The following is a 72089-nucleotide window of genomic DNA, read 5'->3' on the forward strand; positions in this document are numbered from 1 at the left end:
ATTACTCCAACACTTTTTGTTGATGTTGTTATTTCTTCTTTCTACTTGAATGTTTCTCTGATCATTTTGTAAACTAATAAGCCACAGGAGTATATCAGTAATATATGAAGTATTTCCTTAGACTAGGGCTTCCAGCCTTATTTTAGGTTTTAAAATCTCTTCTACTTTCTAAAAAACTCTTTAAAAAGCGCATGAGGGATCCCTGGGTGGCGCAGCGGTTTAGCGCCTGCCTTTGGCCCAGGGCGCGATCCTGGAGACCCAGGATCGAATCCCATATCGGGCTCCCGGTGCATGGAGCCTGCTTCTCCCTCTGCCTAGGTCTCTGCCTCTCTCTCTCTCTCTCTATCATAAATAAATAAAAATTTAAAAAAAAAAGCGCATGACAGGGAATAATCTGATTTTCCTTATTCAACTGCATCTTTAATCAAGTTAATTAATCACAGTAACATCAGATTATTCAAGGGTAAATGACCACATAATGCAAGGTATTTCAATTATTAAATGTTTACGTATTTCAATCTTTACAAAAATCTTCTACACTTCAATGTATAGGTGGACGAACTATCTTGGAAGAAGCCAAGTGAATATACTTTAGAGAACTTGCACTTGCAGGGACTGGATAATCAATGAGAATGGGACTGTCCAAAAAGTGAAAAGAGAAAAATCAATAAGGACTAGAGATGGATAATATCTAGAAGGGCAGCATGAGGATATTCATAGACATAATCCCCAGCAAAACAATCATAACTGGCAAAAAGAAAAAAAATCAATACCATTTAACCTCTGTAGAAATTGTCTTAAGGACATACAGCAAATGAAGACATATTTATTGAAAAAAAAAATCTACTAAATCTCAGTAACAAAAAGGAGAATCTATAGCATTCGAACCACAGTCTGTTCCACCTGTATCTCCCTCCCAGCTCAGTGTGACAAAATCCATTCTGGGTAGGAGCAACCGAGAACAGAAGGCTCTCTTCCCTGTCAATCTCCCAGCCAAGGGCTACAATATATCCCAAAATGCAGGCCACCAGCATTTCTCTTCCCCATCTCCCTCAACTCCATGTTACAAAAGCCCTAGCCTAGGCAAGAATAGTTCAGGAGTATGAGGTTCTCCTCCTCTATCCAATATTTATTCATAGGGCAGAAGTTCTACCTCAGGTGCAGACTATTGCTTCAGTTCACTCATAGGGCAAAGTTTCCAAGCCAGGAGAGGTAGCCTGAGAAGACTCAGAGACACTCCCTACGCACTGCATGCCTCTTGTAAATCAGGGGTGTCACTTCTAGAGAATCAAGCCACTATCTCCTTCCCTAGAAACATCTGTTTTGCTCCTGAGAGACACAAGATTTAAGAACAAACAGTTCCAAAGTGTTCCATAAGGGAATGGACTTTACTAGAAATAGAGAGTGGGAACTTCAGGCCTAAGGGTACTCTCAAAAGCAAATGGGATTCTGGTGGTAAGTAATTGTAGCTCCAGAGCAACAAGTAGCTAGTAGCTTTATAGAGCAACAAGTTAAGCCATAGGTTAGCTAGAAGTTAACTAGAGAAAACCAGGGAAAAATAAAGCTAGGAAAAGCTTTCCTAGGGTCAAAACAAACTTGAAAGACCAACCTCAAAAACTTCCCCTTCAAAGGGGCCCAAATTTAATTGGACTAAATTGTAGAGCAATTTCTATCCCAGGGCATTGTCAAAAATAAGAATGTAATCAGTGAAGTTTAACTGCTAGGTGTGATACCCACATAGGCAGACAGGTTAACAAAAAGACAATGGAAAGAGACAAATAGTGCACTATGGCAAGAAAAGTGTTGCATTCAAATATTCCAATAAAGTCACTAAACAAATAAAGAAGCATCAACAAATTCCATAAAGTAAGGGGCAGGGGAGAAAAAGGAATTTGTATACAGAGGTGCTACAATATCTCACCTAAAATGTTTGGTTTTCAATGAAAATGTATAAGCAAACAAAAAAGTATGATCCTTACATAAAGGACAAGTGAAAGCAGGCAAGTGAAAATGCCTTGGGAAGAGCCCAGGTGTAGCAAAAAGACTTTAAAGCAACTATCATTAAGTCAAGAGGTAATGGAAGAGGTAACAATGATAATGTCTCATTAAATTGGGATAAAGATAAAGAAATTATATTTTTAAAAAGAACTAACTTGAAATTCTGAAATTGAAAACCTAGTAACTGAAATGAAATACTCATTAGAGGAGCTCAACAGTTGATTTGAGCCAGCAGAAGAAATAATCAGCAAACTTGAAGACATATCAATAGAAATTATGCAATCTGAAAAACAGAAAGAAAAGAGAATGAAGAAAATAAACAGAGATTCAGAGAAATGTGAAATGCCATTAAGCATACCAGCATACATACAATGGGAGTACCAGAAGAGAAAGAAAGTAGCAAAATAATATATATATATATATATGTGTGTGTGTGTGTGTGTGTATAGGTATATATATGAAGAAAAATGGCTTAAACTTCCAAAATTTGATTTTTTAAAAGTCTACATTTCCAAGAAGCTTATTAAACTCCAAGTAGGGGGCAGCCTGGGTGGCTCAGCGGTTTAGCGTCGCCTGCAGCTCAGGGCCTGATCCTGGAGACTCAGGATAGAGTCCCACATCAGGTTCCCCACATGGAGTCTGCTTCTCCCTCTGCCTCTTTCTCTCTGTCTCTCATGAATAAATAAATAAAATCTTTAAAAAATAAAAAATAAATAAACTCCAAGTAGGATAAAAACAAAGAGAAAAAAACAAAACAAAGAAACCACGATAAAATTAACATCTGACATCACATCAGAAATAATGAAGGCCAGAAGCCCATGGGATAGCATTTTTCAAAGTGTTGAAAAGCATAAAAAACTATGATACAAGAAACAAATAGTCTTATACATGTTAAACTCATTCCAAAATTAGCATAAAATAAATACATTCCCAAAACAGAAAATTCATTGCTAGTAGACTCAGCTTACAATAAACACTATAGAAAGTTCTTTATGCTGAGAGCAAGTAATCCCAAACAATAATTCAAAGTAGTTGTTTTACTGCCAGGAATAATAAATTTTTAAAAATGTATCACTAGAGATAAAGGAGAATATTTTATAATGATAACAGGGTCAAACCATCAGGAAGATATAACCATTATAAACATATACTATCTGACAATAGAGCCCCAGAATACATGAAGCAAAAACTGACAATCGAAGGGAGGAAATACATAAACATTAATACATTGAAGACCTCAGTACCACACTTTCAGTAATGGCTATTACAATAAGACAGATGATCAACAATGAAGGAGAAGACTCCAACAGTATATACCAGTTCAACCTAACAGCCTCCACCCTGCAACAGCAGGATATACATTCTTCTCCAATGCCCATGAAACATTCTCTAGCATAGAGTATTATGCTAGGCAATAAAACAACATTCCATATATTTTAAAAGATGAAATAATTCCAAGTATGCCAACTGACATGAAATCAAATTAGGAATCAATAGTAAACAGAAGTTGAGGAAATTCATAAATATATGAAAGTTAAACAGCTCATTCCTAAATAACCAATGCAATAAGTCAAAGAAGAAATCCCAAGTAAAATTAGAAAATACTTTGAGATGAATAAAAATTAAGACATAACATACTCAAACTTAAGGAGTATATTTAAAGAAGGAAATTTATAGCTATAAATGACAATATTTTTTTAAAAAAGAAGAAAGCTGTCAAACCAACAACTGAACCTTCCTTTTAAAAAACACTGGAAAAAATAGCAAGTCGCACCAAAAGCAAATAAAAGTAAGACATAAATGGAATAGAGTGTGGGGGGGGGGGAAATGGAGAAATTTAATAAAACCAAAATTTGGTTCTTTGAAAAGATCAACAGTAACAAAACTTCAGAATCGCCAAAAAAAAAAAAAAAAAAAAAAAAAAAAAAAGGTTAAACTCTTAAATTACTAAACTCAGGAATAAAAGTTGGGACATCACCATCTTTAAGAAATAAGAAGATGGGCACCTGGGTGGTTCAGTCGTTAAGTGTGTCTTTGGCTCAGGTCATGATCCTGGGGTCCTGGGATCAAGTTCAGCATCAGGCTCCCCACAGGAAGCCTGCTTCTCCCTCTGCCTCCTTCTGTATCTGCCTCTCTCTGTGTTTCTCAGGAATAAATAAAATCCAAGAAAAAAGAAAGAAGAAAGAAAGGAAGGAAGGAAAGAAAGAAGAAAGAAAGAAAGAAAGAAAGAAAGAAAGAAAGAAAGAAAGAAAGAAAGAAAGAAAGAAAGAAAGAGAAAGAAGAAAGAAAGAAAGGAAGAAAGAAAGAAAAGAGTAAAGGAATTAAAAAAAAAGTCAACAAATTAAATAGCTGATGAAATAGACAAATTCTGAGAAAGATACAAGTTGCTGAAACTCATTGAAAAGAAACAGAAAATCTGAACAGACCTATAACAAATAAAGAAATTGAATTAGTAATGAAGAAACTTTCTACAAGGCTATCCCAACCTCATACGACTTCACTGATGAGTTCTACCAAACACTTAAAGAAGAATTAACACCAATGTTTCACAAACTAATCTATAAAAAAAAAAAAAAAATAGGAGGAAACTATTCCCAACTCCCTCTGTAAGTCCAGTGTTTCACTGAGATAAAAATACTGCAAGAAAAGAAAACTACAGATCAGAATCTCTTATGAATATGGATGGAAAATTTCCTGACAAAATATCAGCAAACTAAATTCAGCAGCATATAAAAATAATTATATACTATGATCAAATGGAAATTACTCCAGGAATGTAAGGTTCACTTAATATCTACAAATCAATCAATATAATAAAACATATGAGTAAAATAAAGGACAAAAATTACATGATTATCTCCATAAGATGCAGAAAAAGCATTTAACAAAATCCAGTTGTCTTTCATGATTTAAAAAACCTCATCCAGGAAAAGAAGGAAAGTTTCTTAATCCAATAAAGGATGTTTATAAAAAATATAGAGTTAAAATATAGAGTTAAATTAGACTTAATGGTGAAAGACTGAATGTTCTATGCTACATTCAGGAGCAATACAAGGATGTCTACTCCTGTTACTTGTATTCAACATTCTACTGCTGGTTCCAGCCAGGGCAATTAGGCAAGAAAAAGAAATAAAAAACATCCAGACTAGGGACGCCTGGGTGGCTTAGCAGTTGAACATCTGCTTTTGACTCAGGGTGTGATCCTGGTCCAGGGATCTAGTCCCACATGGGGCTCCCCTGCAGGGAGCCTTCTTCTCTCTCTGCCTGTGTCTCTGCCCCTCTCTCTGAGTCTCTCATAAATAAATAAATAAAATCTTTAAAAAAAAAAAAAAAAAAAAGAAGCATCCAGACTTGAAAGGAAGAAGCAAAGCTATCTCTATCTACTGATGACATGATCTTTACATAAAAAATCCTAAGGAATCCATCAAAAAAAAACAATTAGAACTAAGTAACAAGTTCATCAAGGTTGCAGGGTAAAGGATCGATATACAAACATTAATTGGATTTCTATATCTAGCCATTAATAACCCTAGAGTAAAATTAAGAAAATAGGGATGCCTGGGTGGCTCAGTGGTTGAGCGTCTGCCTTCAACTCAGGGCATGATCCCGTCCAGGGATCTAGTCCACATCAGGATCCCCACAGGGAGCCTTCTTCTCCCTCTACCTATGTCTCCGCTTCTCTGTGTCTCTCATGAATAAGTAAATAAAATATTTTTTTTAATTTAAGAAAATGATTTTATTTATAACAGCATCAAAAGAACAAAACTCTTTAGAATAATTTTACCAAGGTAAGTACAAAGCTTAGCTATGAAAATCACAAATTACTGCTGATAGAAATTTATTAAAACAAAAATAAGGGGATCCCTGGGTGGCGCAGCGGTTTAGCGCCTGCCTTTGGCCCAGGGCGCGATCCTGGAGACCCGGGATCGAATCCCACGTCGGGCTCCCGGTGCATGGAGCCTGCTTCTCCCTCTGCCTGTGTCTCTGCCTCTCTCTCTCTCTCTCTCTCTCTCTCTCTCTCTGTGACTATCATAAATAAATAAAAAAAATTTAAAAAAAAAACAAAAACAAAAACAAAAACAAAAAAATAAGTAGAAAGATGTGCCACATTCATGGATCAGACTTAATATTGTTTTCAATATTCACCAAATTGATCTATAGAGTCAACACAATCTCTGTCAAAATTTCACCTAGTGTTTTCTTCTTTTTTCAGAAACTGACAAGCTCATTCTAAAATTTATATGGAAAATTCAAGAGACCTAGAACAGCCAAAAGGAAAAAAAAAATTTTTTGAATGACAGAAACAATTTAAAGGGCATATATTTCCCAATTTCAAAATCTATCACAAAGTTACAGTAATCAAACAAGTGTGGTACCAGAACAAGATTAGAAATAATAGATCAGTAGAATAAATTGAGAATCCAGAAATAAAAGTTCACAGTTACCATCAATCGATTTTTCAGCAAGAGTATCAAGGCAATTCAATGAGGAAAAATACTCTTCTCATCAAATGCTGCCAGAACTGGGTATCCATCCACATGCAAAAAAAAAAAAAAAAGTTGGTACTCTTCCAAACAACATACACAAAGTCAACTCAAAATGAATTGCAGATATAAATGTAAAAACCTAAAACTATAAAACCTGTAGAAGAGAACATAAGAGGAAATCTTTATGAGTCTGCAGTCCTGCAGGTAGTGGTTTGACTTCTTGGGCTGGTGCTGCAAGTTGCAGGTCAGAGTCCAGATGTTACATATAGTCTGGCTATTGTCTATTGGTGTCTCCAGCCTCAGAATCAAACACTAGCTATGGTCTCTAGCAATTTAATTATTGTTATCCTCAGTGCCTTCATTTATAAAATGTGATTAGTAGTAGTCTCTACTGCCTAGGACAATAATTTATACACTGTACAAGTGTTTCCCAAACAGAAAAAAAAAAATCGATCCAATAATGCTAATATATTAGCTTTTTGTGAAAAATAAAATAGGCTTCTTATACTAAGAATATACTGAAATAGAAGATAAAAGCACAGAGCACAATGGGTGACATAAAGTAAGCAGATGATTATTAGACATTTCTTTGCTTTCCTTGGTTTTTCACTATAAGATCATCCTTATCATCCTATTTCGGTAGTGTGTATACAAAACGAGAATCTACAATTGTATGCGGTAATGTATAGCATTACAATGCAACATGAATGCAGAAAGACACTTTTCCCTTCAAGATCATATGGCTTTACTAAAGAAACCTGGAAAATATTTCTGCTAGCTTGCTAAGAATAAGCAACAGTCCTGAATCAGTTTCTCCACGTATTGAATCACATACATTAGGCTTCCATCCCCTTAAAGATGCATCAATTCAGACTAAGGTTGTCAGTGTTTCACACAGGTTTTGCATATGCAATTAAATAGTTCAGCAATGATGGAAAAGTCTTCATTTTTCCATTCTGCCTACTAAAGAACACACACAGACAACTGGATCCACAGGGTGTTTTCTCCATGACACATTTCACTTGGTACAACTTAGTCCTCATCTCTCCTTTCAAGAATAATGTTGTTAATGGAACATTGGTTTAGATGGTGTGAATGGTTTCTTAGTTTCTCCTCTCCGAATTAGCAAATGCAGCCCACACCCATAAGATGGCAACAGTTAAAATGCAAATAGGCACAACAATAGTGGGGCCTGGAAAAGAAGTCTTCAAGCCATCCTGGGATGGCATGCAGAATACATTCTAAGTCTGGTATGTCCTGTAAGGGACCAGCCCGCTCTCACCTCCAATATATGGCTCGATTTTGTTACAGAAATCACTTTACTTTTGCTTTCCAAATGCTTTCTTATAATCTGGCAAGGAGCTATAAATCTGCAGTTTATATAAAATTAATTTTGAGAAGTTCAAGTCAACAGGAGTTGTATCCCCCACCTGGGTGTCGGAGTAGCTTCCTAATACAAGAGAGAAATCAGTATGCTGACTAAGATCCAAAGTTTCTAATAAGTTACATGTGGCAAGCATTTTAGTAAAAGTCATAGAAGTATAATAAAGCAAGAATTCTATAAAAGTTTATTATATTCAATTCTTTCTATTAGTAGTCTGAATTTTCAGGAGACTTGGCCAGTGTTTTTGGAATACACTTGTGGCATATGAAACCTTTTTTGTTCTTTTCATTCATTTATTTATTTATTTAGTAATCGTTGGCAAATGTTAATGAATAGCAGATAAAATATGCAACATTTAAAATTGAGTCTCAAGTTTTAAAGTGGACTGATTACCAATGCACAAAATATGGAACATTGTGGTCTTTTTTACCATAGTCACCTCTAATCCGCTTTTAATTAAGAGATTTAACAGACAAACAAGCCTATTCTATTTGTCATAGATTGCTCACAAATACTAGCACTTCTGGAAGTATATTTTTCTGGGACAGTTCAGAGAACACTTTTAAGGCCTATAAATTATTATCATCTAAGCCAAAATATCTTTGAGCTCCAAATGTCTGCCTGTCCAGTGGACTATAGACTAAAACAATTAAAGCTGAAGTCAACAACCGGCCTAACCTTGGGCAAAAATCTGACATAGACAAATTGCATTTTCTCAAAGTTATCTTATTTTCACATTTCACATATACCAATTCAATTTTTTCTGGCCTCCTTATAGAACTTTGTGGGAGGGAATATGCCCTTTTAATTCTATCATAAGCACTCATTGTGGTAATTTACTCTGTAAACATACCTATAGAACATCAACTATCACCTCAGTTTAATTGGCTGAGTATTGATAGCTGGTATAAAAAAAGTGACTCATGAATAAATTCTTATTGGTTAAAGTCACTTATGGCTCAACTAAGACAAATAGCAATCCATAATACACATTCTCAAGAATACAACAGTTGCTAACATTTACCAAGGGCTTACTATGTACCAGGCATTCTGCTCAGGCTTTATAGATTACCTGGTTTAATCTTTACAATAACTGCATAATATTGTTGCTATTGTAATCTTTACTTCACATGTGAAGAAATTAAGTCATAGAGGTTAAAAGATGTCGATATCACATAGCCAGCAAGTGTCAGATGGCCTTTGAGCCTAAGCATCCAATCATATCACTTTTTATATTATTCACCATCCAATGTTCTCTTTCTGTGGGAGTTGTGATATGTATTGTATTGTTTTGCACAATTTCTAATTTACACAGTATATGAAAGATTTCATTTGTTCTAAATACTTAAAAATGTCCAATTTAACTTTATCTGAAGATAAGCATCCCCAGAATATTATCTCCCTTTGAAAAATACCATGCATATTTGCATTGTACTTTATGCAAAATTCCCACTTGCGTGAATGAAGCAGGAATCTGCTAATGTGCTAGGATTGAATGTTTTTAATCTCTGAGTTCAGCCAGGGGGGCATATTTACCAGGGCCCAGTACCAGATGTGAGGGCCAGCAAAGTGTTAGTCATTTGAGTCTCAATATAGTTGCTTAGTTCACCATAGAGTACAAGCCACCTGATTTCATATCTTTGAAACCAAGTACAGTAGCTGTAAGCACACTTCAATCAGTCTTTATAAAAATCAGAAGAATTAAAATAAAAATAGGTTTAAAAGGTAATGATTTTTTACCAGTTAACCCAATCAAGCAAAATAATGTGGCTTTCTCTCACTAAAATTAAAAGTTATTTGTAGCATAATGGTTGAGAGCCTAGAGTGCCTGAATTCAAGCTTCCCCAACTCCACTGAGTCTTTAGAAAGTTACTTAAAATCTCTGTGCATCAGTTTCCTCATCTAAAAATTGGGAGTTAGGGCTGTTGTTGGAATTGAATTAATAAATGTAGCACTCTTCCAAGAGTGTGTCATCTGATCCTGCTTACGGAAAAGTGTGTATTTACATTACAGGTCTTGCAAAGTGCTTTGGTGCCTTGATTCCCATTTCTCATTCTCTTTATCAGTTTTTCTTAGATAATAGAAATGATGGCTGCCCTAATGAAGAAAAGGAAAAGAATGGCCAGAATATATCTATCATTTGTTAAATGAAAAGTACCATGGATTATTGAAAGCAATTTTTACCTGTGGTTTATGCAAGCAAGGAGATTGTGGAGTTGTGGAGGCCGAGAAAATTAAGGCCGTTCCACTTTCAGTTCAGCGTTAGCACAAGTACAGCCATCCCAGGCCCCTGTGAATAAGAGCTGAAATTTACATTACTTCAGTTACAGGGAAAAAAAAAAAAAAAAACAACAGTTTATAGCTTAACGCCCTAGAAAGCCCCATATTAGAATGAGAACAGAGCCCAAGCCAGGGACAGAAAGTCCCATATCAGAATGAGAACAGAGCGGCCCTTGAAGGCCCCAAATCAGAATGTAAACAGAACTTGAGAAATTCCAACCCCCCTTCTGGAGGTCCCCTAGACCAGCCCTTAAAACGAAGCTGGAGCCCACCTGGGGGTCCAAGTCCCTGCTCCGCTGTGTCGGTTTACTTGGACCCAAGCTCGAGCTTGTAAATCAACCCTCGTGTGTTTGCATCCGTGTCGGCTCCTTGGTGGTTTCTCAGATTCGCAATCTTGGGCACAACAGAGTCTCATTATAATCATGCCAGGTAAACAAAAATATGTTTAGAGATAAAAGAGGATGTTAGGACTGAAAAATACTTCACATAGAAATTTTTGTTGCTGATATCACCAGAACAGTGCACCAGCATCTTTTCCAGAGTAAAAGCAACTCATGAATACTGTGACATACTAGGTTCCCAGCTCAACTAATTATTTAAAGCAAAGATGTTCACGTGCAAAAGTGTTAGTAAATCTACTTTACTGACGACCCAAAATATTAACTATATTACATTTTATGACGACAAGCATTAAATATCATAAGCTCTCTATTCTTCTCTCCTTCGCAACATCCAATGACCTACACACTTCTGTGGAGAATTTCCATTTCAAAGGAGGGTATCCAGGACTCTCAGGATTGGGAAAGATCTTTAAAAACAAATTTCGCAGTACAAAGAAACCCCAAACAGTACTAAGTCCCCATTTCCTCTGTTCCTCAGGTTTCTTAGTCTATCCAAGATAGCTGAGGGCTAGTGGCCACACAAATCTCCAGAGTGGTCAGTTGAGTACAAGAGCACTCATTTACCCGAGTTCCCCTATTTAAAGAATTCAGCAATCATTCATGGCAAGAAGGCCAAACATGCTGTTGGCTTGACCACAGACTCATCGAACATCTCACCCCTTCACTTTTGGCTCACCCAGTCCTTGTTCTTGGCCACATCAGAAGTTTTGGTCTGGCTGCTCATACTCAGTGTATAATCCTGGAAGAAGGAAAGAAAAGTCAAAGACATGGTCTTAACCAAGATTATGCCAGTCATGCTGTCCCAGTTCGGTAATATATGCACAAGCAGAGGAATATTTGGGCCTTGAAGTAATTTTAAATTAGAACTTGATAAACAAACTTAATGTGAAAAACAAGTGTCCAAATGCATAAATATGAAACTATCTTTAGCTGACTTGATTTTGCAATGTTTCTCTGGATAAAAACCATTCTTCTCCCCTTTTGCTCTAGGGATCTCACTCTACTGAGAAGAAAATCTGTCATTTAGTGTTTGTGAATTTCTAAATTAAACATGTGTTGTTTATTTCCAAAGAAATAACACTATAACAGGCTAAACAATTACTTGATTCCTTAGTACATTTTCCTTTTCTTAGGTTCCCTCTCCCACCTGGGAAGCTCCATAAAGGTGATCGAAGACAAGATCAAAGTATCCCATTTCCCCTTCTCCTCCCAAGGCAGCTTGACTGCTTTACCTTTGTACATACCTTTGTTAACTTACACATCAAATCATGCTGTCACTGCTGGTTTCCATCTGTTTCCCTCACTAGATAGTGGGTATCTCAGGGTCAGGGGCCATATATAGTAATATTTTAGTAACCCTAGTGCTTGGGCACAAAAGATACTCAATAAATACTATTGAATGAATGAATAAAGAACTCAGGAAATCATTCAGCATATATGTCAATGTTTGAAAGGACTTCCTGGAAAAAGAGTGGGGAAAAAAATGTGAACAACCAGTATGTACAACCAGTATAATATCTAGCAACTGAGTGAAAGACAGACTTTGAATTTTAGTCAAGCACTGGAAAGTCATATTTAGTCCTAATGATTGGAGATATTTTTCCTAAAAGAGACACCCAGATGGTTTATCTGTTTTTATGGCTCATCTAGAAAGCATCCATGAATCTAGAAGGGAAAAACCCTGAATACTACAAGAAATTGAGTGGTGTTGCAGATTGGGTAGATGGCACATATTATTCAGGAGTTAGTACATTAAGTCACATCTGAGAATATTACTAAGCAGACTGATAAATTCAGTGACTTACAAGAATTTCTCTTTATGTGAATTTTCCATCAGAAAAGAGGCATATGACAAGAAGAGAACATGAACTAATAGAGAATTCTGTATTCCTCTCAGGGCTTGAATTGTTCTCTGTACACAGGAGCTGATTAAATGTTGATTCAGCCACTCAGTAATTTCTTGCCTTCCAGGCCTGAACTGCCATAAAGTGCTCATTGTCTCCTGTTTTTTGTCCAGTGCAAAGCAGGTCTCTACTGCATGTCAAGAAAAAGATCTCACACTGGGAAGGGCATTTCCAACATGGAAGAAATTGCTCAAATCCTACACATGCATGAATGTGCTCAGCTTTGGGGTCTAGGAAAAAAGCCTTACAAGCAAAAAGATTAAAGTATAATTCAGTGTCTCGGTCTTGAAGAAAAAGGTCATTCAGAATATCGGCATTGATGGGGCCTTGTATTTTACATGATTCTGAAGCTTAGTTTGGGAGGAGTATTCTGAAATCTGGAGAGATTTGTGATTCTGAGTAGAAAGTCTGATATAACGAGGATATTTTTTAACATTCCCAAATGAGTGTCAGCTGGGGAAAAGGTTCTGAATGACCTTTTTCTTCCTCATTATTACACCTCAAAGTACATGTGCAACTTTAAAGAATGCATGCTCCCTAAGTGTAAGAAATAATGTCATGAGGTATCAGTTTTCTAAGTCTGAAAAGTATTTCTACAGAATGAGTCTTTGTAAAAATCCTTTTTGCTGGGCAGCCCCAATGGCTCAGTGGTTTAGCGCTGCCTTCAGTCCGGGGCCTGATCCTGGAGACCAGGGTCCCATGTTGGGCTCCCTGCATGGAGCCTGCTTCTCCCTCTGCCTGTGGCTCTGCCTCTCTCTCTCTGTGTGTGTCTCTCATGAATAAATAAATAAAATCTTCAAAAAAAATCCTTTTTTGCTAAAAAGTTTATGTGTGAATAAAATCTGGAATGACAACTACATAAATATGAATGATCATCAAGCTTAGATGTAAACATGAGGAGTTACGGTTGGGGCAGGCCCCATTACTAGGAGTGTATGAAGAATTCATGAGATATTATTTGTGGAATAAGGAGTGATTAATTAATCAGATATTTGAGGGATATCTGTGTATCAAGCTGGGCAGCCTACGGTTAAAAACATTTTTTCACACATTTTCAGAGAGGTCATCAAGGAAGGAACGGTGATTTATCAGATTGAGAAAACAAAAATATCTGACTGCACGGGTATGGCCCAGGGTCCTATCTTCCTTCACTTTCAAACTAATTGGTGTATAGCGTGGATATATATTCCTACTTCTCCTGTCAGAAGCTGCAGAGGCAGGCTTTGCCTTGCAAGGGGAAGCCTGAGGGTTTCTTATTTCACTACCTTAAACTGACTGAAAAGGTCCATCCAATTCTGTCAAAAGACTGAGTCATGCAATTGTGGTCTCAAGGTACATTTGCCAATTCAGCCTTATCCAAATAAAGCTGGTATGTTGTTCTCCATCTGTGTCCTATATCTACCTCTCCAGTGGTTCAGAAGCCACATTGGAAAGAGACATGATTATCACTCCCCAAACTTCAACAGTCACCAATGTTTAAGAAAGGAGACATGCCTGGAAAAAAATAGCCCTACTCTTGAGTAGTGTAGCATGAGCGCGTGGTGTCATGGAAACCAAGAGAGTCAATTTTCAAGAAGGAGGGGCTGATTGACCAAGTTAACAAAGATTTCCATTTCAGCCAGGACAATAAATGTCCAAGCAGAGGTGTAGGGAGTGAGACAAAAAAAAAAAAGTTGGTCCTTACTAAGCTAACCAGCATCCAGCCACTGGATTTCAGCCAAGAAGAGAATACAAAGGCAGATTTAAAAGGTTCTAGTTGGGGGCCTGAGTGGCTCAGGCAGTTAAGTGTCTGCCTTTGGCTCAGGTCATGATCCCAGGGCATGGGATGGAGACCCACATCCCATCCCCCTTTCCTTCCCATTCCTGTTCTCTCTCACTATCTCTGTTGCTATTTTTGTCTCTCTCAAATAAATAAATAAAATCTTAAAAAAAAATAAGTGAACAAATAATAGGTTCTGATCACCAATTCTGTTGCACGGAGTAGGGTTTCCTATCATACTACCAAGCTACCAATGCTTCCATGACAGCTGGGTGTTGAGTTTAATTCAGTTTTGACACTATCTCTCTGGAGATAACAGGGATCTGCAGGTTAAGGGCTTGGTCCTACAAGATCATCCCTCTACCCTTCATATGCCAATCACAAAGCTAGGTTATCACGTTTGCTTCTTACTAGCTATAGGGTAGAGGTTCCAATGACCCCCCTCCTTGGACTTCAGATGCCAAACACGTAGCAAGGTTGTTACCTGTACTTCAGAATAACAGGCTATAAATCAGACGTTCCTAGGATCCCATCCTCAGGTTTGATAATTTGCTAGAGTTGCTCACAGAACTCATAGAAACATTTTATTTACTAGATCACCACTTTATTATAAAACTCAGAAACAGCCTGATTGAAGAAGTACGTAGGGAAAAAAGTATGGGGAGAGGTACATAGGTAGAGTTAATTAAATCATTGGCCATGGCAGTTGATTCAGCCTCTAACCCATCTCCTCTCCACCAGAGTTGAGGGTGGTACTGAGAGCTCTAATCCTCTAAAGGCAGGATTGGCTCCTCTGGCAACCAGTCCCCACCCTTAGGTACTTTCCAAAAGTTACCTCATTAACATAACAAAAGACACCTTTATTGCTCTTGAGATTTAGGAAATTCCAAGGGTTTTAGAAGCACTGTGACAGAAATGAGGACCAAACCCAAATATACATTTTTTATAAATCACCATATCACACAAATGCTTTTAAGTAAGATGACATAAGGAGGTATCTGGGTGGCTCAGTGGTTGAGCATCTGCCTTTGGCTCAGGGTTTGATCCCAGGGTCCTGGGATCAAGTCCCACAAAGGGCTCCCCACAGGGAGCCTACTTCTCTCTCTGCCTGTGTCTCTACCTCTTTCTCTTGTCTCTCATGAATAAATAAGTAAAATCTTAAAAAAAAAAAAAAATAAATAAAGGGAATAAGGTCCCAATTATAATCACAGTGTGGTTGGGGGGTGGGAGCAGGATGGTAATTTATAGAACTGTTCCCTGGCTACTTCTTATTTGGTCAATCCAAGCAAATATTTTTGTAATTGTTAACTAACACATAAATAATGTTGGACTTGGGCCCTTAGCAATGCTTAGGACAGCAGAGAAAGCTAGGACTGTTGCCAAGGCTACTAACTAGGGCCATAAGAAAGGACAAAGTAAATAAGAATGTAACATTCACATCAGAAGTGTATGAAAGAATCATATAGCTTGCTTAACTTTAGCTGAGTATCTCTTTAATATCTCTTTATGCTGAGAAAGAGGCCAGTTTCTCCGATTATAAATGCTTACTTATTACAGAAATGACTAGAGTGGATGAACCATCCCATGAGTTCACAAATGGCTTAACATGAAGCTTGTGTATGTGTGTAAGATATGTGTTTGAAATAATCTTCTGATAACCAAAGAATTAAAGCAAAAAAAAAAAAAAAATAAAGCAACTTTCTTCTTCCTGTACTCAGGGAAGAGGCTGCAAAGAGAGTAGAATTTCCTACTAAAAAATAGTGCTTCCAGAATGTACAACTGTGTGGGAATGAGGGAAATAGCTACTTGGGAAGAAAAAAGCATAAGATAATGTGAAGAGGAACAAATGGAAGAAAAGAGCTAACAGAGGAGACTACACTTTGGGCAATAAGTAAGAGAAGCAGAGATGTCAGGCATGGTTGAATTAGCCAGTGACAAGAATCTAATGGTAGCGAACTCTAAGGTCAAACCTGACAACACCATTGTGGAGTCAGTCCCATGGCCCTTGACAAAGGGCAAGCAAGAATTAACTGCTGAACAGATATGGAAGTTTTATGTAAGCCCAGGACCAGCAGATTTAAGTTCAATTACACTGTAAATCAAGGGGGACTTTTTTTTTGGAGAAAATTGTATAAATCTATGCCATCCAGATGAACTAAATCTAGAGGCCTCTTTTAGAAAAAAAAAAAAAAAAAAAAGAAACTCAGTTCAGTAATTGAGCAAATATTTTAAACTTTGAAGATATCTGAACAAAAATGGCATTTCATTAATAGCCCCTATTTCAAATTTCCAGTAAAATACCTTAAATAGTTTAGCAAAAAATATTCATGCTGCAGTGAAACATAAGGGAAGAGACACTAATACAGAAGTTGGGATGAATTGCTAACTACAGGGCTGGTGTATCAAGGTTGAGAAACAATAAAAGTCTTACACATGTTTCATAGACTCAAAAGGTAGAAACTAGCTACTCTAAAATTGGGTTGAAGGAAGCTTTAACCAGCTCACATCTGTCTGCTTAAACCCCTCCCTCTACCTTCCTCCACTGTCCAATCACAACTTAGATGCTGAGTCTATTTCAAACAGAAAAATGAAGAGCCATTACCTTATCATATGAAAATTACACTAGCAGGGTATTCAGTGATATACTCCTTTTCCTTTCCGTGTGCTCTCAGAATCTCTCCTTTTACACACATTCAGAAACTTCATTCCTGGCATTATTGGCCAGGGGTGGAGCAACATGATGGGTGATACCACTCTGATATTTGTAATCCCCCCATGGAACACAAAGGGGCCCGAGGAATAGACTAGAAGAGTACTTAGAGCAATGTGTACTGTGGGCTGACATATTCAACACACTCCAACTACTCACAGATTCAGAGAACTGTACAGTGGGAGTTAGAGAGCTTACACATCTCAGTCCCAAAGATCTGTAAATGATGAATCTTTGATAGGGAAAAGAAATGGCATGGAAGCTATGCCTGTTATTCAGACAGTGGGCCATTTTGAAATAGCTACAAACTCTTTGTTTTCACAAATAACTGAGTCTGTGCAAATCTTTCCTCATTTCTGGGCAATTAAGTGAGTATACAGAAACAATCTATTATGGGTTGAAACTAAGGTAAAAATAATCAGAGCAAAAAGATTACTTTTGAAAATGATTTGTTATAAAACCCAGGAATTAGTTTTTAGTAATGAATTGCTTCCTATTTAAGGAAAAGGAAAGCATGCCTCCCCCTAAATAGGAATTTCTTATATGGGAAAATCATGATGTAAAAAAGAGACCATTGGCTCAGATGCAGAGAGAAAAACAGACATGAAAAAGAAGATGGAAGACACAAAGAAATTCCATAAGGAGATAAAAGTACACTCAATAATGGAAATCTTCGGGATCCCTGGGTGGCGCAGCGGTTTGGCGCCTGCCTTTGGCCCAGGGCGCGATCCTGGAGACCCGGGATCGAATCCCACATCGGGCTCCCGGAGCATGGAGCCTGCTTCTCCCTCTGCCTGTGTCTCTGCCTCTCTCTCTGTGTCTCTCATGAATAAATAAATAAAATCTTTAAAAAAAAGTTTGAAACTGTTGTTATTATAGTTAAAACAGTTACATAGTGAAAATGTGAAATAGTATACTTTTAAAGATAATATTCATAAAATAAAATATTAATGTTAATAATGTAAATGATAATAATGATCTAGATTTATGTTTACCGATTATCTTAATGACCAGAAAACAGAGGGGAAAAGTGAGTTGAAAGAGAGCTACATGGGCTGAATAAATATCCTGTCCTTTAGAGATATCTTTAGTTTTTTAAAATGGAAGATTAATTATATGTTTGGAAAACTTCACAGTAACCTTAGAGAGAACTACAAGTAGATATCTTCCATAACACTCAAAAATAAAGAAGCAAACAATTGTCCCTTCATAAAAAGATGGAAAGTTGGCAACCAATGGCAATATAGAAAAGCAAACACACCAAGTACAAAGTGAAAAAATTTCAGGCTGTAAGTTTTGATAATAAATGTAATAACGAAAATAGCTTAAACTCCTAGGTTAATGATATAGGCTTTGAGAGAAAAGTAAGAATAAGATTCAAATACATGTGTTTATAAAAAAATAGGCACAAACCAAATGATACTCACTGGTTGATATGTACGTATTATTACTATTACCATGTGAAAAAGAAGCAATGCAATAAGCAAGACATTAGACTTATAAAATAAAACTTATAAGTAAAACAAAACTAATTTCAATCAGGTACTTGAACATAGCACTCTGTTTTATAGATCGTATTACAAAATAGATAAGAGCATGCTTTAAGATCACAAAGAAGTCTATTTAATAAATTATAATGTCAGACTCAAGATGATCAGATTCAGTTTTATATCCTGTAAATGGAATTATACCTTCCTTGCATACATTCAGAAAACACGTAAGTGTTAATAAGTACTTGGCCAAAAGAATTGCCTAAATATAAGAGTGAAAACTATACAGGCCATATTGTGTGATCACATTATAGAAATATAATAAACCCTAAAGTAAACCCTAACATACATGGCAAAAGTTTGAGAAACAAGCTCTTAAGCAGCTGAAATAAAGTTGGAAACAATACAGTATACAATTACTCCAAAGAAAACAAAATACTTAGATATAAAACTAACTAAACAAGAATAGGATCTGTATCTGAAAATCACAAAACCCTGATGAAAGAAACCAGAGATCTTTGTCATGGATTAGATTTTTTGGTACATGGCACATTAATACATAATAAAGGTGTCACTTCTCCAATTGATCCAGAGGATCAATGCAATTTCTATCAAAATCTTAACGCCTATATGCAAAAGTCAAGGAACTTGATTAGCCCAAACAATTTGAAAATGAATAAAGTGGGAGGAACCACATTACTTGATAAGACTTGAAAATATAGCTACACTAATTAAAATAATTAAGACAATGAAGAGGAGGGGAAAATGTTATAAGGTAAAGTCATGCATGGAGTGTTAGCCAGCATGCCTCAAGCAGAGGTTTTAAAGGGTGGTTCACGGTTTGTCTTGGCCTCCAGTGCCCCTGACATCTGCCATAAAAAGATTAGGCTCTGGGGAGCTACTGGTTCCAGAATGAAGAACAGGTAAAGCAAAGCCAAATCCACTCTGCAGTCTGCAAGAGAGCTGCCTCAGCTGAACTGCAGACCTGCTAAGGAGAAAAACAAATGTATAATTTTGAGCTACGGAGATTTGGGGGTTGTACTGATAGCCAGAGAAGCAGAAATGATTCTCTGTGACAACCATCCTGAGAGTTCAGAGGACAGAGTGGATTTTTGCCATGAAAAGAAGACTCGATTTGAAACGAACACTGTTTTATTGAACATCAATTTGCCCTAACACCCAGAGTCGTTTCGAAGCAACCTACAGAGTTATTGATCATACTGATGGATAAAAGCATCAGATCATGATTAAAGACTGCGTGGCACATGTGCCATACATATTGTCGAGCTGATTTGTGAACCAAAAAATTAAAATCAAAAGTGTGTTGCTGTAGACACACCTGGGTGGCTCAGTGATTGAGCATCTGCCTTTGACTCAGGCCATGTACCCTGGGGTCCTGGGATCCAGTCCTGCATTGGGATTTCTGTCGGGAGCCTGCTTCTCCCGGTACCTATGTCTCTGCCTCTCTCTCTGTGTTTCTCATGAATAAATAAATAAAATCTAAAAAAAAAAAGTGTGCTGCTGTAAAGTCCTATTATCCAATAAAAAATCACTGACGTTTCTTCTAATGTTTTGAGTCAAATCATGATGGGAAAATCTTTTTCCTCAGCATTCAACCAGATAAAACTACATCTATAAGGACAAACGAACTGTTGTAAGGATTCTTATTTTGTGAGCCCCTTTTAGAAACTCCAAGGACTATCAACAGAATTTTTAACAACACAATTTTTCTTTTTTGCTAAGAAACATTCAGACTGAAAGAAAATTCAGGAATTTTGTGCAAAATGGAGCACCTGTGCTGCTTGGAAATACATCTAATTTTGTTGCTTTGGTAAAGAGAGAAACAACTCAATGACACTAGAATTATCTTGCACTGGTATCAAAGACTTGGCCAATAACACTGAAAGAAGTCTTTGCTGCTGCTGTAAAAGTTGTCAACTTCATCAGAGCCAGATCCCTGAAGCACCACCTTTTAAAGAAATTTGATCAAAAAATGAAATAAGATTATAATTTTTTTTTAACTATACAGACACCCATTGGCATTCCAGGGGACGAGTCAATGCACGTCATTAAACTTCAACATAAAAGAGAAAGAAAATAAAAAGCCCACTCAGAACAATTTGAAAGGGAGATATTGATTCATTATTTGCCTTATTTGGCGAGTATTCTAGCTGTGTGCATGAGGTAAATCTGACCCAAGGTCCTATTGCTGAAAAATCATGAGCAATTTTTTGGCCAAGATGCCATAGAAGGTTCTTCCACAAGGTGAAGTTGAGACTGACAAATCATTGTCAATTTCTCAGCAGGCAGAGTTGGAATCCCCCCCACCCAGACCTTTTCTAAGAGTTTCTTCAATTTCTTGGACCTTGATACTGAAATGGTAATCCACTTGCAATCCATTCCTTGCTGACGTGGCATTAGTAGTGCAAATGTTATCAAAGACAACCCCATTGCCTGAGTACTAAGTCAATGAAGTGACCCAAATTCAACATGAGCTGCCTTATTCAGTTCTTATGTTCCAACAGCAGCTCACTCTAACCCAGCAAAGCAAAGTTTAGGAGTTTTGATTCTCTTTGCTTTTATATACATCTGTGAGTCAGGACTTTGAGAAATTTTGATTTTAAAAAAATACTGATATTCACCATCAATTCAAGGCCGAGGATGACTTCTATAGTGCTATGCCAAAGTTCACTCCACTAGAACAAAGAGTATTAGCCTTACTTTGGAAATGTACTATGAAGGATGAAAATTCACTTTTGGTTTTATTTGTACAATTTGAATTTGTTTGCATGTTTTTCCACTCAGAAGTCATCAATTTTTGCATGATATCCCTCTACCCCCAAAAGAATGTATATAAACATATACTCACAAATTACTCCTACTCTATAGAGTGGTGCTGTGAGAATATAATCCATTTGCATCGAAGTTGATGAATCACTGGATTTCCCTAGAATATCATGTTTGCAGAGAGACTCAAAGAATGAGGAAGTCCTGAACATGTGGGCTGTATTGCAGTTTCAGAATTTGTTAGCAAATATTCCAGAGCTTAAAAATCCTCAGAATGACCTGAACACAGAAAATAACATAAGGGGTGCATATACATTTTATTATTTTTAACTTAACCAACTTAATTATGATGATTAATTTTATAGATAAACCTGACTGGTCAGAGTGCCCAAATACTTGGTTGAACATTATTTGGGGGGTATATCTGTGAGAGTGTTTCTGAATGCGATCAGTATTTGAAATGGTAGACTAAGTAAAGCAGATTGCTGTCTCCAATATGGAAAGGCATCATACAATCAACTGAGGTGCTTGGATAAAACAAAAGAAGCTGAGAAGGGGAGAATTTGACCTCAGCCCGACTAAAATGAGCTGACACCTCTGTCTTTTCCTGCCCTTAGACTGAGACTTATACCAGCAATGCTCCTGGGTCTCAAGGCTTCAGACCCAGACCAGAAGTTGTCCTGGGTTTCCAGCTGGCAGACAACAGATCATGGGACTTCTTAGCTTCCATAACCCTGTGAGCCAATTCTCTATAATAAATAAATTTGTATGTGTATCATATTGGTTCACTTTCTCTGAAGAAATAATACACTATCTTAAACCAAAATGAGAAGGTATTCACTGGAGTTATCAGAAATTGTTTAAAGCTAAGAGTTTGATCTGTGCCTTGATTGTGTAATAATATTTTAAAAATCCTCTTCATAAGTTTAAAGAGGGTGTTTTTTATATTGTTCTGGGGAACACTGACTTTTGAACTTACTGCATACAGGGCTAATTTGTATGAGACTAGGGAATATATGACTGCCCTTGACAATATCTACATCTGGATACTTTGAAGAAAACAATTCTATCTTCCAGCATACAGACAGTGTTTTCAACAAATAGTACAAAAATTGCAAATTTGCCTGCGTTTGAAAAGCTCATATTATGGTTGGAAGGCCATTCACAGCTGATAGGTCTGTGCTGGTCATCAAAGACTACTAACTCACTAATCCCAAAATTACAGCACTGATAATGTTACCTCTAAGAGGGGAGCAAACCATGGGGCACCTGGGTAGCTCAGTCAGTTAAGTGCCCGAATCTTGGTTTTGGTTCAGGGTTTCAGCTCAACTCACCATCTCAGGGTTGTGGGATCAAGCTCACTGCTCCACCCACCTCCCCAATTCCCCCCTTTAAGCCACCCACTTAGGCCCCCCACTTTATGGGCTCTTTCTCCCTCTACCCTCCCCCTGCTCATGTGCCACGTCTCTTTCTCTCTTTAAAATCAATCAATAATCATTAAGATCTTTAAAAGTGGAGCAGAGCATTCTTTAGTATAAATTTGTATTGTTGCATCCAACACACAGAGAGACAGACAGAGACAGAGACCCCAGGATTACGACCTGAGCCAAAGGCAGACACTCAAACACTGAGCCACACAGGTGTCCCTGTGATATAGTTTAAAATTAGGAAGTGTGATTTTTTTTTAAGATTTTATTTATTTATTCATGAAAGACACACAGCTGCAGCTGAAAGAAATGGAATTCATAATGATTGCAACTTATAATGATAACATTTATTAAGTGCATATTCTGTGCCAGGCACTGTGCTATGGTGAACTTTACCTTCTTTTCAATTATAATCATCACAACATAGTGGATATTGATACATAGAGTTAACAGATAAACTAAGGCTAAGAGAGATGTTGATTAATTTGATTAAGATCCCAGAGCTAGTATATGGCAAAGATGGAATTCAAAGCCAGCAGTTATAGCACAAAGATAATATTTTCAACTCTTCACTGGTGGTAGCATATACTCATATCCATGGTCCTATTCTCTACAACTCAATATTCCCCAGAAACCAAAAAGGTAAGTATACTGCAAGTATGGTTAATGTGTGTATATATATATACATACACACATTGATGTACTTATCTATAGTCTCAAGAAAGCAAACTACAGTTGACCCTTGAATGACACAAGAGTTGGGGGTGCCAAACCCTGTGTGGTCAAAAATCCATGTGTAACTTTCAACTATATTGAAAAAAAATCTATGTAAAAGTGGATCCACATAGTCAAACCCATGTTGTTCAGGGTCAACTGTATATAATCTCAGCACCTGAATCTTTCCACCATATGAGTTTCAGAGACAGGAAAAAAACTACCTCCCACTATTGTGATTCAAAATGCAGGCGTTTACTAATTTCCCTTGAGCCAGGGTATGAGCTATGCGTTAGACTCTGGTAGATAACACACATGCTTCCACTAGATTTTGAATGGAGAACCAGTACACCAAAGAAATAAGAAACATCAAGAATTCTCTCTGGTTGCAGTGGCCTCTGCAACAAGATTGAATATCTTAGGCTGCGAGTGACTGGAATATCCAACGTTCAATGCTAGTGGTTTAATTGTGGGAATTGCAGGTTTTATTGCTCAGCCAGAGAAGCAGTGGGCCCTCGGAACAGATTTGAAGCATAGTATTGGATTTTGCTATCTGCATAGTTTCCATACTAATTCTCCAAACCCCTTGGTAATTCTGTAATTTACTCAGTGGCCATTTAACAAATTGCTTTTCTGCTCAAACAGCCAGAGTGAATTTCCCACAACTAAATACATTAGCTGATTTACCAAAAAATAAAATAAATAAAATAAAATAAAATAAAATAAAATAAAATAAAATAAATTTAGATCCTAATGTCAAAGCATACAGCATATGCCAAATGGATGAATGGATTAACAGTTTTAAAATCATATATTTAAAATGAGAAAAATATAGGTGAATATCTGATCTCTGAATAGGGAAGGTTTTCTTGGATGTCAAGTAAAAATTTTTTACATAAATACAAGAGTTCTATAAGTTAAAAATAATGACATAAACTAAGCTAAAAGAAATATTTGCAACATTTGTGGTAGTTTTACTATTATATATATACATTATATATATAATGTTATATAAGTTAATAGTAAAAACATCAATCAGTAAAATGACAAAATAAGTGAATAGAAAATTCACAAAAAAAAATACGTATGAGCCAATAGATATCTGAGAAACAATTCAAAATCAATAATGAAATAAAGTTCACAGGTAACCCAGTATTCCCATTCATTTGTGCAATAAATACCATGTGCCTTTTATGTGCTATGTTAGGTGATATAATACATCAGTGAACAAAGGTAAGCCAATGATATCACTCTCTGTCTCAAACTTGTAGAATTGTCATTAATCCTCACAATAGCCAGTTATATTTGTCACTCTCATTTTTTTTATTCTTGCCTGAAATCTTGTGAAAAAAGCTTATGATCAGGAAAGTACTCAAAGACAGAGTAAGAAAAATGAGCAATTGTGCATAATAATCCACAAAGTAGATAAACATATGGGAATAGTTAACTCAAATTTATCAACTTTATGAGTAAGTGAACAATGATCAGGAAGTGAAGAAATTAGTTACTCCTAAATATAAGTCAAAAGATAAGTCATTTTTTAGTAAAAATGAGACATACATGTTATTTTGATAAATGTCTATGACTTGCTTACTCAGATTCCAAAATTATTCAGAGGAAATTGCAGTATGTGACAAAAACTCAAATATTCCCCACAGTCCTACAATTTTGGCACTTGACGCCATCTATCTCCTCTGTAGTGGTGATTTATATCAGAAATAAAAGTGCTCCTTGATCATTGGTTTTCATTTCTAAAACTACAAATTTATCTTTAACTTGGTATGGTCAGTCAGCCAATTAGGAGGGGGCAATTTAATCCTTATGGCTGTAATACAGTTTAGAAGGAAATTTTTGGAAAGCTACAGGTCACAGGTGATATACTTCATGGTATAACTTTGCTGAGATTGTCCTGAGATTTGGCTTCGTGGGCCTCGGGGAAAGATACTCCAGTATGTGTTTTTAATTTATCTAATAATTTGTGACTTTCTGAGTTACAGCTTTAAAAAGTAATAGATTATTAGAAGGATTAAAATATGTTGAATTACAGAGAGTTAAATATTAATTTAGCAATCATCTAGTACCAATCTCTACCAACTGTAGCCGCTGACTCTTTCTCCCTCAAAACCCGACTTACTTCAATTCAATCTGAATTCAGGCTTGGATTCACCACCTTCCATAAGAAGCATAAACTTGGTTCACAGCAATAAAGATCGATATGGGATTCCCTTTGTTCTCACCACAGAGAAAAACGTCAACATATTTTTAAATTTGAACAAGTCTACTAATTCTAAAATCAGCAAAGTTTCTACCCAAAGTAAATAATACATTTCATTCACATTTTTCAGATGTTAAAATCTTAAAATATAATTCTAAAATATTTATTTTTATTTATTTATTTATTTTTAAAGATTTTATTGATTTATTGATGAGAGACAGAGAGAGAAACATAGGCAGAGGGAGAAGCAGGCTCCACGCAGGGAGCCAGGTGTGGGACTCAATCCCGGACCCTGGGATCACGCCCTGAGCCAAAGGCAGATGCTCAACCACTGAGCAACCCAGGCGTCCCTAATGCTAAATGCGTCCCTATTTAAAGTGAGCATTCATGAATTAATAAGTTAGGGTATTGTATTAGTCTTCTATTGCTGCATAATATGTTGTCAGAAATTTAGGGGCTTAAAATACCCATTTATTATCTCACAATTCTGTAGGCTTCCCTAGGTTCTCTGCTTATGCTCTTCAAAGACCAAAATCGTGGTGTCAGCCTGGCTGGGGAGAAAGCCATTTCCAAGTTTGGGTGAGCAGCAAAAACAAAGATTCACAGATCGAATGGCTTAAACAACAGAAATTTATTTTCTCAAAGCTCTGGAAGTTAGAAGTCCAAGACCACAGTGCCATTAGGGGTGGCTTGCTGATGGCCATCTTCCACCTGTCTTCATTTGGTCTTCCCTGTGTGCATGTTGGTGTCCTAAATTCCTCTTATAAGAACAACATATTAGATTAGGGCCCACCCTAACTATCTCAATTTAATTATCACCTCTTTAAAGATCCTATTTCTCAATACAGTCACATTCTAAGAGATTCTAAGGGATAGAACTTCAGCATATAATCTTGGGAGACACAATTCAGGCCATAACAAAGGTAATTCAGGTTGCTGGTAGAATCCAGTTCTTTACAATTGTATGTCAACGAGGGGCTGCCAACAAGGGGCCACTCAGAGCTCCTAGAGGCCACCCACATTCCTTCTCTTGTAGTCCTTTTCATCTTCAAGACAGTACTGGGTCCTTGAATACTTCTCATACATTGAATTCCTCTGTCTTTGCCTACTGCTATCAGCTGGAGAAAACTCTGCTTTTAAGGGCTTGTGTGATTAGATAAGGTCCAAAAAGATACTCTCCCTCTCTTAAGCTTGACTATGCCACATAGCATAGTCATGAGAGTGACAACTCCTATGCACAGATTCCAGGGATTAGAGCAGGATATCTTTGGAATGTTACTTTACAAATTCTGCTTATTACAAATATTGAAGCCATGTTTTCATCAAACGGAACATTGTGGCATGGCAAAAATTCAAAATACAATCGGACATGAATTGACCTAAAAGAATTTGGGTATGAGGACAGTCTCCCATGTGGTTCTCATCATCTTGATTGGATATTCTTTGGAGTTAGCAGGAGGAAAGATAGGTTCTGTTCCGTACCTACATAGTATTTAGCCAATGCCCGCAGCTATTGCATAAATTTGAAGACAATTTTAAATTTAAAATGGCAGTAGAGCCACTGGCTAAATTTAGACACAAAAACTTAACAGGAAATAACTTATTTAAAGGCAGTTTTTGAAATCTTCAAAAAAAATTCCTAGTCAACTTTTTTTCCTTATTGTCTAAATTACTCTCTATTACTTGCTTAGGTAAGAGCATTCCTTCCTTTATACTGAGGGAACCAATGTGTGACCATACAGGCTTTAATACAAAAATAATCACTTCGCCTCTAAAGAATTAACATTCTAATGGGAAAGGAAGGTAGGTGGTGGGTTTATGGAGAAAGAAAAGGAAAAAAACAAACTATGTTTATATGTTGTATGACTCAAAAATGAAATAAAACTTTGCTAGGACCCTCATCATCTCTTGATCAGATTACTGCAATAACCTTCCTACTGATCTTACTTACTCTGATCTTGTTGTTTCCCTCCAATCCATTCTCCACTGGTACCAGAGTAATCTTCCCCAAATAGTCCTCACTACCTAAAGGGTGAAATTCAAGCTCCTTAGCATGGTACATGTCATCCATGAATCACTAATTGCCCTTGACTATTTTTCCAGACCCATCTCTATCATGGCGCTCAGCTACTCATGCATGCTCCAGCCAAGTGATCTATCAATAAGTATTTTTGTAAATGACACATACATATATGTATTATTTTTCACTATTTATTCTCAAGATGTAGTGGATATTACTAAAATGTATTAAATGGGGCAGCCCTGGTGGCGCAGTGGTTTAGTGCCACTGGAGGCCCAGGATTGAGTCCCACGTCGGGCTCCCTGAATGGAGCCTGCTTCTCCCTCTGCCTGTGTCTGTGCCTCTCTCTCTCTGTCTGTCATGAATAGATAAATAAAAACTCGTTAAAATAAAAAAAATGTGTTAAATGAATGAATAAATCATGTTCTGGCATGTCCCTGTATATTTCTATTTTTGGCACTTAAAAAAAATTCCTTCTCATACCCTCTGTTGTTCTCTTTGAATTTTCATTCATGCTACCAAATCCTGCTCAGGTGTCATCCTTTCCTAAAGCTTTTCCTGATCAACATCCCCCTCCTACAATGGATTTAATTATTCTTTCATTTATCCCATCTTGTATCCTTGTGAATTTTTAAGCATACAAATCACATTTTAATCATATGTTTTTATGTTCTTTTTGTGATTTGTAGACCAATATCATAAATTTTATCATGTAGACCAATATCATCAGCATCACTGAGGAACTTTTTAGATATGCAAATATGGGGTTCCTATCTTAGAGCTGCTGAATCAGAAACTCTAGGGCAAGGGCCTAGCAAGCTCTCCAGGTGATTGTGATAAATGCTAAAATTTGAGAACTACTGTCCTAAAGACTTGTTTTACTCATCTTATATCCCAAATACCTAGCACAAAGTAGATGATAAGCAAATGTTTACTGAACCGAAACTCGAGCTTCCAAGCCTTCAATAGAAACATCACTAGTCTTCTGGGTGACTTCCCCAGATAAGATTCCAAAATGTTTAAAAAAGAAAAAGAAGAAGAAGAAGAAGAAGAAGAAGAAGAAGAAGAAGAAGAAGAAGAAGATGACAGAGACTGGAAGACAGCTATTGACTGGGCTAATTTATTTTGGCAATGAAACTAGTAAAATATATATATAAAGTTGTGAAGAACTTTCCCAAATAATCTGTAAAAATGTTTATAGAATATGTCCAAGACATGGAGCCAATACCAGAGTTTAGTACCAATTTATTTTTCCCTTCAAAAAAATTATCTCAAACCATAAATTTAAGTTATGTGAGGGTCATGAAGTTACTGGCAGGAAATATTCTCTCACTGAACTTAGGATAATTTTGTTGTCATAGTTGTTGTGAGTTTCTCTTTACACAAGAAATTATGTGCTGGCTATGAATCTTGAGTATCTTGGAAATTAACAGATGCTGTCTCCCTAGCCCTTTATCTCCTAAATAGCATCCTCTTTTATAAAAAATGATATTAAATGGAAGAAATTAATCTTCTTCTGCTTGGAATCACCATTGCCTAATTAACTGACTTTGTGCTCTTTTAAAGGAGCCTAAAGAAATTAAAAGCAATCAAAAGTGCAGTCTGGCAGCAAATGCTCTCAACTCAATCTCTGGGATTACATCTAACAAATAACAGTACATAAGGGAATTATTTAGCCAAGCAGTACCCTAGTATTCTCGAACATTCCTTTTGGCACTTTCACTGCTTAAGATTAGTACATGTACAGAACACTTTGAGCAACAGATTATTGATAAGATTCCCATGGCATAAGTCAATGCTTTTAATATTTTTCCTTGTGAAAGAGAAGATCAGAGCAGGAGGAGAAAGATCTTTCATACCTATGATGAACCTCCCCCCTAGAATGTATTATACCTATAACTGCACCAGTCAGTCCACCAACACTCCTACTACTTTTTTTAAAAGAGCTATTCCTTATTCCATGAAAGTTAAAAATCAATGCAGAAGAGACTGAAGTTGAAGTAAATTTTCTGAGCTGACAAGAAGAATATACAGAGCCTCCATGTTCTTTTCCTCTGTCCTTTTGCTTATCAACTAAAAAAAAAAAAAATCGTTGTGTAAATTTCAGCTACAGAGAAGGAGTGCAGGAATTTTGACAAAGAAGAGCTACAGCTTAATAAATCTTTGTCTAAAACTTGCAAGTCCCGGGGCACCTGTGGCTCAGTGGTTGAGTGCCTGCCTTTAGCTCAGAGTGTGATTCCGGGGTCCTGGGATGAAGTCCTGCATCGGGCTCCCCACAAGGAGCTTGCTTCTCCCTCTGTCTATGTCTCTGCTTCTCTCTGTGTGTCTCTCATGAATGAATAAATAAAATCATAAATAAATAATGCAAGTCCTTAGAAGTGATCTAAGACACAAATTTTTACTCCCTTCATTCAAAGCAACAAGATTCCAGAAGCTTCTGCATTGCCTACTGTTATGGTCTAAATGTTTGTGTACCCCAAGTCCATATTGAAATCCTAATGCTGAATGTGATAGTATTAGGATGTGGGGCCTTTGAGAGGTGCTTATTAGGTCATAAGGGCCTGGCTCTTATGAACGGGATCAGCACTTTTATTAAAGAAACCTGATAGAACTCCTTAGCTCTTTTCATCATGTGAGAACACAGTGAGAAGCCATTGACTATAAACAAAGGTTAAGGTATTCACCAGAACATGACCATACAGGCATTCTGACTTGGACTTCCTAGCTTTCTAGAACTGCATGAAATAAATTTCTGTTGTTTATAAGCCTCCCAATCTGCCCAAACAGGCTAAGGCACCTACGGTGTACCTGCTATATTAAGATAAAAACTCAAATGCTCAAATGTCTCTGCTTATCTATCCAAATTGCTAAAATCACTAAACATCCGGCCATAAATGTAAACATCACCTTCTACATCAGATAATCCAACAGGAAGATGTAAAAAGTGTTTGAAAGAGCTGAGAAACAAAGGATGGGTTCTTGAGACAACCCAGAAATTAGTAACGTAAGGAATCTGTGACTACCTTTAGCTCTAGAGGGACTAGAAGAGTAGGAGATGAAGGGACCAATCCTATAAGCCAGGCTGTGCAGTAAGAGCGGGTTTCATGAACTGACTGCCTAGGATTAGCTGGAACAATGACAGGAGGCCCCCCTGCAAAAGTGTGCAAACACGATGGGACACAACCACGACCAGAGATGACTCTCCCTGACCCAAGCAAATGAGCGGAGTGGAAATGCCCAGACATCTTGTCCTCCAATCTCCTGCCAGTATCTTCCATTGGTCAAAACTAGCAATAAAGTGTCTCCAAGGGGAAAAAAAATAGAGTGAGTAGAGGGGAGTTGAGAAAATGGATCTGAGAACTAATAGGCCACTCTGAGCAGCATGTTGTTGATACCACTCCTATGGTAGAACTCATCTCACTTATCATCCTAGCTTTCGTTTTTAATGTTTTTTGGGACATTAAAATGCAATGGGATATGTAGAGCTTTAATTTAACTTTTAAAGATTAATGAATGAATCAGCAGTTCTTATATGTGAACTCTTCCTATCTTAGAAACAAAAACTATTTTAAAGCCAGAGTATAGCGACGGGAAAATATACCCTAGCATTTTTTAAAATTTATATAGCATCATAAATGTACCCATATATTATAGAAATTATGCTTCTCTGAAATGAAATCCTTGCATTCCATAATAGCCTGGAAGAATGGATTGCCTATGAAAGCATAATGTACTAACTTCATAAAACTCACATGGAAACACATGAGATTAAGTGAGGTTGTACATATCTTGTAGAATATAGGAAAGATTGATGATTTAGGTAAGAGCAACTCTAAAAAAAGTAATAATTATGATAATAATTTAAATATATTTAATTAAATATATTGAATACTAAGTCAAATGTTAACTTAGTAATTATCTCTTGCAAATCTCTACCTACTTCAGCCATTGACTTTTTCTCTCCCAAATTCTGATTTATTTGAATTCAACCTGGATTACATGCCTCCCATCCATAGGGAATTATGTGCTTGTGAAGCTACAGGGTAAACTGAAAATAGATATCATTTGTTGAGCACTTGCCACCTGCAAAGTATTGTGCTAAACTTGTTAGATACTTCATCACATTTAGTCCTCCACTAAACCCTACAAAATGGGTACTGTCAATACCCCCCATTTTACAGATGAAGACACTGAGACATAGAGAGGTTATATAAGTTGCACAGTTACACAGCAGATTACCCAAGCAGATTTTTAATCTGGTGGAGTATGTGTCTTTGCCACTAAAATATACTGTTTCTCTCAGACAAGAGAAGAGCAAAACTTAATGTTGAAGATGAAGTAAATAGGAATGACAATGACCTAAAATGAGTAAAATAAATGCTACAAGACAACGTACAGAGTGTCATAGGGCAGGCTCAGAATAGGTCTGTCCAGATCAGTTTGGACCATCAAAAGTTCATTCAGCCCATTGCATTCCAGGATTTATGTCAGGTTCTATGAATGTAAAGATAAGGAAGATACAGTGCCTACCTAGAAGTGCACACAGGCTAGTCGAGAAAAGCGTTCTGTGTATATACTAATGGCAATAAGATGCACCACACAAATTACAAATACAAAACATACAAGATGTAAAATGTGCAGTATCATTTTAAAATGAAGATTACAAATAAAGATAATAATATGTTCTAGATATTTTACCGATACATTCCTGAAATAATCCCCAAGAATCACAAATTCTAATTCATAACATGCCTTCTAGATAGATGTTTTTGTTTCCCTGTTACTCAACACTATGCATTCCCTTGCAAAAATTAGTCACTTTTAGGATTGGATAGACCTTGAGAGGTCATTGCCGTTGTCCTACACCCATATCCCATCTAACATACCAGACGAGAAAATACTCTACTTCTGTAGGTAGCCAGAGGATGGCTCACAACCTCAGTAGCTCACTCCAAAGTTGAACAGTTCATTGACTGTTCAATGAATGTTTTCAACTGAAAACAGTCAGTTTTCTCTCCCGCATTATCTTATGGGCCAGTGTTTTGTTCTTTCTAGAGAAAAAAAAGTCTAGGCTCTTGGACATCATATGTGTATTGGTTATAAGCTATGGAAATTGAAATATTCTCAGAAACCTCAAAGCTTCACTCAAAACCTTTGGTGTCCAGACATCCTAACCTCTTGCTGCCATCACCTTTACATGACGAACAGACTAATGGCCTTCAATCAATGCATAAAAACAAAACAAGATAATCACAATTTGGGTATTTACCCCCAAAAATACAAAGCACTAACTCGAAGAGATATATACACCCTTATGTTTATTGCAACATTATTTACAAAACCCAAATTATAGAAGCAGCCCAAGTGTCCATGGACAGATGCACGGATAAAGAAAATGTATAGTATATGCATACAACAGAATATTGTTCAGCCACAAAAGAGAAAGAAATCTTGCCATTTGTAATATCCATGGATCTAGAGGGTACATGGCTGAGTGAAATAAGTCAGTCAGACGTATGATTTCACTCATACGTGGAATTTAAGAAACAGAACAAATGAACAAAGGAGAAAAGAGAGAGAGAGACAAACCAGAAAACTGACTCCTAACTACAGAGAACAAACTTACTGATGGTTACCAGAGAGGAGATGGGTAGGGGGAGGAGTGAAATACAGGATGGGGATTAAAGAGTGCACTTGTTGTGATGAGCACAGAACTGCTGAATCACTGTATTGTACACCTGAAACTAATATAACACTGTGTGTTAACTATACTGAAATTAAATTGAAAAATTAAATTAAGATTAAAAATTGAATTAAAATAAATTAAAAACTTAGTTAAAAAAACTGGTACCTAAAAAGTGTTAAGACTTACACTAGGCATTTTCACACAGAGCATCCCTCCTAAGTCATAGAACCTAATGAGAAAAAATATTATATATGTTCTTCAGAGGATGTCTTCCTATTCCATAAGGGATATCTTTCTCCATAAAGTAGGTTATAATAATTTATTTTTATGAATAAGATTAATAGCATTATTTTTACACAACAACTTTATTTTCCCCAAAGACAGAAATGTCAAAGAAATTTGAGTGTCACTATGAAAAGCTATACATTGTGACACTGGTGATAAGAAAAGAAACTTAATATTCTCTATTACCCAACTGAGAAATTCTTCCTGCAGCTCATTTTCCCAAGTAAATGCCTGCAAAAACACTTTCTTCTCCAACCATCAGAGACCCATCTATCTTTTTGCTCTTTGAAGCAAAAATAAATCCATAATTCTCTCCCTTGGTTTTTGAAGAGGATCTTTTAAGATGTGTACCACAATTTATTTATATAATATTCTTAAAATATGTATTATCATGTTTAATTTTTTTTAAGTCAGGTTACTTCCAACAGAAAGAAAATTCAGTTTGATTAATTCATTTGGACATAAAGATGACTGCAAATTAAGATTTTGGCAAATATGTCCTATATATTAAATGACCTCAATTTGCAACTTCAATATTTTGGGAAAAATATATTTAAGGCAATGTAAAAAGATTAAAATATGTTTTCAAGTCCTAAAACCATAAAACTCCTAAAAGAAAACATAGGCAGTAATCTCTTGGACATCAGCCTTGTCAATATTTTTCTAGATATGTCTCCTCAGATAAAGGAAACAATAGCAAAGATAAAGTATCGGGACTACATCAAAACAAAAAGCTTTTACACAGGAAAGAAAATCATAAACAAAATAAAAAGGCAATCTATTGAATGGGAGAAAATATTTACAAACGGTGTATCTGATACAACACCAACAACTCAACACCAAAAAGACCAATTTAAAAATGGGCAGAGGGAATCCCTGGGTGGCTCAGTGGTTTAGCGCCTGCCTTGGGCCCAGGGTGCGATTCTGGAGTCCCGGGATCGAGTCCCACGTCAGGCTCCCAGCATGGAGCCTGCTTCTCCCTCCTCCTGTGTCTCTGCCTCTCTCTCTCTCTCTATGTCTGTCATAAATAAATAAATAAATCTTTAAAAAAAATAAAAATAAAAATGGGCAGAGAACCTGGATAAGCATTTTCCAAAGACATACAGATGGCCAATAGACATGTGAAAAGATGCTCAATCTCACTAGTCATCAGGAAAATGCAAATCAAAACTACATTGAGATAATCCCTCACACGAATCAGAATGTCTAATATCAAAAAGACATGAAATAAAAAATGTTGCCAAGGATGTGGAGGAAAAGGAACCCTCCTGCACCATTGGTGGGAATGTAGGTCGGTGCAGCCACTATGGAAAACAGTATGGAGGTTTCTCAAAAAATTAAAAATAGAAATAACATATGATCCACTAATTCCACTACTGAGTATTTATCCAAAGAAAATGAAAGCACTGATTCAGGGATGCCTGGGTGGCTCAGTGGTTGAGCGTCTGCCTTTGGCTCAGGGCATGCTCCCTGGGTCCTGGGATCAAGTTCTGCATCGGGCTCCCTCAGGGAACCTATTTCTCCCTCTGCCTATGTCTCTGCCTCTATCTCTCTCTGTCTATCACGAATAAATAAATAAAATGTTTTTTTAAAAAATAAAGATAGATAGAACTGATTCAAAAAGACATATGCACCCTTATGTTTATTTCACCAATATTTACAATAGCTAAGACTTGGAAGCAGCCCAAGTGTCCAATGATAGATGAATGGTTAAAGATGTAGTATATACGCTCAATAGAATATTACTCCACCGTAAAAAAGAATGAAATCTTGCCATTTGCAACAACATGGGTAGACCTAGAGGATATTAATGCTAAATGAAGTAAGTCAGTGAGAAAAAAGACAAATGCCATGTAATGTCACTCATATGTAGACTCTAAAAACAAACAAAGTAGAAACAGAGAACAAACTAATAGTTGCCAGAGGGGAGGAAGATGGAAGGATGGACAAAATAGGTGAAAGAGAATGTAAGGTGCAGGCTTCCAATCATGGAATAAATAAGTCCAGCACAGAGAATATAGTCAATAGTATTGTACTAAAGTCGTATGGTGACAGGTGGTAGCTACGTTTGAGGTGAGCATAGCATAATGTATAAACTTTTTGTTTTGTTTTTTTAAAAAAAGATTTTATTTATTTATTTATGAGAGAGAGAGAGAGAGAGAGAGAGGCAGAAACACAGGCAGAGGGAGAAGCAGGCTCCATGCAGGGAGCCGGATGGGGGACTGGATCCCGGATCTCCAGGATCACACCCTGGGCTGAAGGCGGCGCTAAACCACTGAGCCACCCAGGCACCCTGTATAAACTTCTTGAATCGCTATGTTGTACATCTGAAACTAAGATGACATTGTGTGTCAATTATACTTCAAAAAAAAAAAAAAGAGAGAGAGAGACAATAAAACATTCTCACGTAAATAATAAAAATGTAATATCTCTCTCTGTCTCTGTCTCTGTCTCTCTCACACACACACACACACTGGACTATTACTCTGCCATAAAAAGGAATTAAATCTCATCATTTGCAACAAAATGAGTGGTCAGGCAGAAAAAGACAAATACCATATAATTTCACCCACACGTGAAATCTAAAAAATAAAAAAGGAACAAACAAAACAGAAATAGACTCATAAATACAGAGAAGAAACTCGTGGTTGCCAGTGCTAGGGAAGGTGAGGAGGTGGGGAAAAAATGAGCTAAATAGGTGAAGGGACTAAGAGGTACAAACATCCAGTTTTAAAATAAAGAAGTCATGGGGATGATAAGTACAACACAGGGAATATACTCAATATATGGTAATAACTTTTTATGATGACAGATGGTAATTACCCTCAGTGTGGTAAGCATTTTGCAGTGTATGTAATTGCCAAATCACCATGTTGTACACTGAAATCTAATATAATATTGCATGTTAACTATCCTTCCATTTTTAAAAATGTTATGTTGGCAAAGGTGCATAAAATTAACATTCCAAATTTCCCATCTTTTTTAGTGTATTGGATTAAACAAGGAGTTTCTAACTTAAAAAGCAGCATGTATTACTGAAAATTACTTGGTAGAGCCTTTTGGAGTATGAGAAACTGAAAAAGTAAATTATTCTAATGACTGGGTAACAAATCCTTTTGCAAGTCAAGCGATTTCTTATTCTTTGCTTTTAACCGAAGTTGAAAGAGATGTAAGCTAATAAATTATTAAAAATAATTTTTCATGATAGATCTAGGATATATATCAATTATCTATTGCTGAGTGACAAATTTCCCCCAAACTTGATAGCTTGGGACAGCATACATTAGCTCAAAGTTTCTATGAGTCTGGAGTCCAAGCATAGCTTAGCTGGACCTTCCAGCTGAGGGTATCTCAAGAGGCTGCAATCAAGGTGTCAGCAATACTAATGTCATCTCAAGAATCAACTGGGGCAGAATCCACTTTCATTCTCATTTAGTTGTTGTTGGCAGGATTTAGTTCCTTGGAGGCTGTTGGACTAAGGGCCTCTGTTGCTCACTGGCTGTTGGCCAGAGGCTGCTGTAGTTCCTTGCCATGTGAGCCTCTCTATAGGACAGCTCTTAGCATGGCAACTGGCTTCATCCAAGTGAGCGAGCGAGCAAGCAAGCGAGAGTGGGACAGTGCCAGATGGAAGTCACAGTCTTTAATGACCTAATCTCAGAAGTGACCCACATTACTTTTGTCATTCCATTCATCAGAAGCAAGTCACTATGTTTAGCCTGCACTCAGGAGGACAAGACCACACAAGGTGTGAATGATGGGAGGGAGAGTCAGTAGGACTATCTTAAAAGCTGCCAACCACAGACTGGTTTCTGTTGCTTTTAAATAACAACAAAAAGGTCTAATTTAGTTTGCTGTGGGAGTTTTGATGATATTGAGTTGGCATCATGACCACTGAAGTGCGAGAATACCAGATTCCAACAGGGCTACCCCTTTCCTGAGATTCCAAATGGAATTGTAAGCCTCAAGGACAATAACAAAAACAACAAAAAGCCAGTGTAAAATTTTTTCTTAACTTGAATTGGAAACCTCTACACACACACACACACACACATACACACGCGCGTGTAAGTTTAAGCTTATAGCTTTGCCTCAAAATAATTCCTAATTCAAAACCCTAACATTACTAAGAGCTGGACACATAGGAAGAAAGGAGATGAAAGAGATGACTACATGAAAGTACCTGGGAATATTCACAAGTGTGCCCAGATTTATACAGTAGTCCCCCTCATCCATAGGGGACATGTTCCAAGACCCCTAGTGGGTGCCTGAAACCACGGAGAGTACCAAACCCTATAGATACTGGTTTTTTTTCTTTGTTTTTGTTTTGTTTTGTTTTCCTTTACATACATACCTATGATGATACATTAGGCACAGGACAATTAGTTGTACAATATGAACATCATACAGTAATAAAAGTTATGAATATATGGTCTCTCTCTCAAAATCTTATTCTACAGTACTCACCCTACTTATGTGATGATGTGAGATGATAAAATGTGCATGTGATCTGATAACATGAGCTGAGTGGTGTAGTTATCGTGACATAGCGTTAGGCTACTGTTAACCTTCTGACAATAAAACAGGTTTTCTGGACTATGATAACTAAACAGAAAACTGGAAACTTGGACAGCAACACTGAAACCACAGTTCAGAAGCAAATGACCCTTCTTCTAACAAATCAGAAGATCAGTAATAGCTTAGCATCACATCACAATACTTATGTCATTTACTTCATGTTATTTGATCATGTAGACATTTTATCATCTCATGTCATCACGAGAAAAAGGGTGAGTACAACATAACAAGGTATTTGGAGAGAGAGATCACAGTCATATAACTTTTATTACAACATATCGTTATAATTATCTGATCTTATTAGTTGTTGTTGTTAATCTCTTACTGTACCTCTTTTACAAATTAAAATTTTTCATAGGTATGTATGTATAGGAAAAAGCAGTAACATACAGAGTTCAGTGCTCTCCATGGGTTCAGGCATCCACTAGAGGTCTTGGGACGTATCCCCTGTAGATAAGAGGGAACTACTGTACATGCTTAAATCCAGAAAGGAAGAGAGGAAATTGTCTCTGACAATAAAGAGACTTTTAAGAGGACATATGAAAGAGAAAGCCCAATGTGAACTTAAGCCAAACATGTAAATGTGATAATAGGACTATTTGCTGGCCTTGATGGAAACAAAACAGAATTTCCTTCTTGCCAACTTCAAATCACGTATGCACCATTCTCCATTTCCTCATAATGAAATGTAACACCTCACTTATCCAGATGTCATTTATCCAACAAATTGAAGTCATTGAAACTCAACTAAACATCAGAAAAAGAACTACTACGGAACAGCCTCAGTAAATATACAAGGCCCATGTACTTCCAAGTGCTAAATATGGATGTTTTAAAGTGTGGGTATTTCCCTCTGCTGAGGTCCTGAGAAAATGGAAAAATAAGACAAAAGTGAAAGATGGATAATAAGTCAAATATCACCTTTATTATGGACAAAAACTAACATAAGGGATGTGGCTGACAAGTAAGAAAGCCAGTAATTACAAGCCCCCAAATTGGACAGGCTTTCCCCCACCCAGTCACAGGCAAGCCTAGACAAGGGAAGGCATTCCCTTATGGCAAAACTGCCTAGCTTAAGCCTTAGGGCAAGTAGAGCCAGGACAAACCTGACTGCTTAGAAGGAATCTCTGTCCCAAGAGAGAAGTGGAGGAGCTGAATCCCAAGCATGCACGGTTTATTCTTTCCAAACGTTCAAATTAGGTAAGTCATTTCTTCCTCCTTAGCTGTGCTCTGAGCGAAGGATTAGAGAGGTGCTGTTAGTATGACACTAATTTAACTCCCAAACATGGAAGAAGACAACATAAAGAAGTAGCATTTCTGCCTTTTTCTCCAATAGTTGCTAGTGTTTTGATCTTTTAATCTTGGACTTAACCAATAAGTCTATGATCAACATGGGTTTTGCTATCTGTCTCAGAGTAGAGATTAGAGATAAGAAATTTATTAGAACAATCCCGCTGTTGTCTTCTTGAGGCAACACTTTCAATACCAGCCACTTTTTTGAGAACATTTTTGGGAGGTTTAGAATTTTCTCCTAGAAAACCTTAAACCGGGTTAGAATAGCATAATTAAACCAACATCAAGTCACTCCGTACTAGGACTGACAACTCCCTATTCTATTTCTCATACCCAATTGTGATAAGCCACATTATACAAGAAAGCATATCAGAGATTTTTAGTAAAAATAAACAATTTAAAGCACTCTATAATAATATGCCAACACAGCAATAGCCCACAATTAGATATAAACTCCCTTCTGTTATGTAATTTTGGAGAAAAATGCAAAGTTCAGAGATTAAATCTCTGTGATTTAATGTCCAAAAGTATTAAAATTCAATGGAAGCAAATACTCTCACCCATGTAAGTTAAAGGTCAATAAAATTCAGATCCAATTCTTCTTCCAAAGTGTCTTACTCTGCTTTGAAGGGGTTCTTGTTGCCTGGGTGAAGTTGGGGGTCCTTTAATCAGCTGCAGTGTGTGCTGTCTCTTACGGGAAGAGAGTGGTTGCCTCAGGGCTGCTCAGTGCAATGCCAAGTCTTTGATGTACTTCCCTTATTATAGAGTCCAAAAAGTTAATTGGACACATAAGTAGATCACGGCACCAGCCAGCACCCACTAAATTAGAAAATAAACAATCCCCACCACCCCCAAAACTGTTATCTTAAGAAAAATTATCTTTCTGAAACTAAATATTTAGTGTTGCAAAGGCTCAAAGTTATCTTTAAAAAGTGAGGATAGTTTTGCCAGAATGTTAGTCAGCTAAACCTGGTACTTAAAGCCCAAGACCCTGAGACCTACCTTAGGTCAGGAGAACTTAAGTTTGGCTAATTTTGTCATTACACAGTGAGCATGAGGAGGAGAGAGGGATTCACTTGTGTATTTTGTCTCTTTTCTAGGTATGTGATATGGAGAAGTTACTGTCTTCTTACAAGGCTGAAATTTTATGTCAGTGAGAGTACCAGTCACCAGTTCTTTGTCCAAGACCCTTACTTTCCCTCTGTACAAATCTAATTTCCGTTTCCCTCTGAATCCCTAATTATGGCATCCCCATTAGTAGAGGGAGTGTGGGTTCTACACAGGATCATCATGTTCACACTCCCTTGACATCAGATATTTTTTGGTCCTAGGCCACAGTGGCTGTTTCCTCTACTTCTCATCAAGGGATGGTTAGACCTGAAAAGGCTGCCTCCGGGAGAATATTCCTCCCTCAGACAAAATTAACCAATCAAGAACCAATTTGAGCCCCATAGTGAAAGGGAACTTTTGGCCTACGTATGAAAAGAACACACAAATCCAAACTTAAACTTCCATTATCCTTTCTTTGGGACTTCTGAGTGGAATTTGGGGCCATCTAGTGCTGCCTGCTGGGTCTGGCGCTAACAATTAAAACTAGGCCCACCCCTCCACCTCCACTTCCACCCCTGCCCCCAGTTATGCTCTGTAGCACCCATGGGACTTGGTTGCTTTGCTGTTCAGAGGTCATGAATATGCTCCCTTCCCCTAATGTCATAAAGGACTATCACATGGAGAACCACTGTAGCCTATTGTGGGATCTTCACTCCAGGGATATGCAGGGCAGCAGCCTACAGGGAAGCCCCGCGGCCGTGCTGAAGTCGTCCCTCACCTTCTGCCCTTGCGCTTGCTGCATTTGTGAGGGCTGCCCACACAGCACATGCCAGGGCGCGAGAGACCCCGGTGCCTTTGCTGAGCGGCCCTCCCTCTCAGAGACAGTCTTGACTCTGTAGAAAGACAGCGGACTCTGGAAATACCTGCCTCCACTGTAATCATCCACCCAATGTAAAATATTGCACGGCCTAGGGCTGAAAGCCTCTTGCATCAGCCAAAGTAGTTAAAAGCTGCCCAAGTAGAATCCTTTACAAGGAGCGAATGTCTGTACACCCTCTCCACATGGTCATCGAACCTCAGATGGAGTCAAACTTACCCACAAAGTCAGAAATAGCAATAAGAGGGCAGGTTCCCTCACCTGCTTTTGGAAAGAAGCACACCAAGAGAAAAAAAAAAAAATGAGAACTGAGCCCAAAATACAGTTTGTTCTTACCAAATATGCCAATCCATGAAGCCATCCCACTTCCCTGAGGTGGTATGAACAAACAGGACAAGAGTTTTACACTATTTGTGCTCCTTCCACATTAAAGGAAACACATGGATAGAATAAGTGGCTAAAACAAGGCAGTAGTAAATGGAACAGAGGAAAACAAAAGCATGTGAGCTTGATGAGGAATGAGTGAAGGACACCTGTCTGGTTCAGTCAGTTAAGCACCTGACTCTTGGTTTCAGCTCAGGTGGTGATCTTGGGCATGAGATGGAGCCCCACATTGGCCTCTGTGCTGGGCTTAGAGCCTGCTTGAGATTCTCTCTCTCCCTCTGCCCCTCCCCCCTAAAAAAAGAAGGAACTATTTGTATGGAATCAGAAAAGACCCTGAATAGCCAGAGGAATATTGAAAAAGAAAACCAATGCCGGGGGCATCACAATGCCTGACTTCAAGCTGTACTACAAAGCTGTGGTCATCAAGACAGTGTGGTCCTGGCACAAAACAGACACATAGATCAATGGAACAGAATAGAGAACCCAGAAGTGGACCCTCAACTCTATGGTCCACTAATATTCGACAAAGCAGGAAAGACTATCCACTGGAAAAAAGACAGTCTCCTCAATAAATGGTGCTGGGACAATTGGATAATCACATGCAGAAGAATGAAACTAGACCACTCTCTTACACCATACACAAAGATAAACTCAAAATGGATGAAAGATCTAAATGTGAGAAAAGAATCCTTCAAACTCGGGATGCCTGAGTGGCTCAGCTGTTGAGCGTCTGCCTTTGCGTCAGGTCGTGATCCCAGGATCCTGGGATCAAGTCCCATATCGGGCTCCCTGCATGGAGCCTGCTTCTCCCTCTGCCTGTGTCTCTGCGTCTCTCTCTGTATCTCTCATGAATAAATCAATAAAATTAAAAAAAAAAAAAAGAAAAACTCCATCAAACTCCTAGATGAGAACACAGGCAACACCCTTTTTGAACTTGGCAACAGCAACTTCTTGCAAGATACATCTATAAAGGCAAAGGAAACAAAAGCAAAAATGAACTATTGGGACTTAATCAAGATAAAAAACTTCTGCACAGCAAAAGAAACAGTCAACAAAACTCAAAGACAACCTACAGAATGGGAGGAGATATTTGCAAATGACATATCAGATAAAGGGCTAGTTTCCAAGATCTATAAAGAACTTATTAAACTCAACACCCAAGAAACAAACAATCCAGTCATAAAATGGACAGAAGACATGAACAGAAATCTCACAGAGGAGGACATAGACATGGCCAACAAGCACATGAGAAAATATTCCACATCACTTGCCATCAGAGAAAGACAAATCAAACCAGAGTGAGATCCCACCTCACACCAGTGACAATGGGGAAAATTAACAAGACAGGAAACCACAAATGTTGGAGAGGATGTGGAGAAAGGGGAACCCTCTTGTACTGTTGGTGGGAATGTGAACTGGTGCAGCCACTCTGGAAAACTCAAAGAGTTAAAAATAGACCTGCCCTATGACCCAGCAATTGCACTGCTGGGGATTTACCCCAAAGATACAGATGCAGTGAAACACCAGGACACCTGCACCCCGATGTTTGTAGCAGCAATGTCCACAATAGCCAAGCTGTGGAAGGAGCCTCGGTGTCCATCGAAAGATGAATGGATAAAGAAGATGTGGTTTATGTATACTATGGAATATTCCTCAGCCATCAGAAACGACAAATACCCACCATCTGCTTCGACGTGGATGGAACTGGAGGGTATTATGCTGAGTGAAGTAAGTCAATTGGAGAAGGACAATCATATGGTTTAACTCATATGGGGAATATAAGAAATAGTGAAAGGAATTATAGGGGAAAGGAGGGGAACTGAGTGGGAAAAATTAGAGAGGGAGACAAACCATGAGAGACTCCTAACTCTGGGAAACGAACAAAGGGTTGTGGAAGGGGAGATGGGGGGGGGGGGGGTTGGGGTAAAGGGTGATGGGCACTAAGGAGGGCACTTGACGGGATGAGCACTGGGTGTTATACTATATGTTGGCAAATTGATTAAATTTTTAAAAAGAAGAAGAAGGAATGAGAGTGAGATGGTTAACACGATATTTGAAAGAGAGACCTGGCCAAGTAGTGGAGCAAGCTGTGTGGTATCGGGAAGAAGGCAGAGAGAACAGATGATGCAAAGGTCCTGAGGAAGAGGAAGTGTGTTTGACATGTTAGAGCAGTGGTTCTCTACCAGGATCCGTTTTACCCCCAACCCCTGGAGACCATTTGGCAACATCTGCAGATATTTCCTATTGTCACAATGCAGGGACATTACTGTCGTCTACTAAGTAGAGGCCAGGATGCTAGCAAACATCTTACAATGGACAGGACAACTCCTCCAGAACAAAGCATATGCTAACAGTGCCCAGATGGAGAAACTGCATTAAAAGCTCAAAGAGGAAGCCAGGGGAAGAGAAACCGAAGATGAAGTCAGAGAAGAGGCAGAGGCCAAGGCCATGCAGAACCTTGTAGATCATGGTACAGACTTTGAATTTGATTCTCCAACAGTTGTAAAGACATTGTAGGTTTTTGACCAGGAAGGCGGCATAGTCTGATGACATTTTTAAAGGCTCTCTATAAAAATGTAGAGAATGGCGCTAGGGAGGCAAAGGTGGCAGCAGGGAGAGGCTATTAAACTCCAAGGGAGGAAGAATGCTGGTCCTGGTGGAGGTGGTGACATGCAGTGGGCTTCCAGATATATTCTGCAGATAGGATGAAAAGAACTTACTGATGGCTTAGATATGTGGGATGAGAGACACAGAGGTGTCAAAGATGACTCCAAATGCTTTGACCTGAGCAACTGGAAGAATGGAAATGTCATTCACTGAAAATAAAAATGACTGTAGGAGGAAGAGCTTTTAAAAGGAGCTCATTTGGAGATGTCAGGTGTGAGATGTTCATTAGGTGTCCGAGAGAAGGAGACAACTGTATCATTGAATATAAGAGAGAAGTTCAGAGGGAGGTTCAGGCTGGTGGTTTTTAAAACATTTAAAACCCACGAAGTTAGGGAGCTTACCAGGGCACCAAGAGAAGACGACACGGAAGGACTGACCCTGGGGCACCTGGAAGTGTAGGACTTGGGGAAATGAGAAGAAACCCTTAGAGGGACAGAGAAGCCACTAGACCAGGAGTCAAACAAAGAGAGTGGCATCTTGGAAACCAATGTTATTTATGATCATGACTTTAAGCCACTGACAAAAAGATGGAATACTATTCAGTATGCTCTTTTTAAGATATAGTGGTGGGGTTACTTAAAATACATACACATTTTAACAAAATATCTACTAAAATTGGGGCACCTGGGTGGCTCAGTCATTAAGCATCTGCCTTCAGCTCAGGTCATAAACCTGGGGTCCTGGGATTGAGCCCCAGGTGGGGCTCCCTGCTTGGTGAGGAGTCTGCTCCTCTCTCTGCCCCTCCCCATTCTTGTGTGTTCTCTCTCTCTCTCAAATGAATAAATAAAATCCTTTTTAAAAATATATCTACTAAAATATAATATGAGTAGGCTTTATAAGTTATCCCAGTTTTCGGAGTTTCCGAGTAGCACTCCACTATAATGTAGGCACCCGGTACAGAAGCCCTTGATTTTTATTTGGGTGTCAGCTTACACAGTTGTTTTTTTCAGCATGCTGTATTTCACTGTTCTTTAATATTCGTATTTTTAACATTTCGATAGCTCTAAAATCAGGACGTGTCTCACAATTGAGGTGATAGGAAACACTGTGTTTCAATTAGTTGTGTTTTTTCTCTTTTGTAGTGGGTAAAAAATAAAGGTGCCTCATATAATCAAAGGATCATAAGTTTGATAAAATATTCAGATAATATCTAAGGAATGTGACCAAAGTTCAGATCTCTGTATACTAAACTGTGGACTAAAGACCAGAAACCAAGTCAACGTTAGCTGACTCCCTTTTTATTAGGCAGGTAACCATCCCCCCCTACAGGCTAAGAAGGTTCTCTCACTCTGCCTAGCTTTTGCAGGCACAGAGCTAGAAGGGATGTCAGCCGCGTCTCGCGTTCTCCCTTTAGTTTCTGCAAGGTGCTTTAGCAGCCCTGAAGAAAGCTTCAGGAGGAAATGGGACAGATCACCAGTTTTACCGCGTAAAAAGAGTACCAGGGAATGTGTCCCCCCCATACCCACGCCCTTGTACAACTACACATAGCCAGTTTTTGGCATAAGACCCATAAACCACACCTTGGTTCAGGCCCGCATCACCCCTCACCTGGAATACCTAACTGCTTTCTAACTGGCCAACCCACTCCCAGACTTTGACTACTTCTAGTCCCACAAGCAATCCACAAACAAATCCTGTAAAAGTTTATCTTCAAAATACTTCCAGAATCCCACAGTTTGGCACTTTCATGCTCTCATTCTCTGTTACAGCGATCCCTCTACCTGTTCTCCCCCTGCCTGTTCTGCACCTTCTACCTTTGTTTCCCTACAGTCACTTCTCAGCACAGATCCGGAAGTATCCTTTTCAAGTGTAAGATTATGTCACCCATCTGCCCTGAAGCCTCTATCGGCCTCTTTTGTCTTCAGAGTAAAGGCCAAAGTCCCCACAATGGCTACATCAGGGGTCAGCAAATTATAATCCACCTACTTTTAAAATTATAATCCACTTCTGTTTTTTTGGACACAGCCATAGCCCATTCATTTACATAACGTCTGGGGCTCCTTTTATGCTACAGTGGCAGAGCCATGCGTTGATCATTCATTTCATAATGATGTTAGTACTAGGCAGTGAAACATCGCATTCGATTCATCATAATTTCAAGAGAAATAACGCTCATGCGAAAATAACTCTGAATGAAAACCTAAGTTTCTCAGGGGCTGCACCTAGTAGGGATGGTCACACTCCAGCGGTGGGGACAGTGCCTGAGTACAGGAAGTGTGAGCGTGAACATGATCACATGATTTGTGAATTGGCTCTTCAGAAAAGGGGGTGGGGGAAATTAATGGGAAGACAGATTTAGCTGAGAGAATAAGAAAGGTTCTTAGCAGTTGTCATGAGTGGCAAGGGATTTGGAGAGACAAAGGAACAAATGACTGGAAATATTCTAGAGCATTTCTTACAGGCTTCTTTATGTGTTAGAGCCTCTAAGATCCCGGGGCCTGCTTCTCTCAGCAAATGACACCAAATTCCTATGTTATTCATCAAGGCTTCTGGAGATGGATTTCTATTTCCTTTTATTTAATTCCACGTCAAGACTGAGCTATGTGGTACATCGATTTTTATTTCTGTTACATTTGCCAATATTCTTTGAGAGCTTACTATGTGCCAGGGATTGCACTAAGTGCTTTGCATGAATTATCCCATTAAATCCTCCCCCCAAAATAAGCAATTTAGAGATTTTCTTTCTTTCTTTCTTTCTTTCTTTTTTTTTTTAATTTAGAGATTTTCATTTCCTCATTTTTACAGATGAGGAAATTGAGACTTGCGGAGGTAAATAAATGTGTTCAAGGTCACAGTTGGTAAGATGTAGATTCAAGGTTTGAACTATCAGATTGGCCCCCTGACTGCAAGTTCCAAAAGTATGAACGTGAATAACTTGTTTTCTGAGCAAGGACCTCACAGCATAGTGTAGAGGATGAGGGGTAGGGGTTGTGGTAAGCACAGAAGTGATTAGCATATCCCGTAGGGTCTCACAGCTCCTACCTTTAGCTTAGGTATTTGTCCTCCCACAGCTCATGACTTCCTTCCAACTTGGGAACTCAGACCATGCACAGAAGCTATAATACTTCCTTTGTAGTAAAATCTTTGGTGGCTCACTGAGGGCAAGGGTTGTATTTTATTCATCTTTGTTTTTGTGTGCTTGGAACGGTCTCTGGCAAATGGTAGGTTTTATTAAAACTAAGTGGAATTAATTCTAAGACCCAGAAGAATATTTTAATCTGCTTTTCAGGGTCAAGTTGTGGTATTTAGAATAACATTAAAAAATGAGCCCAAACTGCTTATCATGGATAGAGATGCAGAAAACCATTGTTTAAATTACAAATATTTCCTAGGAGGCACAACACGTTGAATAATAATCACTAACACTGTCACCAAAATAGAATTTTCAGTTTTATCATTAAAGTGTGGAAGAGCCTCAGGGGAAATGACACAGGAAGAGTAATTATGATGAAGGATAACGCCTCAGGGTAACAAGGAAAAAAGACATGAGCTTTGTAAGAGAGGAAGAAGAAGTTTAGGAGAGTTACTTGATCAATTTGCTATTTTACCAATGACTTTAAATAGTTCTTGCTCCGTATAATTACCTTTATGCATTAGAAACAGGGCAGAGATTCTGTAACAGATGAAATTGCAAGCCCTAGCTTCTCCTTCCTTGTGAGGTCCAGTCTAACCCTATTAAACCTCAGTCTTTGGCATAAAGTATATTACCTGACCTTCCTCTCTTAGCCCCCACCAAGAAACCAAAGTGGCTTTCAGAGCAGTGCATTCCCATTGGCACTGGTACCCTGTAGCTGCCTATTTGGGGAAAATAGCAACAATCTCCCCCACACACCACTTTCCCGGATTTATTTTCCTTAATATTCAAGAGGAATGCAATGTATCAGCAAGCCAATCAGCTGGCCCCTGCCAATCTGTAAGTAAAAAGACATTGCAAGCTACATATTACCCAGAGCTCATTTGCCAAGAAGTCTGACTTGATTGTTAGGAATAACAATTTTATTGTCAGGCAGCCTATTCCTACACGTGCATGTCTAATTCTTCCTCAAGAGACCACTGTTCTCATGTAGACGCTTGTCTCACAAGTAGCATCTAGTGTATCGCCATTGCCTTTCGGTTAAATTAAAAGTCGTGTTATTCAACCCCAAGACAGTCACATAAATAACGCCTTATGAGAAAGAAAGTCTGTAAGGAATATATTTTGGATCCAGGTACTGGGATATCTGGCAAAAGCTTGGCCTTGTGGTGAAGCTGGGAATGAAATATGAACACTATTTGGCTTTTGGCTGTGTGGAGCGTAGGAAATCGGTCCCAGAATCTCCAGCTATTACAAGCATACCTGAGACGGTGGAAAAGCCCAGGCAAGTACAACTGGTAAAGCTGGTGTTGGGTTTAGTGCCCACATGATCAGCTTCACTAATACCATTGTCTGGCTGCTTATCAAGGCACCCACCCAAATTTTTTCAAAGGCCAAGAGAACAGAAGTCATAGAAAACATGCAATATGCCCTACTTGAGAGCTTATTAAAACTATGGTTTTTTTCACTCAGATTATTAAAATGCATCTTTCCTTCTCTCTCTAACTCTAAATTTTCTTGAGGTTCAGTCCAAGCAGACATTTTCTGAGGTTTCGGGGGAACATTTTTTCAGTAAACCCAGACCATTTGCACATAGGAAAAGAGGTAAAATATGAAACACTGGGTCTCATCTTTGCTTTATTTGGTTTCATGGCTGCCTAGAGAATAATAAAAGCTATGCTACGAATGTTTATTTCCTGCACTGCCAAGTCACAGTGCCATATTGTTTAGTGAATGGTGAAATCCATATTAATTAATGGTTAAAAGACAAAGCCAAATAAAAAATACTCAATAATATTATTCCTAATATTCAACTCTATAAAACACACAAAAAATATAATGTGAAGTGTAGGCTTATTAAAAGATCAAGTTATTCACTTTTTATATACATACAGATTCCATTTATGCTTGCCTGACATTTCTTTCCTCTATCAATATACTATATATAATGATTTAAGCAGTCATATACTGTTTTTAACACCAAGATGTGGTATTTAGTATAAAAAGTAGTATTCTGAAATGCCTTGTATTCTTGATTCAGAATTATTTTTGTTTGTTTGCTTTTCAGATCTCTACGCTAAATTAGATTTCTTCCGGATACCTTGTTTAAGCCAGTATGTGGGCCATTTTTCTTCATTTTAATACTATCAGAATATATTAGAATGAAAATAATCATTCTTAATACTATTGACCTTTGTATTAGTTAGGGTTTTAAGAGAAACTATATATATATATATATATATATATATATATATATATAATATATGTATAACACACACATATGTATCTTTTATTACATGAAGACACTTATTTTAAGGAATTGACTCACATGATTATGGAGGCTAAGAAGTCCTAGGACCTGCAGTCAGCTACAGACCCAGGAGAGTTGATGGCGTTAGTTCCAGTCTGAAAGCTGGCAGGCTTGAGACCCAAGAAGAACTTATTTTTCAATTTAAGTTCAAAGGTAGGAAAAAGACTAATGTCCCAGCTCAACAGGCAAGCAGGAGGAGTTCCATGTTATTCTTGGGAAGATCAATCTTTTTGTTCTATTCAGGCCTTTAGATTGGATGAGGTCCACCCACACTAGAGAAGGCAATCTGCTATACTCAGTCTACTGATTCAGCTGTTAATCTCATCAAAAAACACCCTCACAGACATACCCAGAATAATGTTTGACCAAATATCTGGGCACCTTGTGGCTCAGTTGAGTTGACACACAAAATAGACCATTACGGCGTTTGAGCACATCCTTTGATTTGGCTCTTCTTCCCAAGAACCAAATTCTGGTTTTCTGTGCGTGAAGAGAAATGGAGGGGCCACACAGAGACCCCAACTCAGGAATGCCTCCCTGATCCTTAGTCTTCAGAAACCATGTGAAAATACTTTCTACTATTTTCCAGAATTCTCAATATCAGTTCTGCCTAGTTTTTGTCTTTTCTACAAAACATGAAATGTTCCCTCCCCTACAATGGCACAGGCACCCAGGTTTAACCCACCCAGGTTTTCCCTTACGTGCCTGGGAATGACCTGCTCCTATTCCCAGCCAGGCAGAACAAGCTCTGAACAATCCAACCCATTCCCATCCTCCTAATAATTATGATTATGCGCACACATTCTATCTTTGAGGTTTGCTTTCATTTTTCAAGGCAAAGATGTCTATTCTTTAATTTGGCCCCAAATTAAAGATTCCATCATAGTGCTGATGCCTGACACAATCAGTCTGACTCAGACATTAATGTGATTGTATTCTTTCCCAACCGCTTTCCTTGTATTCGATGAAATGCCTTAAAAGATATCCCTCAAAAAGAGAACATGAATAACAAACGGTAGCCTATAAACTATTATTTTGAGAAAGAAACTAATTTAGAAAGAATCACTGAGAGCCAAAATCAAGAGTCATTATTCTAAGTTTACATGAAAAAAAAATAATTTGTTGCTTATCTCTCTATAGTAATAGTACTGAAAAGCCTTTCTGCCCTCACAGGAACTGAATGATGTAATCTGTATTATTTCATTTAATCAAGTGCATCTGACTCGCAGTGTACTACATAATGCTGAGATTGAACAAATGAGGGAAGATAACCCTGTCAGCTCCTCTGTGCTGTCGCACTCCCCTGCTTCTCTCAGAACCAGTTATTTCTAACACTCACATCATGCTTCTGTGTATCAGCAGCTCTTCCAAGTACTTTTACATGGATCAGCTCATTTACCTTCAGAACAATTCTGTGAAAAAAATGCTACTATTTTTTTATTCCTTTTATAGGTGAGACAAAAATGCACAGAGATTTAAAGCATTCATGTAAGGTCGCATAAGTAGTTGATCTAAGTGATGGGATTAAAACCCAGACATATGGTTGCAGAGTCTGTGATCCTAATCATAATGCATTTTGCCTTCTACCTCGTGTATCAGACATGGTACCTCAAATCTAACATGCAATCCAAGTTAGGCTACCAGCTTAATTTCTTAATTTTTAAGTAAAGAATAAGTATAAACAGAAAATAAATATTTTCTTTCTGTATCCCAGCACTTCATCTTTCAGGGTCTGCACCCATTTGGGAGCCATCTGGCTAAAATATCAGGCTCGCCTTAACAATTCCTTTCTTGGAAACTCTGAAACCCTTTAATTCTCTCCTTTCTTTTTCTTGGGGAGAGGGGTGTTTTGTTTTTACTATCCACATAACAAATAACTCTTGCAGCATTTATGCATTTCCCTTAGAACAAGCCAACTTAAAGGAGTGCAAGAGAAGAAGTAAAACTAAGGAATGCTTCCTCCATGGCATGCATTGTGCTTATTCTAGCTCATTAAATTAATAAGCATTTAACCAATCAAAACAAGCTTCTAGGGCAGCCCTGGTGGCTCAGGGGTTTAGCGCCTGCCTTCAGCCCAGGGTGTGATCCTGGAGACCAAGGATCCAGTCCCACGTCGTGCTCCCTGCATGGAGCCTGCTTCTTGCTCTGCCTGTGTCTCTGCCTCTCTCTCTCTCTCTCTCTCTCTCTCTCTCTGTGTGTGTGTGTCTCTCATGAATAAATAAATAAAATCTTTTAAAAAAAAGCCTCTATAAGCAAAATTTACTACATGTCTTGTCCTCTGCTTTTGTATTTAATGATCAATAATTCAATCCCCTTCATTTTTAAATAAACGGTTGTTGGTTTCAAGATTTTTCATTTTTTCTAGATAAGCTTTTGGTGAATTTTGCCTACAAACTTTTTGATTTGCTCTTAAGACTGCTTTCCATATCTCAAATGGATGGTAATAACTTCAGAATCTCTGCTCACTTAATGGTGATCTGATTTTTTTAAGAACTGCTTACTACACCATAACACCTTTCCACTACACACACACACACACACACACACACACACACACACACACACACTTCTGATCCTATGTTAGCCAATCATACTTTACTTAGGAATTTGGAATAAAGGCTCAGACACAGCTAATTAACTTCTGTCATATGACCAGAAGCAAGATAATGCCAACTTGAGAACTGGGGGTAGCCGTATACCCCCCATGCATACAAAGAAGCAGAACATTCCAGTTAATAGAAAAGAATAAAGCAGAATGATGAGCAGATCAGAGACCAGAGACTGAAGACAAAGAGTATTGCCTGGATTAGAAATTTATCTTTTATTTTCAATTATTGCTCTAGTAGGCCATAGAGGCAGATGTTCTTGGGTTCTTTGAGATAGCAAAATATCTTTACAATACATTCCTTTTCTTGATGTTGTTGATTTTTTTTGAGCTATCTCAAATTGGCTTTATTCATTAAAAATGCATGTTATACCATGTTTCCCAGCCTCCCCTATGAACTATTTATGTTAGAACATGGCCTCATATCAGCTAAATATGCAAAAATATGCAGTTTGATAAAAATGTCCCCAATACATGCTGACATGCTATAATTACCCCAGTCCATTATCACAATCACAGTGACTAACAGTACTTCCTCAAAGCTGCCAGGTTGCACAGCAACATAAGAAGGAAAGAATATTTGACAGACAAAAATCAATGTGACTGAGCTGTGATGAATATGGAAACTGGCAGGTACATTCAGAATCATTCATTACTTCCTCAGTAATTCAGGACTGCCTCCCATAACCAGCGAGAATGCAGCATAGGCTGAATTATGCTGTAGTAACTCCTAAATCCCAGAGGCTTAAGGCAAAAACAGATGTATTGATAATGCATGCTACACCCCCAGTATGGGTTTGTAGGGACTCTTCTCCACAGAGTCAGTCACCAGGCTAAAGGAAATTCTACTGTTTTATAGCTTTACCATGTGGAATGTGTAAATGCCACAGTCCCCACAGCGGAGGAAAGGTATTGGGTGAGTCATACTCCAGTTTTTCTATACTTCTGAATAAAACCAACACATGCCACTTTTGCCCACAGTCAATTGGCCAGAACTGGTCACATCACCTGCCTCACTCAGGGGGCTGTTAAATGTTAGGGATCAGATGGAAGCTTTGGTGAGCATCATTGTCTCTCACACAAATCATGAACAGATTTGAATTTTCTTATTTTAATTGCTTCATTGAGCATACTTCCTAATTTCTTGACACTAATATTAGTCAGCATTTTTATCAAAGTAATTGTACTTAACTCAGATTAGAGACTAGTGACAAAGGGCCAAAATAATGTTGTAACACCTCAATGGGAAGGTAATGTCTAGAGTGTCTAGTAGCTCAATTGACTAGGTTCACACATGGAAAACCCTATTGTGTAGGACTGTATTAGGCATAAGGAGATCTGAGTTTTCACCTCGGGCTATTGCTAAACATTTATCACTTTCTCATTAATTTATCTGAATATCAGTGCTTTTTCTGTAAAATGGCAAAAGGAAGGCATGGCCTGGATTAGTGACTTCTGACCACATACTAAATGATTAAAGCTGGTCATAAGTAAACTCTACCCATATGTGACAAGGGGAAAATGAATAATGCAAATATCTCATGAACTAAATTTATTTAATAGAAGGGATTTTTTTTTTTAGAATAGAGATTTCTTAAGTTTTTGTTGTTAAATAGCCTTTCTTCAATGAAGTGGGGTGATAGTATAAATTTTCTTTTTGTTCCTTTTCTTTAGAGTAAGAAAACATGAGGCAGGGGGTGGGGACAGAGAGAGAATCCTAAGCAAGCTCCACAGCCAGCTTGGGGCCTGACGAGGAGCTCAATTTCAACACCCTGAGATCCTGACCTGAGACAAAATTGAGAGGCAGACACTTAACCAACTGAGCCACCCAAGTGCCCCTCCTTTTGTTTTCTTAATCAGCAAATTAAAAGTTCTTAATCCTATTACAGCTATCAAGTTTTTAAATGATACAGTATATGAATCTCTTGTTTTGGCCATGAAGAAGTAACAGGGACTGGATTTATCCTGCCACATTAAATAAATAGAAAATCAGACAAAATATATCAACAACTGCTTCAGACACTGGACAACAGATAGTACAGGGCTGTGATCTCTGATAATATAAAAACGAATGATGGGGCAGCTTCTGCCTTCAGCTAAGATCATGATTCTGGGGTCCTGGGATCAAGGCTTACACCAGGCTCCTTGCTTAGTGGGGAGCCTGCTTCTTCCTCTCCCTCTGCCCCTACATTGTTCTTTTGCCCTCTCTTGTTCTTTCTCAAATAAATAGAATCTTTAAAAAAGTTTTTAAAAACCAAATGTGATAATATGAAAACCCTTGTTTCCTGCCTGGAAAATTTCCATGCCTCAATACATGGAGAGAAAGCACAAACAAAGCACTGAGTCAGGAAATAAGATCAGAATATGGGACGGTGAAAGCATCTAGCATTTGTGGGGCAGAGTATCAGGGAGAAAAGAATTCCTCTTGAATCTGTTGCTCAATACTGATCTGTGCTTGCAAGGGTCATACTCCACAAGGTGGCATTAAGAACTGCCAAACAGCAGTGTGCCAAACAAACAATTTGCAGAGGTCACTCAGCACTAAGAATAGTTTCTGTCCCACAAGCCAGATTGAAAAGATCTCATAATATAGGAGACAGTAGGTAGAGTACTCAAAAAGCATACTTTCATAGCCTTAGTTCTAATGGCTACTCTAGACCTGCCCAAACAAAGCTTAAAAGCAAACCTCAACCGAGTCAAATAGATTCCAAGTAACTTACCTGCCTGCCAGAGGAAAGCCCAAAAATACTTTAAAGAATACTACAAAACCCAGCAACAAACAACATAAATTCACAATATCTGGCATCAAGACAAAAATTACCAGATATGAAAATAAAACAAGAAAGTTGACTCATAAGTAAGAAAAATACCAACCAATAGAAACAAATCCAAAAATAACAGAGTTAATGGAATTAGGAGAGAATGGCATTAGCATCAGGATGTGGCTGTGTCACAATTCCAGGCTGCCACACATTGGCCCCTTAAAGGTTTCCTAGTGAGCAAAATTGACAGGCAAATAAATATAGTATCAGCATAAAACTAAGAACTACAATAGATATAGAATAAGAAATGGCAGTAGGGAAAATGCCCAATTCTCTAGACCAGTCACAGAGGGAGGAAACTATGGTCATTTGATTTTGTTATTTTGCCAAATATTTTTGAGCATTTATTAATTGCTCTGCTAATAAGGAAATATTAACTCCTAAGCATATGCTTTATTTATAAACGTATTATAAGTAATAGCTTTCCTTATTATTAGATAGATGTTAAGCATCAAAACATTACTATTTCTGGTAGAACTAGTAATGTAAATTCAATAATAAATGTAGACCTATTCATTCTACGAACATTTATTTAACACCTACTTTAAGGTACTATCTAGATGGACTAGACACATATGATAACATATGGTTCCTTTTTTTTTTAAGATTTATTTATTTATTTGAGAGAGAGTGAGTGAAAAAGAGCATGTGCAAGCAGGAGGAGAGGCAGAGAGAGAGAATCCTGAAGCAGACTCCTTGCTGAGTGCAGAGCCTACCTACAGGATGGGAGTGGCTTGATCCTGGGACCCTGAGATCATGACCTCAGCTGAAACCAAGAGCTGGCCACTTAACCAACTGATCCATGCAGGTGCCCTTGATGAGATATGGTTCTTATTCAAAAAAGGCCTTAAATTTCCTCATAACCCAACTCTGATAAGTTTGCTGGAATCTATAATCATTCTGAAACTTACATATTGTTCTCTACACTTAAGCTAATTTCAAATCAAGTTCTGGGAGTTTATTTTCAATTCAGTTCACTTAGGAAAGTATTTATGTAACTATCCTTTTTCTTAGCCTGCTGTTGAAATGATTCCACACAGATTTCAAATCCACTCAATTATTTTAGCTCTAAATGGACTTATTAAAAGTTAAAAAAAAAACCTAATATCAAGAGAAAAAAAATAGTACTCCTCTTATAAGCCAGGCACTGGGCCAGTAGTTGGCATTACAAAGATGAAAAGATGGAGTTTCCCCTCAAAGAGATCACAGTCCAACAGAGGCAATAAAAATGGAAGCAGAGAGCTGTAATATAGGGTGATGCATGCTGTACTGGAAGGGAGTATGATGTTCTATGGCAGAAAAATAAATGTGCAATTAATGCAACTAGAGAGCTACAAACTACAAAAAAAATTCAACTTTTTTTTTCCAGATTACATCATTTTATTTCTTATGTTATTTCAAAATAGTTACATGGTGCCTGGCATATGGCTGATACTCAATATATGCTTGTTGATGAAAATGTAACCAGAATACTTTTAATGTTTTTTTCATTCTTCAGTTTGACTTGAAAACAAACAGCTTTTATAATTATCACTTGAAGAATAACCTTTCAGACTTCTATACTTACTTCTCTGTGTTTATGAATGTGTGTGTGAATAATGTGTATATGTATACATAAAAGAAAGATCGAGAAGCTAACATTTTAAAGTTGTGAGCTGTTTCGAAGTCTCTCACTGATGATGACCTGTCGTCACCTTGGACAAATCTTCATTCTAAGCTGAATCCTATCAGGGGACTATTTTGATCATATGACATAAGGTAGAAGTTAGAACCAGAGTTTCCAAGCTGGCCAGGCAATACTCCCTGTTATGCTGAATCTGAGAATGCCAGAGAAAAGATGCTTGAATTCACACTGGAAGATTGAGAGCATCCCTATATGAAAGAGATTGAGACTGATTCCCCATCTCCTAGAATTCAATGTAAATAAAATCTCTCTGCGGTATTGAGGAGGTCCCAGTTTAGGCCAGCTATCTATAAAGTATACCAAGGGTGTGAAGAAGTCATCCAAGGTGACAAGACAAGGTCAAAGATTGGTGAACTTGGCTCAATGGCAGAACCTCTGTTGTCTTGAGGGAGGCTATATTTGAGCATATCAAGAAGCCAAAATTAGAATCCTCCTGCCGTCTCTCTTGATCACCCCATCACTCTAGGTTGGGTGAACTTTAAGGAAGGTGATCATATAATTTATCATCCAAATCAAGATGTTATTGAGAATGAAAGGGAATACTATTAATAATTTTTGCTTTATTAAAAAATGGCTGTGTGGGGACACCTGGGTCACTCAATGGTTGAGCATCTGCCTTCAGCTCAGGTCATGATCCCAGGATCCTGGGATCAAGTCCTGCAACAGGCTCCTCACAGGGAGCCTACTTCTCCCTCTGCCTGTATCTCTGCCTCTCTCTCTCTGTGTCTCTCATGAATAAATAAATAAAAATCTTAAAAATAAAATAAAAATAAAAATGGCTGTGTGTATGACTACCAATTAAAGAGATTTAACATTGGAACCCAGGGCAATATGGATGTGTCTCCCTTTAACTGTATAGCACTGACCATGGGTGAGAGAAATTTTCCACCCAACATCTGGAAGAATCACTGCAGTTTTGTTTGCTCTTGGCCACGGGACCATGCATTTTATTTATTTATTTATTTATTTATTTATTTATTTATTTTATTTATTTAATTTTTAGTATTATTGGCCCTGAAAATCTCAAAATGATTTACTGTCTACCTTTTTATAGAACAAGTTGACAACCCTTGATCTACATCATTCAAGGTATATAGTAATATTTCTTTATATGACCATTTAAAATTTCTTGCTCTTTTGTCTGTTCCAGATTAGTAGAATCATGGCAGCTTAATGAATGGCCTGCATGACTAGAAATAGATGATGAATACAGAGTCAAACCCAGTGACATTTGCTTCACCAAACCAGAGAGGGTAGGACTTCAATACAAGAAGAGACAGCAGCAGTAAGTGACAAATTCATTTGAAATGCCATGTTTGATACCTCATGCTTGGTGGCTGACCTAAAGCCAAGGCAGCCTTTTGGAACTAATTTCTTCCAGTGGTTATTCAGACCTCTGGGCCCATACTTTTCCGGAAGGTCTCAGCACTTAATGTCACTCCTCAAAGAGCATGCCCCTGGTCTTTCAGTATAAATTAAGTGCCCTGCTAATATGTTAGGACATAGGGAGTAGGTAAAACCGGAGAGTAGATTATATTGCTTTAAAAAAGATATGTAAAGGGATCCCTGGGTGGCGCAGTGGTTTGGCGCCTGCCTTTGGCCCAGGGCGCGATCCTGGAGACCCGGGATCGAATCCCACATCGGGCTCCCGGTGCATGGAGCCTGCTTCTCCCTCTGCCTGTGTCTCTGCCTCTCTCTCTCTCTGTGACTATCATAAGTAAATAAAAAAAATAAAAATAAATAAAATAAAAAAAAAAGATATGTAAAGTATGACATGAGAGATAGAAACCCTGGAAAACACCAGTATCTCAAGGGATAAAGAGAAGTTACAGATTGGTGTCTGATATTGTAATAGCTAACTAACATTTTCAAGTGATGGCTATGTGCCAGAGATTCTGTTAAGTGTTTCTTCACATAAGATATTTTATGTACTCATGAAATGTTTATTTACATAAGGTAAAATGCCACATGCTGTTTATTCAGTTGTTAACAGGACACTTTGGCTGTCCTGCCATTTGTACTACTTGCGGGAAAAGATGCTAAATAACTAGTTATTGTAACTGTGGGAATAGTCTGACTGGGAAACAGTGAACACTGAAACAGGGATCCTGGCCTAGTCTAAGAGGTATGGGAGGGATTTCTGGGATATTAGAAAACTCAGATCCAAGTCAGGGTTTGGTGAGGAAAGGGAACATTTTGAGTTTCATTTGAGGTACACAGAGTTCCTGGCCACCTGTGACCATATGCAGATGGAAGATGGCTGTGGAGCTCAGAGGACAAGCCTCCCTAGAAAAGTGAATCTAAGACTCATCAGTGGATAGATAGGAACTGGATCTGTGGACATGGATAAAATCACCCCAGGGAAAGCATAAAACATGAGAAGAGGCTTTCAAGAAACTCCAGCCACTTAAATATGAAAAAAAAAAAAAAAGGAACCAGAAAAGGTGACTGCAAGTGGAGGAGAGGCAGAGAGAGAGGTGAAAAGAGAGAGTAAAGTGTCCAGGAAACCAAGAGAAGGAAGTGATGTCAAGATAGAGTGGTCAAAGTTACTGAATATTGTGAAAATTCAAGAAGATGAGAATAAACAATGCCTGGGATTTCAGGACACAGAACTGCAAACTGTGCTGGGCAAGCTGTTGCAAGGAAGCCTAGAACTGAAGACTTTTAGTGCCTCAAACTAGGGTAAAGAGCTTAGTATGTTTTGTTCCCCATTTTACTCTCACACCTGCCCTATGAGGAGGACACTGCTATTACCATTATTGTACAAATGAGACTAAGGTTTTGAAGGGTCGAGAATCCCGTGCAGAGCCTCACACACTGAGGAAATAACCAGTGAATAGACACTCCTCCTCAGGGATATTTGTTTAAGGGAAGAAAACAGGGACAATGGCATACAAAGGAGACAATGTAATGAGCAAGGTTTCCAAGATGAGGACACCCACATATGCTTATGGGTAAAAAAGGGGCAGCAGGAGAGAAACGGGTGACTCAGCACCGGAGAAGGTGCTGATAGACGGAGACACCCTACGTGCACCTTGAAAGCATGAAATGAAGAGTGATGTGGGAGCCCCTGGGTGGCTCAGTTGGCTCATCCAACTCTTGATTTCAGCTCAGGTCATGATCTCAGGCTCATGCGATGGCTCTGTGTTGGGCTCTGCGCTCAGGGGGGTCTGCTTGAGATTCTGTCTCCCTCTCCCCCCTCCCCTACTCTGTGTGCACTCTCTCTTTCTGTGTCAAATAAATAAATAAATCCTAAAAAAAAAAAAAAAAGATGGATTTTGAAGGAGCCAACCCTCCCTTCTCCACATAGGTTTGAAAATAATTGAGAGAATGACATGTAAAAATCAAACTGAGATCAGAATGTTCCCTTTATTACTTTGGGAGCTAGGTGAGAATATACCTTTGGTGAGCAGAGTTAAAAAAAAAAAAAAAAGTGAGAGGGTCAAATCTGCCCCTTAAAATTAATGTCACGGAGGTGTGGTGGGGAATGTGCACTCCCTCTAGGCAGGCAAACTTCAGGACTCCGGAGCAGGAGGGATCTGGGCCCCGCGGGTGCCTGGTCTCTCCTCCCAGGCTCACCAGCAGACAGAACCAAGGGATCAGGAGAGGCCAAACTTGTAACCTTCATGAATGTCCCTCTGCCTGGAAAAGAGAAACCTGGAGGTTAGTTTACTACATTAACCAAAACAAACAACACTATCTGTAGCCTTCTACATTCCTGAGGAGGAGGCCACGGCCAAGAACGGAGCTGGCCTAGGATAAAGGAAAAGTCGTCCTTCCAACGCTTCTGTCGGTGCTTCGTGCTGCTAAGAGAGCACAGAGACTTTGTTTACTAACTAGGCTTTTTGATATTTTTGAGCCTGCTAGAGCGGGTCTGCACCAAGTTTGCAGTCATGGCTGCAGAAAGTTGAATTGCTCTGAATAATAGAAGAGGGTGAATTTTTTGATTTGGGGAGAATCAGCAAAAAATGGAGTGGAGAGGAGCAAAATGCAGAGCACACAGGGCTCAGTAGGGGCAGAGGAAGGAATTCAGAGGTAGAGAGGAAGTCGGAGAAGTTGTACTCTATACCTCCCAACACTGGCACAAAAAAAAAAAAAGAAAGAAAGAAAGAAAATTTTGCCTAACATATTGGGACTGGTCTGGAGTTTCCACCAACATGCAAGTGCAAGATTACAGGAAGGGAGCTGCATCAATTCCAGTTAAATGTGACAGGTAAAATAATCCCAGAAAGCCAGAGTACTGGGAGAGTCCAAGCCTGGGACACTGCAGCTCCCCCCTACTGCTGGAATCACAGCTGTGCGGTCTGGTGGCCGAAAGACAGAGGGGTCAGTGACAGCACAAAGTCCCCGGACAAGGTGAGGCTACAAGATCAGGGGGAGGGGAAGGAGGGCAGAGATGGCACAAAGTTTGATAACTAGAAAATTGTTCTTACACTTTGATCTTGCATCCTTGGGGAGCTTGGAAAGCCTGTTTTCCAGGGTGCTGTCAGAAAAGGAATGAAACATATAGGCCACTTTAGCTGAGATCTCTGCAACTGCCCCTTCCCATCTGTTCCTCTAGGCACGCAGCCTGTTTCACTTAATTTACACATAACGACTTTCTAATTACTGATTTAAGTGCTTCGCCTGAGAGGTTTCCTTAGAAACTGCTTCAGAAACAGTTTAGTGATTCAAAAATCTAAACTTAGAATAGAAAATTGAGTAGAAAATTAAAAGAAAATAAGTTGGTGTCATTATTAGAATAAATGGTGTAATTGGACCTATCAACAGTCATCAGCATCCACATTTGAACCCCTGCCTCACGTTGCTGAGATTTTTCTTCACATGCATTCAAAAGGCTTTTCATGAGAGAGTAAAGATCTCTCAATTTTTTTTCCTTCTCTGCCTCTCTCTCTCTCTGTGTGTCTCTCATGAATAAATAAATAAAATCTTAAAAAAAATAAAAATAAATAAAATCTTTTGGGTACATTTTATGCAATGATCACTGTGCTGGGACAGCAAAACCGCAGGACGTCAACAACACTCTAAGCTTATTAATAAAATGGATAAAAATGGTACCTACTTGAGGGGCTTGAGGATTAAATGAGATAACGCAGTATGTATGTCCATCACAGCATTTACATGATCTTCTTTTCCAGTTATGCAAACTAAAACATGTATTAAACTCCTTCTGTATATGCCAGGCACCATATCAAGTGCCAAGAATGCAATGACAAACACGATGCGGACGGTGCTCTCTCTCGGAGCTCACAGTCTTGTCCCCTTCTCCACAACCGTTAATAAATTGGTTGGCATCTTGATAACAACCAGGCTCTTTTAATGGAACACTTACAGATTTAAGATAATAATAATCAGCCGACTGACTGCCAATTGTGTTCATATGTTAGAAATTTTCAGGATATCCATTTGAATAAAGTTATGATCGTATAAAGCAGTACACATAAGAGAGTAACAAAATTTAAAATATAAGCAATGAATAGACACTGATTGGGCTTAATCTAAAGGTGAATGGAGAGTTGTCTCTAAATGCTGGGACTCTGCATGTTCATATTTGAAAAAAATAAAAATAGCTGGTACCCTATGAAATTTTCCCTATTTAGTTAATGAACGTTTTTAAAAATACATATTACATTTCTTCTGATTCTCTGTCTAGAGGGAGAATTCAAAGTACAGAGTACTTGTGGCCAGCACTAGACAGAGGGAATTTTGAGACCTATTCTCTTTTGGCCCTTTCACCCCCTCAGCTTCACCCCACCCATCATTAAACCTTTAATTGGGAAACTTTCAAAACCAGCAAAATATGATGTGTAATTTCCCTGAGATAAAAACAACATAACAGTTCTCAAATGAAGGCAGTGTGCCCCACCAACTAAGGGTTTCACTACCATATAATTAAGAATAGTAACTCATTTTTCCTCATTGTAGACAGAAAATCACTAGCAGAACAATCACTGGCTTCAGGCTTATTTAAAGATAGCACGTGAATGAGGCATCTAAAAGCGTTTGGCTCCTTTAATGATCAACACATCTTCTAGCATTCCTTCAGACGATGGAGAAATACTACCTAGCGTCTTATTGCCTTCTGTGGTTCCTGCACATAAAACATCCCTTTCCCTGACACAGAATTTCTTACATTCTTTTTTTCCCCTGCTCCTGTGCCAACTGTATTTTAATACACGTACCCAATCATATTTATCTTTCAACACACGTTCAACCCAGTGCTGCTGCATGAGTAGGCAAAGAGAAGAATCCCTACGACGGATACAATTCGAGTAGGAGAAGGGAGAACTCTTGAGAGAGAAGAGCACTCAGAACCCGGATGTGCCGAACTATATGTACCTTGGGTACAGGAGTATACACACACATAGAACCCAACAATTTATGCCCACAGCAAAGACAAAGCTCAAGTGCCAGGTTGCTTGATATAATTGTAAACAAAGAAAAATCATTATTCTGTTTTTAAACATCAAAAGAATGAATGTTCGATAAGCTAAAGGCCTGCCTGTGACACAAAATCCCAGGGTTTAAAGAAAATGGCTCAGATATTTACAATTCCTCCCACTTGTCTCTTTCTAGTCCCATAGATACTATGAGTGTTGCATTAAATACCATCTATTCTGTTATAATGTGATCCTTATGTTCCTAAGAAACTTTAGTTATCTAAAATCATGGAGAGAAAAGAGATTGGGAGCTAGAGAGTTCCAGAGTCTTAACAACAAATTTCATTTTCCTGCAGAACTCTCAGGAATAGAGTTGACTTTTTAATGGCTCTAAGCTGTATATACAGCTATAAATGGAACTTCCAATTCTTGGTAATTACTAACTCCAGACAAAGACTGTGCTTTCATAATGTTGCACTGATTAACACAGTATTTCTAGATTTTTATAATTGCTTTGCCTGTTGTTATTACAAACAAATCTCAAAGCCAGTCAAGTAAGCTGCTTGGAAGCCAAAACTTTTTTTTTTTTTACCCTACATTCATTTTCATTATGATTTATTGTATTATGATCATATACCCCTATATTCCATATAAGTCATAGTCCTTTATTAATCATTACTTTTTTAAGTGAGGAAAACTGGCATGTTTTTAAAACCTCTCAAAATGAGTATCAGCAAAAGAATTAAAGTATAATAACCACCAACTCCCTGATAAAATCTCTACTTTCTCCGTAATGCCCACAGAAATGTAAGGATATGACGGATACCTATACACACATTTTAAGTGCAACTCCTGCTTTGGACTAAGAGACAGATCTATCTTTTTCAACAGGTAATCATTATCACTAGAAATCTGGAAAGGTGTTAAGAAATTTGTAATTGACTTTAAAATAATTCAGCAGAGACGATATAGAATTATGGATGTGCCAGTTGGCTTAAGCTTCAGCTCTAAGGCAAGCAATTACTCTGTAAAATTCGGACTCCAGCTGCACCCCTATGGGTAATACTCAGGCTTGATCCTTAAATGTCCTGCTCTGAGCCCTTGGATTAGGAAGAATTCAGGTGCCTTATTCTGCCTCTGTACTGATGGATGTGTGCCTTGAGCAAATTGTTCTTATACTAAGGCAGCCAAAGCTTATAAGGACACAGAGCTAGGACTGCATCAAGCTTACAAAGCAAAGAATATAAACTGTTTTGTACCTCTTTTCTTTTCTTTTCTTTTCTTTTCTTTTCTGTAGGGGGAGGGGAGGGGAGGGGGGAAACGGAGGAAAGGAACGGAAAGGAAAGGAAACAAAAGAAAAGAAAATAAAAGAACAAGAAAGAAAGAAACAGAAAGGGAGGTCTTTCTTCGTTTCTTTTAGTTCTTTCTTCTTTCTTTCTTCTTTATTTCTTCGTTTTTTTAGTTTCTTTCTTATTCTTTCTTTTTTATTCTTTCTTTCTTTCTTTTTCTTTCTTTTTCTTTCTTTCTTTCTTTCTCTTTCTTTTTTCCAGATTGATTTGAGCCAGGCAGGGGTGGAAGGAGAGAGAGAGAGTCTTAAGCAAACTCTGAACTCAGCGTAGAGCTCGATGAGGGGCCTCATGCCAGGACCCTGAGATCATGACCTGAGGGGAAATCAAGAGGCAGATACTTAACTGACTGAGTCACCCAGGCACCCCATGTTTTGTACCTATTTTCTAAAAAACATTTGTTTAACAAGTATCTGAATGTGTGGCATTTTTGTTCTGCAAATTGCTTTCATTCTAATCTAGTAGCCAGGTTATAGGGCATTAATTTAGACCAGGTCTCAATAAAAAGTTGCCATATGGAGTCTAAAAGTTTATGTCCTGGTTTCCAAGCTAAAATTTCTATGTGATAGTGAATGAAATCTTACTAAAATAAGACACAATATTTATTCCTTTAGTTCAGGTGAGAGTAGTTTAGGAGAAAGGGATGAGTAAGGTCAAAAAAAGGAGATGATCTGTAATTACTTTGTTGCAGTAGTCACTGGACTAAAAAATTTTGAAAACTTGCTTCAGAATAATCTTCTGGCTTTTAATTCTAATTTGAATAATGATGATATATTCAGGAATAACAAAGTATCCCTTGCATTAAGCAACAAAATGGTGAACAAAGTAGCATAGAAAAAACAACTTGAGGAGACACATGACAAATTCACTAGGTAAAAGGATGATCTTTTTTTATTCTGAATCTTCAACAAATCTCTTAGTTTCCACACTATCTTTAATTTAATGCTTATTAGAGATGAACAAGTAATGTAATTGAGTAAAACAAACTGAGTATATTGAAGTTACTATGGTAAATTGGAAAGAATATGCTTTTCTAAAGTAAAAACAGCTGCTCAGCTCCCATCAGTGGTGGCCAAGTTGACACATGGGCCAGTTTGTCCAGTTTTTGAAGAGAATCCAAAAATCCATATTTAATGTGAAATTTCCTAAATCTCATAGGTTTACTATTAATACTATGTGACCAAGGATTCACTCAGCTGGTCTGGGTTAACTACACTCTGCACATTACAAAGGTTTGGTCTTTGTCTGCCTCCTGGATGGTAACCTGTAAGCCTTTGGAATACCCTGCCTGATAAGGGGGTTTTGTTTACCTAAAGGCCTTAGACCATGTCAGATAGGCTATGCCAACAATGTGATTTAGGGTACGTGATATCAGCCTAACATCTGAACAGAATGGCCACCTATGTGACCAACTAAGAAAAACATTGGATACCAAGGTTCATGTGAATGTCCCTGGTGGCAACACTCCATGCATGCTGTCACACATCATAGTTGGGATAACTAAACACTGTTCCCAAGACGACTGGGATTGGACACCTGGAAACTCTGCCTCGTGTCTCCTAGACATAGCCCTATATATATTTTTCCATTGCTAATTCTAATTGTTTATCCTTCTGATGTAATAAACTGTAACCATGAGTATAACGGTCTTTCTTTGTTCTGTAAGTCCTTCTAGCAAATCACTGAACCTAAGGATGGTTTTAAGGACCCCTAAAAACAAATACTAATTTTTAAAATATCAAACAAAACCAACTATGTGAGCCCTATTTGAGTGCAGACCATTAGTCTGCAGCTTCTGATTCTAGTTCTAAACCCGAACAAGTTAGAAATAACCAAAGGGAGGTGGTATGGTAGAACACTAATAATGTATGAATAGGCACAGAAGGCATAGCTATTCATTAGTTGCCTTCACAAGAAAGTTTAGGAAAAAAATTCTGAGGAAGTTAGACTAAACTCACTGGAAATCAACATTTTATTTTCTTAGGGTGGACACTGAAGTATCTCAGGGTTTCTGTAGCCCCTAAACTTAATATAGAGATGGGCGTCCTGTGTTTAATCCTAAAATTTGTTTCTAAGTCTTTTATTGTATCTTGATTCATAAAAACGAAGGATGTTACTATTATATTACTGTTACTTAGTTGCTTCTACTGGGCCTTAAAGGAATATCAATCAGAGTAATTCTAAGATCTCATGATACAGCAGCATAAGCAAATAAAAGAATAAGCAAAAGCTAGAATAAATAGTGTATTAATACTGAGAAATCACTTTCATTAGTTCAACTTAACAAATATTTCTTTAGTATGCAAGCTTATCCAAGACCAATATGAGGTTCCAGAGACACAACAGTAAATAAAACAGTCCTGTCCAAATGAACCAAGGGGGCAGGAGGCAAGACCATATTCCCATGGAAAAAGAAATGCTAACTATAGAACACTATATTCAAATTTTTAAAATCTGCTCCTCTCTCCTTGAGCCCCCTGGCAAAGGGGAAATACTTTTTACTAGAATAATCTCAGAGTAACTGTGAGCATACTATTCTCATTTCTAAAGGAACCTCAAATCAGGATAGTTGACATGTGATGGTCTTTCTCAAATGCTGGCGATGTTTTGAGTTGGCTCCTCGGCCACTTCCTGAGAGCTGGAATAGCACTCTTGCTCATCAGATGAGTGTCTTCACAACCCACTCTGACCTACTACATTTTCCTTGCATTTACTTACTTTGAAAGCAGGAAAAAGTTGTACTCTATTCCAGAGTTTTATGTCCAATCTTTTCAGTTTTAAAAAAATACTGGAAGTCTCATTCATCATCTTTTTTTTTTTTTTTTGAGATAAAATATCAGTCTCTACCTGAGGTTGCAAAAAAGATAAATCAGTTATAACCTTGGTCCAACACAAGGAAGCAGTGTATAAGCTAGGAATCATGTTGAAAGAATACAAATGAGTTGTTAAGACGGCCTAAGAAACTTTATTGTTGCTGCTTTGGGAATTTAGCTCTATAGTGTTATTATAAGCAAATATGTCACACATGTCATTTCATAATGAAACACTTCTGTTTTTAAGGCATATTTAACATCTGGATACCTCTAGAAATCTTAAGGTACAGAGAAGAGAATAATTAAATTAGCAATAAAATGTCACTCTGTGAGGGGAAACTTAGTTCAATGGGAGCTACAGCACTACACAAACTATTTTTATTCTTTGATATACATGGCTAAATTATGTAAACTTCATTTGGCCCTCAGAGAAAAGGGAACCTTTATTATGCATTATGTTTATCACTAAATTTGAACAAATGCTTCATTTCTCTATTGTTCTATAAGATGAATGTACCTTGCCCCTTCCTTTTGCCTCAAAGATAATTACCAAATGAACAAATATAAAAAAAAATACATTCTTTAGATAAAACAATTTATCATTTATTCATTGCAAAAATGCCACGATTTACCAAAAAGTTGCTGAAGACAATAGCAACAAATGAATAGAGATGGGAGGAATGACAAAGGGAAACAGTAAGCAGATATAGGAAACAGAGACTTAGGAAGAAACAGAGATGAAGTAAAGAGTGGGATAGCATGAATCCATGGTCTCCAAGCACCACAGAGATTTCTTCAAAGAAATAGGTATCATTTAGGAGGAGCTATTCTTTATAGCAATATGCCCAATATTTACTCAAAGAGGAGAAATTTTTTTGTCCAAGCAATTTAACTTAAAAATCGACATCCATTTTAGCTGCTCAAAATAGCATTCTTTACTTATCTAAATGAAACTTTGATTTCTGTAATTCTGTCATTTTCCATAAAATAAAAATGCACTATTTTATCTTTTATTGGGATGGAGTCTTGTCTACTGGCAAAAGAGTAATTATATAGCTATTATGTCCTATATCTTGTCTTCATAGTAGTGATGGTTAATTGTATGTGTCAACTTGGTGAGGCCAGAGTGCCCAGAAATTGGTCAAACATTCTGGATGTTTCTGTGAAAGAGTTTTTTGGATGAGATTAACACTAAAATTGGTGGACTTCAGGTAAAGCAGATTACCCTCCAAAGTGTAGATGGGCCTCATCCAATCACTTGAAGGTCTTAATAGCTCAGAGACAGACACCATCACCAGCACCATCCTGTCCCAACCAAGAGGTAATTCTGTCAGCAGACTGTCTGGATTCAAAGTGCAGCTCTTTCTTTGACACAAAGGGCAGTCTGTAGCCCACTGGCCTACCCTGGTGATTTTGAGCCAATCCTTATTTGAACACATAATAATAAATAAATAAATAATAAATAAATCTTATTTGAACACATCCTGTTGGATCTGTTTCTATGGAGTATGACTAATACATAGTATAATGCATATCCTTTGCTATCTGAATCTATTCAGAATATTCTATTCTGAATTCAGGTGGAGGAGGGAACTTATATTTAAACCAGGATAAATCTTATAAATCATCTAATACTCTGGTGTTCATTTTTTAAAAGCTATACAGCTATTTCTTGAAAGGAAATGTCATACAGAAGCCACTATATGAATTAGATAAAAGAAAAGCTATACCAATTAAAACAGGAGAAAGTATCCAAAAGCCACCCCACTGGCTCTTGACTTATTTCTAGGAGAAACATGGGGATCTTTAAGAAAGGCTTAAGGTTCTACAGCTTGGAAACTGAATTACAAGTGTTAAGGGGTGGCTGGCTGGCTGGCTTAGTGGGTAGAGCATGCGACTCTTGATCTTGAGGTTTTAAGTTTAAGCCCCGTGTAGGGCATGGAGCTGACTTAATAATAAAGAAAGAAAGAAGTGGAGATCTGAATTACAAACCTTAAAAGGTAGAGCCTGAGAGGGAAAAGATTTGCCAAAAATGGAAATACTAACTAAAGAAGTCTGATGATTGAACTCAGTTCTCCAACTTCTAATATTGCATAACATTCTTTCTGCCATTTTACACTGCCTTTTGAGCTTTGGATAACTTTGAAGGGTCTTTTAATGAAAGAATCATGAAATTAGATAAACCCAAAAATTATATATTACTTACTTGAGAAATACTATACTCCAGGCTCCATAGATAGATATAATAATAAGGTCAATCTACATTTGTAAAAGTTGAGGAGGCTATAAACCATTAGAGTGAAAACAAAGCTGAAGATGTTAAGAGAATGACAGGATGAAAATTTAAATAGAATATATATTTAAATATAAAAGACAACAGTAATAAAGCATGAGAAAAATCTATTAACCAGGCAAATCTCTGTAGAAAGCATAAAACATTTTTTTCCTGTGTTAATTATAAGTTTGAAGTGAAAACACTTCATATTAACTTAAAGGCCACTTTCCATTTGAGTTAACACAGTTAATGTGACTGTCACACTGAAGGAGAACAGTCAACAAACTAAATAATGCTCCTTATGCATTTCCTAAAGTTCTATTATGCCTCTAGAGACTGTATATCACTCTATGGTCTACAAAGGGCTTCCAAATAAATTACTTTCTTATTTATTTCAGTTTAGATATTTTTAATCAAATTATTGATAAGCTTATCAATTACATAAGCTAATTATGTAATTGATAATAAATTAAGTTATAAAAATGTGATTAGTCAAAAGCATCAAGACAATATCATTAAGGTCAAGTATCAATACTTTCACAAGCTGACATATTAGTTTTGTATTGCTGCATTACAAATTACTACAAACTCAGCAGTGTAAAGCAATATCCATTTATTAGTTCATAGTTCTATGTGTCAGAAGTCTGGACACCTGGAATCTTATGCTTACAGTTTCATAGGCAGAAGTCAAGATGATGGCATTGGTGGGATCTTATTTGGAGGATCTGGGGAGAATCTGCTTCCAGGCCCATTCACATTGTTGGTAGAATTGAGCTTCTGGCCTATGTAGGACTGAGGTCTTCGTTTCTTTACTGGCTATTGGCCAAAGGTTATTCTCAGCAAATAGAAGCCACCCTTCAGTTCTTGCATGTGGCCCCTTCCATCTTCAAAGCCATCAAGGATGTATCAAATCCTTCATGTGCTTTCATTCTATCTGACTTCCTCTTCTGCCATCAGCTGGAGAAAACTCTCTGCTTTTAAAGTGCTCATGTGATTTGGGGGCTTGGGTGGTTCAGTCCGCCTCTTGATTTTGGCTGGGGTCACATCTCAGGGTTGTGGGATTGAGCCCTGCATCGGTCTCTGTGCTGTGTGTGAAGCCTGCTCCGGATTCTTTCTTTCCTTTTCCCTTTGCCCCTCTTCCCCTAAAAAAGTGTTCAGGTGCCTACATTAGATCTACCTTGATGATCTCTCTTTGGATTAACTCAGAACCAACTGATTAACAACCTTAATTACATCTGGAAAATGCCTTTTCCATGTAAAATAGCATAATCACATGCATGATATTCACAGTCCTAGAGATTAGGGCAAGAGATGTTGGGGAGTCATCTTTAGATTTTAGCCAAGCCCAGTTGTTATCTGCAATTAAAACAGCTACTTTGCCAGCCTTCCCCAATAGAAAAAGTTCTTTAGAATATTTAAAATTTTACCTTCCCCCCTCCAACACCTGTTATTTCCCTCTCCCCCATGAGAATTTCATAATGCATTCATTCTTCCCTACTCCCTTCTCTTAGGCTTTGTGGGCACATTTTAGTATTTATTTTAAAATCTATTATGATGTAATCCCTTGTGTTTTAGCCATCCTTACTTAACATTATGCTGTTTATTCTCAGATAGATTATATTCATCCATTAAGATCTAATTCTTATTAATCTTATTCACTAGAGTATCCTCATTGTCAACAACTATTTTGGCATGTATTAGGCACACAATAAATATCTCTTGACAAATGAATGGATCTGCTCCTATGGTAAGGCTCATTGTCCATCATTTATTCCTGTCCTCTTCATCTTTCCTCTGGCTTGGGTTGTTTGTTTGTTTTTTAAGATTTTACCCATCTATTCATAAGAGACAGAGAGAGAGAGACAGAGAGAGAGAGAGCAGCAGAGACATAGGCAGAGGGAGAAGCAGGAAGCCCGATGTGGGATTCGATCCCAGGACGCCAGGATCACTCCCTGAGCCAAAGGCAGACGCTCAACTGCTGAGCCACCCAGGTGTCCCTCTGGCTTGAGTTCTTAATTTTTGAGTTCATTTATATCTCAGCTAAACTATCTTAAGTATTTTTCTCAGAGGAGTCACTTGGATGACTGTTTTATTACCTATCATTGAATGTCTTTATTCAGGTGAATAATACCTTGGCTGGATATAGCATTCCTGAGGTATTATTTTTTCTCAGATTTTATTCAATTGTCTTTTAGTTTCCTTTCTTTATAGATAGGTATTCTAGTGGCATTCTTCTTCTGTTTTTCTCAATAGATAATTTAATCTTTCTTCCTGGAAGATTGTAAAACTTTTTTCTTTACCCATTAAAGTTAAAGAATTTTACCAGAAAATAACTGGGTATCTTTTCTTAACAGTTCAGCCTGGGACCTTGTAAATGCTTTAAATCT

The 72089-nt window shown here is 37.8% G+C and overlaps 1 long non-coding RNA gene across 1 annotated transcript; it reads right to left on the reverse strand.

The window, feature by feature from the left end:
- Positions 1-10487: 10487 nt before the first annotated feature.
- Positions 10488-40079, reverse strand: LOC119864618. Its single transcript, XR_005368409.1, has 3 exons — positions 39976-40079; positions 11227-11289; positions 10488-10542 (listed from the first exon to the last, which is right to left on the reverse strand). It is a non-coding gene; the product is annotated as an uncharacterized LOC119864618 (long non-coding RNA).
- Positions 40080-72089: the final 32010 nt, after the last annotated feature.

The sequence above is a fragment of the Canis lupus genome, chromosome 13 (genome assembly GCF_011100685.1).
Source record: "Canis lupus familiaris isolate Mischka breed German Shepherd chromosome 13, alternate assembly UU_Cfam_GSD_1.0, whole genome shotgun sequence".
In the NCBI taxonomy this organism is placed as follows: domain Eukaryota; kingdom Metazoa; phylum Chordata; class Mammalia; order Carnivora; family Canidae; genus Canis; species Canis lupus.